Raw genomic sequence first — 72089 nt, 5'->3', positions numbered from 1 at the left:
TATTTCATCACATTAGGAACATCATGAAGAATTAATTGGGTGATGAGATAAATATTTCATGAATATACGGAATTGTATAAAAATCATATCATCACATTAAGAATATCAAAAAGAATTTTGGTGATGAGATGCATAAATAGTGAACATAAATTTTGAATATCAAGAGACATATTATGATTCTTTTTTAATAACTCAAATAGCGAAAAGAAAGAATCATAATAGACAATCTTGATTTATAAAATAAATTTTCAAGTTATAATTTTCAGAAATCAAGATAAAAATCGTGGTTACATGAAACTCATTCAAATCATCAAAATCATCAAAATCACTTTTAAGATGATCAAATAGATTCATTAAAGTCAATAAGATAGAGAAAAAGAATTTTTAAGAAAAATACTTTTCTCTTTTTAGTTGTTTAAATTTATGTGATTGATTTTATATTAGCATACTTAAATATTTGTTCTTATGTTAAAACCATGCATCAACGTTTAGGATCAAAAAATAAATTTCGTCATGAAAACCATCAAGATCAATAAACCACAAAAAATCATCATGTATAACTTTAAAATCTCATGCATAAAATCGTCAAATCATGGTATCAAAATTTTAATATTTTTATTACAACTTTATGCATCATTAAGTATACAATCGTCAAGCATGACACTTACACTATTTCATATAAGCATGCCTATTTCATTTATGTCAAATCAAAATATGCATCATTTTTTAAACCAAAAAAGTCACTTTTATTATCATGAAAATGGATAATCCATAAATCACAAAAATCATTATGCATTATTTCGAGAGAAAACTCATTAAGCATGATATTAAACTTCTTAATATTTTCATTAAGACATCAAGCATTGTTTCAATCAAAATTAGAAATCATCAAGATACACATTTTTTCTTCTTAAGAAAACATACATATGATCATTAGATTTAAATCTAACATTTTATTCCATTAACATAAGATATATAATTTTCATTATTATTTTTAAAATTACGATCATGATCATATTTTTGTATTTTTAATTTTTAAACATGTAATTTTTAAGAAAAATAATTATTCTAAAAAAATGCATCATGAAAAACATCAAGTAATTTCAAAATAAATTAAGGGGGTTTCAATTACCTCATCATTGAAAGTGATTAAGGCGTAGTTTGCCACCTCACCTTTTTTTATTTTCTCCTCGTCTTCGGAGGAGCTCGATTCATCCCAATTTTTGTTCTTCTTCTTGTGTTCAAAGCAAGTAGTTCCGTTCTTTTTACTTTTTAATTTTTGTTTCATTTGTAGTTTAAGTTTACCATCACTTGAGCTTATGCTCGAGTGGTCTTCAAATGTTCTATGTCCCAAATCCTTCCTGTTCTTTGGAAGGTTGTTCTCGAGTACCCTTTTTACCACATTATTCATTTCGTAGGTCATTAGGGACCCAATAAGTTCTCTGAGAAAAAATGTTTTAAGGTCCTTGGCCTCTTAAATGGCCGTAACTTTTGGCTCCCAGCTCTTTGGAAGGGATCTTAAAATTTTAGTTACTAGTTCAAAGTTAGAAAAATCTTTACTGAGAGCTTTGAGTCCATTAATGACATCTGTGAAACGGGTGTACATGTCTCCTATGGACTCACATGGTTTCATCCAGAAAAGTTCATAAGAATGCACAAGAATGTTGATTTTGGACTCTTTCACTCAGCTAGTGTCTTCATGAGTAACCTCAAGAGTTCTCCAAATATCAAAAGTCGAATCACAAATTGAAACGCAATTAAATTCATTTTTGTCAAGTGCACAAAACAAGGCATTCATAGCCTTTGCGTTTAAAGCAAAAACCTTCTTCTCCAATTCATCCCATTCACTCATCGGAAGAGAAGATTTTTGAAATCCATTTTCGACAATATTCCAAAGCTCAAAATCTATGGAAATAAGAAAGATCCTCATACGAGTCTTCTAATACGTGTAACTCGGCCCATTAAACATAGGCGGACGTGTAATAGAGTGACCCACTTGCATGCTAGAGTAAGTCATCTCTCTTGAGTATTAAACCAAATATGAGAGTGAGCTTTGCTCTGATACTAATTGTCAGGATCGGAGCAGCATTAAGAGGGGGGGTGAATTAATGCAGCAGATTAAAACTCGTAAGTTTGAAATCGATTTCGTAAATGTGTAGAGATTTCAATTCGACGAGGGATGACTTAGCTAAAATGGCTCGAGTAAAGGTAGTCAAAAGTAGGGAGATAAAAACCAAACGATTTGTAGCTAAGTAGAGAAATGGTTCAGAAAATTAAATACTCACACATTCAAGGAACACCACAATGTATAGTGGTTCGGTCAAATGACCTACATCCACTTTTGAAGCCTTCTTCGATGAGGCTTCCAAATTCCACTAGCAAATCACTTTGTAGGAGAAGAACCAGATACCCCTCTTACAATCTTCTTACAAGTGGTTCACACTCTTATAGATTTTTCCAAAGAGAAAGAGGGAAGTGAACACTTAAGCTATTGAAAACAAAACTTTGCTAGACTTTTTCGCACTTTCTAACTTCACAAAAAGGTGTAATCTCTACTGAGAATTGAGGGATATTTATAGGCCCCAAGAGGATTCAAATTTAGGCTACAAATTTGAATTGCTTTTGGGTTTTCCGGTGCTAGCGGTGCCACCGCTTGTCAGTGGCGGTGCCACCGCCTATCAGTATCTGACACTAACAGTATACTGGCGGTGCCACCACCGGTCCTCTCGGGTTCTGGGTGGTGCCACCACCCAGTCCAGCAATGTATTAGCGATGCCACTACCAAATCTCTCGGGTTTTGGGCGGTGCCACCGCCCAATCCAGCAGTGTACTGGCGATGCCACCGTCGAATCTCTCGGGTTCTGGGCGGTGCCATCGCCTGGACTATTCCAGCTTACTGGTTGGGCTCCAAACTTGGCCCAAACCAGTCCAAACTCGAGCCCAATTGGACTCTAACTGGGTTATAGGATTAACCGTTAATCCTAACCCAAATTATATGCAAACTATGAAATTAAGACATAGCCCTAAGCAATTTTTTTAACCGAAAACTTTGAGTTTCCTTCCGGCGAGCTTTCCGGCGAACTTCCGACGGACTTCTGATACACCCTCGGATTTCTTCCGACGGACTCTCAATAGGCTCCCGGTCTTGTGGCGAGTTCAATGAGTCTTTGGCAAGTATCCAAACCTTCTTAGTGATCTCTACGAACCTCCGACGATCTTTTCGGTGGACTTCCGAAAACTTCGGCAAGTCCCCGATTCTTTCTCAGTTGGTTCCGGCAGCACTTCCAACGATTCTTCGGATTTTCGGCGGACTCTCGAACACCCATTGAACTTGACTCTAGTAAACTTGCTTTATGTCTTCATGCTATCATAGTTAATCTTGCACATGTAAAACACACTTCGATCTAGACAATTAATCCTAAGAATCTAATCAAGTTGTCCAGTATGTCATTGATCCCTCGACGCTTCGTCTGATTCTTCGACGCATCGTCCTCTCCTACGGCCTATTGCCCAATCGACTAATTGACTCCGCAACTCCGATATCCTTGGCACAATGTCCGCTCTTCTTGGCCCGATGCCCAAATCCACGGCTCGAAGCCTTCTGTCAATACGTCGACCGATCCACCAACCCGATGTCCAATCTTCTGACATGTTCCTCTAGCCCAACATGATTTTTCTGCTTTAATTGTCTCACCCTGATCGAAGCATCCTACGTCACTTAAAATGTAGATTAAAACATAAACACATATTGATTGGTTTCATCATCAAAATCTGAGATTCAACACTCCTCCCCTTCTCCTTCCTCCACTGTAGTTCCTCCCTATCCTCCTCCCCTTCCAGCCCTTCTTTCCCTTCGACAGTCACCTTCACCACTACCTCCAACTATGGCGTCTGTTTCTCTCACAAGAAAAGCAAGAACTGAAGCTTCCGCGGCCAGTAGCAACCGACGCCAACCTTTCTGCCTTGACGCAACTCCGCGGCCGCTTCCTAGCCAACAGCAACTGCTGGCGCACAACCCAAACTGTTGTGAGATTCCTTGCCATTAGGAAGATATCCTTCCGCCCAAGTATACTGGGAAGAACATCTTTAGAAGGACTCCCTACGGATAGAAGATCGGTAATTCCTCTCCCGTCGCCTCCTCCTCTTTCCTGTTCGGTTGGAAAGGGCAGCGTCACTGCTTACCTCTCCTCCGGTGCCTGTGGGCTTCTTCTCCCGCCTCTTCGACTCCGTCACCCCCTGCCTCTTGGAGCACCGTAGTTGATCCGAACATCACCAAAGGTAATCTTGATCTTATGGGTCCCATGCAACACCCCCCTTATCCTCCTAATCATAACTTCTCGTAAAGTAGCAACTCAAATACTCATCCGCCTTGGCGTCCTGCCCCTTCAAGCCAACAACAATGGGTCGTATGCTAGCTGTGTGATAAAATCAAACACTCCGCTAAAGTTTGTCGGTCTCGACCCCGCCTTCCTGCTCCATCACACTAGCCTCAGGCAAATCTCCTCACTACTCTGACGACTAGCTAGCCCAACTGGATTATGGACTCTGATGCCTCCCATCATATTAACTCTGATCTTCAGAATTTGTTTCTCCATAATCTCTATGGTGGTGATGAAGATATCATCATCGGTGATGGTAAAGGCCTTCCTATAACTCATACTGGTTCCACAACGCTTACTTCTGATACTACCATATTTACACTCGATGATGTTTTATATGCCCCTAATATTAAACGCAATCTCATCTTTTTTTCTTAATTTTACAAAAATAATAATACTTCAATTGAATTCTTTCCTAATTCCTTTCTTGTTAAGGACTTGAGCATGGGGGCATCCTTGGTCCAGGGCCCGAATAGAGGCAACATTTACAAATGGCCATCAACTCCATAAATAAACCAGCCCATTATTCATTCTTCCGTTACGGCTCCAGTTGATGTGTGGCATCATCGTCTTGGTCATCCCTCGTCCCTTATTCAGTAGAAATTACTTTCTCATTTGTCTCTTCCTATTTTTAAATCGTATAGTTTTATAACGCATTATGATACATGTCTTAGTAATAAAAGTTATCGACAGCCCTTTGGCACGTCTTCCATTTCCTCCTCTAAACTATTTAAAATTATTTATACAGATGTTTGGGGTCCTGTCCTAATCCTGTCTTTTGATAAATTCAAATTTTAGATAAATTCATATTTTATGTCATATTTATAGATCACTTCACTAAGTACACATGGTTATATCCTCTTCACTATAAATCTTATGTTTCGACCATCTTTCCCACTTTTCGAAAGTTGGTCGAAAACCACTTTTAGTCTACCATTAAAACGGTTTACTCTGATGGTGGTGATGAATATCAAGCCCTGGCGTTCTATCTTTCAGCTTGTGGTATCCAACACCTCAAGTCTCCCCTGCATACTCCTCAACTCGTTGGCTCCATCGAACGCAAACATCGACATATAGTAGAAACTAGGCTCACACTTCTCCATCAGGCCTCCATACCTTTAAACTTTTGGACAGTAGTCTTTCAAACTGTCATCTACCTTAGTAATAGAATGCCTATGCCAATCCTACAATACCAGTCCCCTTTTGACACACTATTTCACAAACCCCTAAACCTTCATAAACTCAGAGTATTTGGTTGTCTTTGTTATCCATGGTTGCGTCCCTATGCCTCTCATATGTTAACATCATGATCTAATCCTTATGTTTTTATAAGTTACTCTCTTGAACATAATGCTTTCCGCTGGTATAATCTCCACATTCATAAAATCTTTATATCATATCACGTTATTTTTGTTGAGTCTGTCTTTCCTTTTCAGAACCATACCTCTCCTACCAGGCCGACCACCTTATTAACCATTCCTCACTGGAGTATACCTCCGATCCAACTAGACAAGCCTCCTATGACATCGTCCAGTTCCTCCTCTCGTGATCCACACTATTCCACTCCTCCGGTTCAACAATTGCCCATTCCCTCCCTTCCTACTCCACTTTTTTCTTCTCCGACTATTGGGGTAATTAGTTTAGGATCACAACCGTTATCTTTACCTCTTACTCGGCCAAGTGACCCTGATGTACCTCCACTTGACCCAACCTGTGTCAATGACTCTCAACCGCTTCTTTCAACAATACAACCTCACGGTCCCGTAGTCTCCAACCATCCTATGACCACATGCTCTAAGAGTGGTATTTTCAAACCACGTCAGGTCCTTGATCTACATGCTATCATGGATTCCTCATCTACCATCGTTGAACCCACCACCTTTACTCAAGCCCAAAAATCTCCGCATTGGTGTAGCGCCATGTGTGAGGAATATAATGCCCTCCTCCATAACTCAACATGGGATCTAGTACCCTTTCTTCATACATAAAACATCATCGGGTGTAAGTAGATTTTTCGAGTTAAGCGGAACCCTGATAGCTCTGTTGCCCGATATAAAGCATGCCTCGTCGCCAAAGGGTTTCATCAAAGACCTAGAGTTGATTTCACTAAGACATTTAGTCATATTGTTAAGCCCACTACAATCATACTTATCCTAAGTCTGGCCACCACTAAGGGCTAGAATTACGACAACTGAATGTTAATAATACCTTTTTACAACGGACTCTAACTAAATATGTTTTTATGTAACAACCTCCTAGTTTCACTCATCCTCAGTATCCAAGGTATGTCTACAAACTTTGAAAAGCTATTTATGGAATCCGTCAGGCTCCAAGAGCTTGGTACACTGAACTTGGCTCTTTTCTAACTTCAGTTGACTTTCTCAACTCCAAATCTGATTCCTCATTATTTTTACAACAGCATCATAGTGACACAATATATATTTTAGTATATGTGGATGACATCATTATCATACGCAATAACCCCATAAAAATCCAAGCGTTCATCAAACAGTTGGTAGCTCGATTCTCTCAAAGATCTAGGATCCCTGAACTACTTTCTGGGTATAGAGGCTACATTCACATCTTCTAGACTCTTTCTGTCACAATGAAAGTATATTCAAGATTTATTATCTAAAACAAACATGTAGGACGCAAATGTGGTTACAACTCTTCTATTTGCTAGTGGCTCTCTCAAATTATCTGATGAGAGTCCTGCTACGGAACCCACTCAATGTCGACAAGTCGTTAGTTCCCTACAGTACTTAGCTCTCACCCGTCCCGTCATCTCATTTGCAGTCAACAAATTATCATAGTTTATGCAAAGGCCGTCTACTATGCATTGGTCTATGGTTAAACAAATTCTGTGATATCTTAAGGGTACCCTCAATCATGGTCTCTTTCTTCGTAAACACTTTCCACTTCAGCTTCATGCCTTTAGCGATGCTGATTGGGCAAACAACTTTGATGATAGAACGTCCACATCAGGGTATATTGTCTTCTTTGACGCTAATCCAATAAGTTGGAGCTCTAAGAAGTAAAAGACAGTTGCACGGTCAATAGCTGAAGCTGAATATCGTGCCATCGCCATTGCCACTGTAGAACTCAATTGGGTCACAAATTTGCTCAAGAAACTCAACATCAACTCTACTCCAACAATATATTGTGATAATGTCTAAGCTACCTATCTGTGCGCTAATCCGATATTTCACTCCTGCATGAAACATATTGTTATCGACTTCCACTTTGTGCGAGATCAAGTTGTCCGCCATCAGCTGCGAGATTCTCATGTCCACTCGGCTGATCAGTTAGCCGACTCACTCACAAAGCCTCTCGATCGTCAACTTTTTGCATTACATCGATCCAAGATTAGTGTCCTTGACAGGAGCACCATCTTGCGGGGGCATGATAGCAAATAAGATTTTCCTAACTATATGAGGAAATCTCTCTACTCTATTGAAAGAAATCCTCTAATCTGTTGAGGAAAATCCTCCCTCCTAACTTGTATAAATAGGAGAGGGACTTGTTAATGCAAACAAGCTTCTTTTGTAATTTATGTCTTTATCCTTCTTCTAACACCCATGTCATCAAAATCATTCTCAACCAAATCTCATACATCAAGTGAAACAATACAGTTTCCATCTTCACAAACCAAAAATCATAGTTCTCATCATTGAAAATCAGAACACTTACATATATGTTGAGATTTGAGTTGCTACCACTTGCCATGATTGATCATCTCAAAATCTTCCTCTTTTTAGTAATTTGAGTCTTCAAGAATGATAAAAAGAGGGCTTTGACTCTGATAGCAGTTGATGAAAAATATGACATTTATATGACTAATATATTAGATTTGATTTCAAATAGGAAAAGAGGAAGAAGGTGTTTTTTTCCGTTCAATCTTCTCACACAATCTTAATTATTTCCTTAAACTACCCCTAACATTTCATAATATTTAAAGACCCACATGCAACATATTAATATAACAAATTAAGAGCAAAAGTAAAATTTTATTCATTTTTCATATTCAGGATTCTCTGAATAAAATTTTAATGACTTATTGAATGGTTGAAGCTCCAAATCATTGTGACCACATTGTCAATAGGACATATATAAATATTTATATTTATATTTATATATAAAGAATAAATGGTGGTAAAGATAAGATTTGATCCAAAGACCTTTGTATCAACAATTAGATAGATAGCATCTTAAAAAATTTGTAAGATTTCAAGCTCAACCTATTTTCAAAAATTGGTCAGATATGTCATCTTCTTTTCTTATTTTGTTGTGTTGGTTCACTCTTTTATCAATATTCTTCAGTATATTTATCACTAATAGCATCCGAAGTTATGTAGGAAATATTTGACTTAAGTTCCAGAGAAACCTATTCTCCTTTCTTCCATGTGGAGAAAAAAGATTCTTGTTTGCAAGAATCTCTGGGTAAAAATTTCTAAAGGAAAAGACTATAATTTTTATCCAGCTTCACAACTGGTGGATGGCATTCATACAGTGACAGGTGCTCCTTGCACCATGTACTTTCACATTAGGGTTTCCAAAGACCAAAAGGCATACAGAGAAACTGGACTGTGAATGAACAATGCACCCACTCGGAAAGGATCTACTGGAGACCATAAAGAAGATTGAGGTGACCATTACCTGGTGAATTCTCTCATAATTCACTGCATTTGATGATAACAGCAATAATGCCATGGTTCTTCTTGCTTTCTGAATGTGGGAGCAAAAAGCAAATGCCCACTATCATTAACATACTATGATTAAAGCGAACGCTGGCTGTAAAGGAACGTCGGCATGGTTTGAGGAGAAGAAAGCATGTTTCTTATCTGAATGGTATATAATTATTGGCTTTATATATCCAAAAGCTGGAATACTTCTTTGCCCATTTGATACTTTCACGTGGGAATACACAACTTATGGAAGTGATGAGGAAGTGGTTTATTTAAATTTGCAATGAGAAGCCCATGAATGGCTTGGAAGCAGCTGGCAGATTGCCAAGTCTCCTCCGTGGCTCTAAGCTGGAAACTTAACAGTACAAGGACATACTACATGATCCATAATTGCAGCCTTTCTCTTACTCGGTTACAGCTAAATTATGCAAACAAGTCTTGTTTGAAATACTACTACTACTAGTAGTAGAACTATGATGTTCAACATGTTAGAGAAACTAACAGTTCAGTGCTTCTTCTTGTCAATGCCCTGAGAGTTCTTTTTCTTCTTGTCATTTGTTAAACCAGTGTAATGCAACGGATGTACTTAAATCACAAGAACTCTGAGAGTTTGGTTAATGATGAGGTTCATCATTAATAATGATCACTTGTATCAGGCAGCAGGTTGATCTCACTACTGTGACCATGGAACAAGGCAAAACTGCGATATATTCTTCGGTATTTATCGTTTATAAATGCTACGACAAGCTTAGATTCAGGCAGAATACCCACAAAAAAGTTTGACAAGGTTTGTGGTTCCATCGAAAATGAACCAAGACAGTAAAAGAACAGGGTGAGATCGAGTTGAAGACCGAAGAATCTTGTTTCATAAGCAACTTGATAACAGAGTCATACAGATAAATAGCAGCTGCTGGATAACAGAGATTACTACTTAATGAGATCCACATGTCAGTATAAGCTTCTAGACTATTAGGAAAGATGAGATCTAGAAAGATAAGATTAAAAAGAAAGAAAAATCTTGAAAATATTATTTTGATTCTCTCGATCACAAAGAATTATGTTAATATGTCATCATGATTTTTAATTATAGAAATATGATAATATATTATCATAATTCTCTCAGTCATGATAATCATACTAATAATCTTATCATGATATTCTCAATTATGCAATGATTAACATATATTTTTTATTTATTATTGATTACAAAATTATATAATATATTCTATTTTGTAATCTTTAGTTGTGCATATCTTTATGCACATTATTAATAAAAAAATATTCTTTCATTGTATCATAGTCATATACTTAAACAGTCTTTTCATTCTTCTAAGCTGCCTTAGATCCTTTCTTTTTTCTCCTCCACATTCCGATACGATCGGTGATATTTGCTCAACTACGTTCTCGCGATGTTATTTCTAACTCTTTTCATCCTATAAATAATATTATCACCATGAATGTTGCAATCTAAACTCCTCACTATCTATTTATACCTTTTTTGACATACTCAATTTTATTATATCTTAATAAATTATGGAGTTATGTATATGACACTAACAATTACTCACGACAAACCATCAAGGAAAATAATCTTAAAGGTTGCCAATGCTAAACACACTTTTTAGATCCATCATAATCATCTTCTTAAGTGTGTCATTATTACCTCTATTTTTGCTTTAAATAGAACTAGGACTACTAAATTATTATCTGACGTCAAGTATTATTAACCATCTAATATTCCATAAGCGGATCAATTAGTGAACTCATTCTCCAATGAGCACCTGTACTGTACCTCTAGTGTCCCCACACGAACGTCTATGAGATCAATTGTCTCAATCATATGAATAAGTATACAGCACATCGGTTTATCCGGCTATCTCGATGTCCTTCTCGAGCAACCTATGACCGAAATGATTTAGGATCTATGTTTCAAGGCGAATCAACCTTATTATCGTAATCTCATTATGATCTAATTCTCATTGCATAGATCTAAGGATATCACAATGTATATCTAGATAATATATGATAAAATACTAGTAAAAATAAGCAAAGATATTATCATAGTGTGTCACAAGTGTCATCACTCATGTGATTGGTTTGTATGATACCTATAACTAACAAATGAGACCATTGCATCGATATCCATGTCGCTACCATATCTTTAGACTAAGCATGTTGTTGAATGCAATTGAGAATATATCTTCTCACTCAACTAAATTCTTTCTAACTAGACAACTGATGCTACTACCTTCTCTATTGTCTTTATCTTTGCATGTTGTGCAGATGACTATGACGAATGAAAGGATTTAAAAATCCTTTCCTCTGGCTCAAATGATCAAATAGATCATTTGAAATAGGGCAATCTAAGACCTTGATCGGTAATGATCAAAATCCGATTATTACCGATTGATTCAAACCCCGTATCACCTAATACAAGGTCATGTAATAAGTATGACCTAGTATATGATAGTTTATGTATCGGTCTCCTATTGGACCGATATGTAGACAAACCTTGGTATCAAGGCCTGCCCTCAACGATCATAAACGTAATATGATCAAATGCAAGATTGACTAATATATATGTAGGATTAAGCAGCACGAAGAGTAATCAAGTCAAGGTCACTTGATCAAGTCATAGCTGTGTTGGTCGATTGACTTTTTCTGCAATACAGTCACAAGTGACTCCTCACTGCTTGTTTTGAACGCAAGATAAGGACTGATATATTATGTTTGCATTAGCCAAAAGATTTCTCATGACAATCTCTAGCCTCCGTTGAGTGGAAAATAATAGTCTCACTTACACGTAAGAGAGAATTTCTGATGAAAAACATGAGACTTCGTAGGATCTTATGATCATAAATTTTAATCGCTTTTATTAAAGGATTGGGTCATTACCTCGAGACAATAAGAAACAACTTCACCGTGGAGACACGTGATGGCATCTATAAGATTAAGTCAGACATATCGAATATAGGAACACATATCGATAACATGATTAGTGAAGAACTAAAACAATTTGTTTATAAGATATTAATTAGATAGGGAAGAAGAAATTCTAAGGAGATTAATAGTACTAGAAATAAAATTTTGTAAACTAGTTAATATAATTTATGTACTAGAATATATATATATATATATATATATATATATATGTATGTATATACGATGTTTTGTTTATTATGAATCATTAGAATGTTGTTTTTCACATCCTACATGCAAAAGTTAAGACTAAGTTTGTGGCTACTCCTTGATACAATTTATGTCCATACCAATTGAAACCAAAGTGTGAGTACACGTTTACAGTGTTTTTGAATACATTTATAATGTTTTTTATAACTCAATAGAAACACTGTAACAATGTTTAAAAAACAAAAAACTATAACTGTGTTTTACCACCTGAAATCCCCTCTATCTATGGATACGATATATGATATTATATATATATATATATATGTATATATATATATATATATATATATGTATATGTATATATATATATATATGTATATGTATATATATATATATATGTATATATATATATATGTATATATATATATATATATATATGTATATATATATGTATATGTATATATATATGTATATATATATATATGTATATATATATATATATGTATGTATATATATATATATATATATATGTATGTATATATATATATATATATATGTATATATATATATATGTATATATATATACATATGTATATATATATATATATGTATATATATATATGTATGTATATATATATGTATATATATATATATATATGTATATATATATATATATGTATATATATGTATATCTATGTATATATATATGTATATATATATACATAGATATACATATATATATATATATATATGTTTGATTATTTTATTGTTTAAGTTACCATATGTGTGATATTTTATTTATTATTGATAATTATGGCTAAATCTAAGTTTGTGCACACTCCTCATTACAATTTATATTTATATCAATTTGAAATTCAAAGTTTCTTATGCAATGGAAAATTTCAAAACAAATGTGTTGATACCCGTTAACAATGTTTTTTAGTATAGTATTTTTTAATATAGTTACAATGTCTTTGTTGTAACTAAACAAAAAATATTATAAACAGTATGTATAACAAAGCGTCTTAAGTTATTTTGGGATACTGCATTGAAAATTTGAGAAATGAGCTAATGTTTTTTTCCTCGGATGTCATTATTCAATAACGACAATAAAAAGTATCGGAAAGCATAAATTCCTCGCCTAAGGTTGTTTATCGCTTATCGATTTGTTTTTCAATAAAATATGGCCAGAATGAAACGCATCAAATAATTCTATATTAATTCTAGATTTAAAAGAGTGTTGACAAATTATATTGAGGACAAAATCAATAAGGCAAAGGAAAATTATTTTGTATTTAGTTAGAAAATTATCTTGAAATATAAATATAAATATTATTTTTTTAAAAAAGGGGATAATCTTAAACATAAGAGATTTACTAAAGTAAAGAGAATAACGAGACAACGACAGGAGGGGACTATTGGTATCAGAGCCCGGTATTTCTCATTTCGGATTTACATCCGAGAGAAATGGCTCTTCATGGCTTTCAAGAGGGCTTATTGGTTGTTCTCCACCGTTGTTTAACGGATTGGACTACACTTATTAGAAAACTCGAACGAAAGTTTTCTTGATTTCTATGAATTTAGATTTATTGTTGAAAACGGTTTTCAATTTCCCTCTAAACCGATGAACGAATGGTTAGATTTGGAGAAGAAGTATTTTTCTTTAAACACAAAGGCTATGAATGTCTTATTTTGCGCTTTGGACAAAAATGAGTTCAATCGGATTTCTACGTGCGAAACGGCTTTTGATATCTGGCGAAAACTTGAAATCACGCATGAGGGAACTAGTAGAGTCAAATACTCGAAAGTGAATATTTTATTGCATGATTTTGAGCTTTTTCGAATGCAACCAAACGAGACTATAGGCGACATGTACACCTGTTTCACGGATGTCGGCAATAATCTAAGAGTTCTTGGTAAATATTTTTCGAATTTTGATCTCGTAAGCAAGATCTTAAGATCCCTTCCAAAAAGGTGGAATCCTAAAATAACCGCAATACAAGAGATAAAAAATTTAAATGATTTTTCATTAGAAGAATTAATCTGGTCATTAATAACCTATGAAATGACACTTTTGGAATATTTTGAACTCGATGAGCACTTGAACCACCTTCCAAAGAATAGGAAGGATTTGGAACTCCGGACAAATGAATACCACTTGAGCGATGACTCAAGTGATGAGGACAATGATGAACTTGAACTTCGAACACTAAATCTTAATAAGTTTATTAAATAAAAATCTAAAATAAACAATGAACTTGAACGGAGGAAGAGACCAAAGAAGAGGAAGGCAACCAAGGATGAATCAAGAACTTTCAAAGGTGAAACGGTGAATTGGACTTTGACGGGCAAGGTAAGTAACTCAACTCTCCTGAATTATTTTGAAATTACTTGAAGTTTTTCATGAGTGCTTAATTTAGATAGTAGGAATAGGAAATAAAAAATTATTTTTTAAAAAATTATATCATATTTTAGCATCATTGAAAAATTAAAAATTTGATCATGAAAAGTATATTGCTAAGGTTTCATGCATGTTATTTTTGAAATGTTGAATGATGTATGTAACATTAGGGATGATAATTATATGATATGTGATAATGCTTAGGATTAATCCATGCATGTATATCTTGATGATTTTATGTCATGCATAAGTTTTTGAAATGTTGATTTGAAACTCTCATTTTAGAGTAACATGTTTTTGGTCTAATCTTTTTATGACGAATTAAGATGACATTCTCATGACATATTAAGATGACATAGTGCATGTACATCTATGTATGAATTTCTTGATAGTCTTTTGATGATAGATGTGATATCATGATGTGTTTGGTCTTGACGGCTTCATGATGAAACTTATGTTTCGATTTTAAATGATGATATATGTTTTCACAAAAGACTTGAATACCCTCACATGAAATCAATTGTATGAAATGGAAATGAATTTTATATCCTATTGAGATTAATGAATCTATTTTACCAATCTTGTGAATCTCATGAAAATAAACATGATGAATATTTTGAAAATAAATGAGTGTATCATGCATTTGGTCTTAATAATTTCTCTTGAACATACTTTTTGAAATCATACTTGATGATGAATATCAAGATATTAAAAGGATGATATCATGGAATCATGCTTGATGATTTGTTTTTTACCTTTCCGTCTTAAACGTTGATACTTGTTTTATTAAAGGTAAAGGCATGCTTATAAGAAGTAAATCATATGAATAGAAATTTATAAAAACGAAATGTGATCTTCTATCTTATCGTCTTTTCAATAAATCTATACTTGTCATGTATGAATTTATTGAATGTGACTTTAAGGATGATTTTAATTTTCACAAATGCTTGATTCATACTTATGACATGAGACACATTTTAAATATGAATCATGTTCAATGCTTCAATCATGTTACATCTCCCTTAATTCATTTTGTTCTCCTAGATTTATTTACCAAAGAGGAAAATCTTCTGAATGAATGAAATGATACAAATAAATCACAAATAATATCTTTTGGTATTCATGAATTGATACTCACAATATGAAAGTATTGGTATTCATGACTTGAATTTGATTGAAACATTGCATGCTTAAATTAATCATTCTCCTATGTTTCAAAAATTCTTTAAATGCCTTATATGATGATTAAAATTAATTTGCTTTTTGATGTGTATCATGAATGCTTTAAATGATGAATGTTTGGTATCATGATCAACATGTTAATAAATACTTAAAAATTTTAATATTTGAGTATCATATATGATATGCCCATTAATGATGATTGATTTATTTTTTGGTATCGTGCATGAAAAATAAGGTTTTTGAAATTATGTATGTTTTAATTTGAATATATAATGATGCACAAATAAGATTGATACTTACCTTTGTCATAATCTGAAAATTGATATAAGGGTCTTCCCTTCTTTTCGATAATGATAAAGGGGGAGTTAGTTTACTAGCCTGCATATTTCAAAGGAAGGAAAATTTGCTAGCTGGATCATTTCATTGAAAGAACTTGCTATCATGAACACTACCAATGAATTGCAAATCTTGCAATCTAAAGAGAAGCAAAGAATTGCTATCTCGAAAGAAGCAAAAAATGCAAAACTTAGAAAACTTACAATATAATTGCTCTTGCCATGCTTTGTATCAAAAATAGGTTGATATCCTTAAAAGCATCGTATTAAATTTTTTAGTATATCACAATTTATCACATGTATCACAAATTGAAATTTTTTAGACTATTATCATATCATGTTTAATAATTGATGTCTTTTATGATTTCTTTGCATTGTTATCTTGTATGTATCATGTGATGATTGAAATATTGATTGATGCAAATTCATAGTTTATATAAAAGTCTAAATCATTGGTTCCTCTCATTCTTTTCGACAAAAACAAAGGGGAGAAAACTTTTGCTAGTTAGAACATACAAAGAAAAGTAAAGTGCAATCTTGCACAAGAAGCAAGTGTTGAATTGCCATGATTGAACTTAAGAATCTTGCTATGCTATTATGCTTATATGTTGTGATGAAAATCTGGCTTCATGTTACAAAAACTTGCATATCTTTTAAAATAGCTAGAGCTACTTCTCCTTTTGTTGATGACAAAGGGGGAGAAATATATGAATTGATACTATGAGTGTCATATTTGAATGAGAAATATATGAATTGATACTATGAGTGCCATATTTGAATGAGAAATATATGAATTGATGCTATAAGTGTTATATTTGAATTTGAATTATGTTAAGATATTAAAAGAAACTTGTATCGAAATATATGGTAAATTGATGATCGAAATGCTATGATTGCCATATGCCATGTTTGCATCATGTTAAGATATCAAGAACTTACATCGTAATTTTACTTGCTGATATCTTGCCATATGATGAAATGCTATGATTTGTTGCTAAAATGATACATGCAATACTTATGCTTTTTATTATGATGTATGTAATGTATTGCATATGATGTGAATCATGATTAAAATTACCTTAATTTGAATTCAAGATTTATCTCAATTATGAAATTTTGAAATAAGAATAATTACTCACCTTTGTCATGATTTAGAAATTGACATAAAGGGTCTTTCCTTCTTTAGAAATGGTCTTCCCTTCTTTTTGACAATGACAAAGGGGGAGATAGCTAGCTTGTACAATATAAGAAGAAAGCAAAAATTGCACTTCTCAAAAAAGAAATTGCTATCTTGAACATCACCGAGAATTGCTAGCTTGAAATCTCAAGAAAATGCAAAAATGTGCTATCGTGCCTATCTCAAGAAAAGCAAATATGCCAACTTACATATCTTTGAATTTGCTAACTTGTATATGCTAAAACTTGCACATCTTTAATTGCTAGGTTGCATGATGATAAAATTTGATACTATGTTTATCATGCAATGATTTGAACTTTTTATCTCTAAACACGTAAGAGTGGGAACTTCTCCTTTTTGTTGATGACAAAGGGGGAGAAGTATGATGTAATGCATAAGTTTATGATGACGTGTTGCAAGTATTCATGATGAATATTGCAATGACTTGAATTCAGTTTGAATTCAAGGTTCTATCAATATGGCATATTGATAGGGAGAGTTTGTTTAAACTCCGGGAGTTAAGTTTAACTCTGTCATCAAGTGGTTGTCATCATCAAAAAGGGGGAGATTGTTGAATCTCGTATTTTGATGATGAAACCACTTGATATGTGTTTCTGTTTTAATCTGTGTTTTGAGTAACGCAGGATGCTTCAATCAGGATGAGACAATTAAAGCAGGAAAAATCATGTTGGGCCAAAGGAACATGTCAGAAGATTGGACATCGAGCTAGTGGATCGGTCGACGTATCGACAGAAGGCTTCGGGCCGTGGACTCGGGCATCGGGCCAAAAAGAGTGGGTATTGTGCCAAGGATATCGGAGTTGCAGAGTCAACTGGCCGATTGGGCAATAGGCCTTAGGAGAGGACGATGCGCCGAAGAATCGGATGAAGCGTCGAGGGACCAATGACATGCCGGACAACTTGGTTAATTACTTAAGATTAATTGTCTCGATCGAAGTTTTGTTTTACATGTGCAGGATTAACTACGATGGAAGTAAGACATGTAGCAGGAGTTGCACCAAAGTCAAGACTATGATCACATTGGGGGTTCGAGAGTTCGACAAAAGTCCGGACGGTCGTCGGAGGTTCTGTGGGAACAAATCCGAGAAGTCCAGGAGCTTGCCAAAGAAGCTCATCGGAACTCACCAAGTGGATCGTCGCAAGTCCAGGAGTTTGCCGGAAGTCCGCCGGAGCATCGCCGAAGGTTCGTCGGATGTTCGTCGGAAGTTCGTCGGAAGAAGCGATCGACGCACCGGAGCAAGTTGCAGTAAATGTCTTAAGAAATATCGTAGTTAGCATGTAGATTAAGTTAGGAATGAGAGGTGATCCCATTAACTTAATCTGGGGGCAATTGGGCCCTTGATAGACCCAAATTTGGCCAAATGGATCAACCCATTCGGACCAGAATTCCTGCCAGGCGGTGGCACCGCCCAGGAGATGGTCTCCCAGGAAAGTTGGGCAGTGCAACCGCCCCAGTCAGGCGGTGGCACCGCCTGGGCTCAGTCTCCGAGCGAGACTTGGCGGTGCAACCGCCTTAGTCATGCAGTGGCACCGCCTGGGTTCAGTCTCCGAGCGAGACTAGGCAGTGCAACCGCCCTTGTCAGGCGGTGGCACCGCCCAAAGGCTTAGTCTTTGAGCTGCCAGGCGATTGTATTGCCCCAGTCAGGAAGTAGTACCGCCAGGACCCCGAAAATCCGGGAGGTGACATTTTTTAGCTCCAAATTCAAACCAGTTTGGGGCCTATATATACCCCACCCTTTCCTGCATGAAAGGGCACCGAAAGCTTGATCTTACTCTGTGATTTTTAGAACTCAAAAGTGTTGTAAAGGCTAGAAGTTCTCCTCCCTCTTTTCTTCCAAGTTTTGATCTTTCAAGAGAGGAGAGAAATTTCTATAAGGGTTGTCTCCTAAGCCCATCAAAAGGAGTGAAACTGTAAAAGGGTAGTTGGCCTTCGCCTATTGAAGGAAAGCCTCTAGTGGACGTCGGTGACCTCGTTAGTGGAAGAAGCCAAAAGTGGATGTAGGTCAAGATTGACCGAACCACTCTAAATCTCGGTTTGCATTTATTTTGAGCATCTTATCTTTACTGCAAACCTCCTTAGTAGCTTACTGCCTTTTGCTCATTTACGAACGTGTTTCATAGTTAAGTATTTTATGAATCGACGTTAAGACAGAAATCAGTTTTTATCGTACGAACATCATATTTCAGTTTGCGCTTACATTCTGATTTCCATCATAACTGCAAACTACTTTTATATCTTTGCTTTAACTGCATCTCGCTTGATCACAAGTGATTTATGAATCGACTTTCATACCGAAATTGTTTTTATCGTACGAACGTCGTATTCCAGTTTGCTATTACATTCTGTTGTTTATCTTAACTGCAAACTGCCTCTGTATATTTGCTTTAACTGCATCTCGCTTGATCACACGTTAGAATTTAACGTCTATCCTTTTATTTACATTATATGATATGATATGATGTAGCAAACCTTGATCAAACCTCCATGGATATAGCAAACCTTGATCAAAAGCAGAGGGAACATCCTTTTGCTTGGACCAATATAAAATGTAATATTGATGGATATACAAATCCATCTCGATCTGGTCTATCGTAGAAGAGAAATAGCAAACCTTAATTCTCATTTCTCTCACGAGCATCATGGCTCACGAGAATTGCCTCCCTCCAATGGTACGATCGATGCTCACACAGGCGGCTATTGAACCGAGCTAGGATCGCATTCTCATCGCTTCTTCTTCTTTCATCTTTCTTTCTCCTTCCCTTTTTCTTCTTTCTTTTTTTTTTCTCTCTGAAATATTCATCTTTCTTTCTCCTTCCCTTTCTCTTCTTTCTTTTTTTTTTTTTCTCTCTGAAATATTAGTACTTACCTGTGCATCAATAAATCTTTGAGTTGGGTTTGACACTTTGTTTGACAAACCCTACGAAATAGTATTTCCTTCATCCCAATATTTTTATTTTTTAAATTGACCTAATATTCATGATAATAAATAATAAAAAAGATATATAAGTAATTTTGAGCATACTACAGGACTTGACCTGAGTAAGTGATTTAAAACCATCTAGGCTAGCTGGTGCATCCCCTTTTTCAATCAAAACCAATCTAATAAGTATACCAACCAATGATAGTGCTGTTCTTAATTTTTTCTGGTCCAACAATCCAATAACTACGGATCAAAGATGTAAATGGTAATGTGGAAGCTCAAGACACTATATAAATTCTGTTTGCTGAATTTTTTTGTCCCTTCAAAAATAAATTCATTTATTCTCTTTCAAAAAAACAAAAAAAAGCCATACAGAATAGAATCAGAGGTCACTCGGAATTCATCAACCCATTGATTAGTGCTGTGATGTTCACTCCAGCAAAAGTAGCATGAACATAGACCGCCTGGTCATTTACCCACTTAACCAACCATCTCAATGCAATCATTTAAAATACTTGCCAAGGAAAAAGATGAGATGTTAAGTAAACTGATAGATTCTGAAATTTTAGAATTAACTCAGATATTGTGCAGTGGAAAAGTGGCGGCATGCATGAACTGCCATGAACAATTCCGCGAAATGCAAGAAAACATCAAATGGACTAAAGTGTACCTTTAAAATTGTTGCTTTCGCCATTTCGTTTCCAGCATCATTGAGATAGAAGCTTGAACAGCAACTCAGTCCTGCAACATGATCCAAAAGAAATTAATGAAAGACTTGGGAAGTAGGCATATTTGGTCAAAGCAACAGCAACAGCAACAGCAACATCTGTGGTTTTAAGAGGTCAGCGACAATCTTTTTCTTCGCCGAAAGAAAAAATCATAATCCAATCCAATGAGATAATTAATAGACTTGGATCACTAATGTAAAATACTTAAACTTACATTGATAATAATAAATCCATCTATCTTATAGGGTAATTTATTTATAACATGAGATTAAACTGAGATATCACAAGACCCAAAAAAAAAAAAAACTTGGACATATCATAAAATAATGATGACCAGCTATAACTGCCAAGGGGATTTTGCAAAAGAATACTCCAATGGGCAGTCATGTACACCAAATGCCACTTTATAAGAGTAATTATAGGCATCCAGTATATAAACAAGAAGCCATTTCTATTTATGGAGAAAAAACACAACAGATATCTAATCGGAGAAGCACAATCTGAAGAATGCCCATACACAAATTTATTCAGCTTGTCTTGCCATATATTCCTTTTGATTTTGACCAAGTCTCACAAATGCTTCTGAGCTACATGGTTAGCTCGACATCAGGATACTTTCATCAAAATCATAACTTCATTAGTTGCTATGCAACTGAGCTGCTTTACTAGTCAGCGGAACATAGCGTACTGATGTCTCGCTTCGAATGCTCACTGAGCCATCCATCTTCTTGTCGATCACCTGCAAATCCTGGAAAACCGTTCCTACTGGGATCACCAGTCGGCCACCTGGCTTCAACTGGTCAATCAGTGGCTGAGGAATCTCAGGTGCAGCAGCACCAACATGAATGGCATCATAGGGTGCCAGATCTGGCCATCCCTCTCTTCCATCTGCAGTCAGCAGATACACCAGTCAAATGCTTTTTTTTCACCTTCAAAAAAAGTGACAATCTAATTGTTAATAGTTATCAGTGGCATTACACAACCCCATCATTTGATGTAGTCTGATCTTCATAAATTATTTTGCCAACACAAGACATGATGCTAATACCTGATGTATGAAAAGCTTCTATTATAATCGAGGAAACAACCACCTCATTCAAGATAATTCACTCATAATTTTTAACACATCAAACCTACAAGAAACCTCTGTTGATGAGATTGAACTTATCATGCAACAATCTAGAAGACCACAATAATCCAACTAATCACTCGTCCAGGCGCAAGTATATTTGTGAAGCTCTCTTTCCTGTCATCTACATCAACAAACATATTCTGACTTATCTGTATTGTTTTTCACCCTTCTTTACCATTTTTAAGTTGCTATTTATCAAGGAACCCCTTGTTTACAAAGAACCATTAGTGAAGTACCAACTCTCCATATAAAATTTTGTAATTCCTATTCTTGCTTACATGTAACTATTTTCAGTGTAACATTCTTGGATAGCATTAGTTAGTTATATAGTATAAAATGATGAAGAAAAGCTAACCAGCTATTTTATTTTTGACAAGAATTGGCCAGTGAAAAAAATGAAAAATAAACAAGCAATAGAATCATCCTTTAAGATGTGGATATAAAAAGAACATTCCTGTTTGAAGAAAGTGCTAATGTACCAGGAGGATAGAGGATACGAATTGCTAATGTAAAAAAATAATCTTTCTTGCATTCACTTCTGTAGGAAGTTACAATTAATAATAGTTATGTTTGAATCACAGTTAAAGGTCACCGACAACTGAATATACAGATGAACATAAGGTGTCATGCATAGATTTCATGAAGAAATGGATAAACACAGAAATAGAGAAAGATGCAAACCGCAAAATCATGTGCTAGAGTTTTCATAAAATATATATTTAGTACAATTTAAAAGATAGGTACTCTCATAACAAAATTTGTTCAGTTTTTGCCATAAGAAAGGCTATGTTCAGCATACCAGCAATATGCATAGACAGTGAGCCTTCTTTCAGAAATGATGATGCTGCGCTATTCTTAATGTTGTTGATTGAGAAATCAACTAGCTCAGCAATGTGTTCAACCCCTAGAGCACGACCTTCTGGTCCAAGCATCATTGCAAAGCATGCTGTTAAGTAGCCAGTCCCTACAGAAAGGATAGATGGCATAATTTTTTCACCTCATAACATTTGTTAAATAGGTACTTTTTCAAGCAAAGATGTCAACTTCCATGCTAAAACCTTATATTTCCTGTTCATAGATCCATAGAATTTAAGCATCATGAAACTATGATAAAAAAACATAAGCATAATAAACATAGATGCATCTTGCAAATTATTCTCATGGTGCAAGAGTCCTTAGTCTGATGCATATTAGAAAATAATTATTTGGTGCTATGTTATCTTTTGCCATACAAGAAGCTAATACAACCTGTTGAAGTGTGAGAAGATGTAGACTAGATGATGTAGTTCAAGACCACAATCCTATTCAGCTCTTAAAGGTCTCAAGTAATTTGCATAACAATGAAAATTTCAAGTTAATTCAATCCAGTTCAGATCTTGTCCCTATCAAAAGTTTTGCATATTTCTCAGAAACTTATCTCAAGAGAATGATGATTTGGGACAGAGCAAGTAACAATGATCGCAAATGGAAAAGAATGATAAAACAGCAAGGGCAAGGGCAATTGCATCCTTTGCCATGTCTAATATGCTGTTCTTCTCTTCACAAGCTCAATTAACAATTCTAAGTCTGCAGCCAGATGCTGCCCTGTTTGTATTAGCTTGGTCAGACCCCTTTTTACATCATCCTATAGGAAATACAAGAAGCCAAATCATACAAGAACAAGTAATCCTACACAACCCATTAAAATCAGTGAAAAACGAAACAGAAAAAGCAACTCCTGATTAACACCAAGCACTCTTCAGCTCTATTCAAATAAATCACAAAGTGACTTAATTCAGGAGATGAAAAGTTCTCATGCTTATGCGTCAACTAGTCTCCTATGGTCATCCCTATGACATAATTGTAATTTTCAAGGAAAAAATGAAATATAGTCAGAGGCCCAGAAAGAGGAGAAAAGCATATCTTTGTCCAACTTGAAATGGCCTGCCAATAATCTAATAAGTGCAGCCACTTTTTTCTTATAGATCACGTTCATCTGAATATAAGCAGATGACCAGTCGCTCTCTCCCTACTGCAAATTGTGGTCCCTGATCATGCACTTCATTTTTTACTTATCTCCCATGACATGGGACGATAAAGACAAAGACATCCTTTAAAACATTAAGAACAACTATTACGTTTTTATTTTTTAATATGAGCAATGATTATGCACCTAAGCAAGCTACAAAAATGAAAAGAGCTTTCCTTGATCATATTTTTTGCTCATAATATGATTCAAATTTATCGACCCAATCAGGATTGCAACATGCCAACATCAATTGATAAACCCGATATAGAAATAAACTATTCAGTCTGCAGTTGTTTCAGACAGATATGATCGATCAGCATCCAATATTCTAAGCTTCTTCCTCAAAATCACCTTACTACGGACATTATTGAAAACTGCTTAAACCATATTCTTACAAGTGTTTGCCAGTACATGTCCTCTAGGAAGTAACAAGTATAACTCAATTCACAATGCTTCATTTAATTCAAGGTGTGGTGAAGGTTAGATATAACAAATATTGTTCCTACTAGGGAATTCACCGGGCACTTGAGCACTCGCCTAGGTGCTCGAGCAAGATGAGGCGAGGCCTGAGCACCTTGATGGTAGGCTGGGCAGGTGTCTGCAATTGGGCATTACCGGATACTGATTTGATCGAATCAGATGAGTGATGCTGGTTCGATCGAGCCAGATGACCCATCGCATAAACCACCATCCACCCTACGCACGAGATTGACCATGACCACCTCTTTGAAAAACCTTGTGCTAGTGGCAAAGAACAGCTTCCTCCTCCCACGACATGGTGAACCTTCCTCCTGCTGCAAAGGTGCTACTCCAGTGATCAACGAGCAACTTCCTCTCACACAATGACCCTCTAGCAACTTCTTCTCACAGTAACTCTCTCTTCTTCCCAACTTGCTCTCTCTCTCTCTCCTCACCCTTCTCCATCGCATCGAACATCGTCAAGCCTCCCCAACGACTCCCCTCCCTCAGCTAAGCCTCCCTGAACCCAATCAATCCCCATCTCTCTCCTCGTCCTCCTCCTACCTTATTCCTCCACCTCCCTCTTCTCCTTCTCTCTACTTGTCACCCTCTTCTTCCCTCTCACTTTCCCCTCCCTCTTTCTCCTCTATCATCACCCTCTCCCCCTCCTCCTCTTGCCTTGACTCCTCAATACTTCTTCCCCCTCTCCTTCCCTCTCACCATCCCCTCCCTAATGTAAAACAAAGTAGGGAAGTAGAGAAAAAGAGAGGGGAAGAGAAAGAAAGAGAAGTGTGAGATAAGAGAGGAGAGTAAGAGACTAGAGAAGATGCAATTCTTTTCATTCAAACCTGAAAATACTTGATCCATTGACAAGCTCCACTATTTATAGGGGCTTATGAGCCTTAGTATACTTAATGAAGACAATGATCCTGAAGAGTAATCTCCTAAGGAATTAGTATGATTTTTAGAAAATCAAAATGTGACTTCTAGGATATCTTAATAGTAAATGAGTGTACTTAATACAAAAGGAATCCCTAGAAAGATCAAAAGTTTTTTTCTTTTAATTTTTAACACAACTCTTAGAATTTCTAGACCAACTAATTGATGACTTTTTGTTGACTTATTTGCCTAGAATAAACTTTTGTAAAATCCTTTGGAAAGCCAAATGGTTCTCCATCATTCACCCTTGATGGAAAAGAACTCGACTCAGAGAGTGATATGGAAGGTATTGGTCTAATACGTCTAGTGCAAAGTCACAAAGTTCCTCCAAAGTAATCCAAGTGGCATCGGAAGTTGGACGATCATGCCACTTAACAAGAAAGTGTTGAGTAATACTAATAGCAAGCGTGACAAGGCGATCACCAAGAATGGTCTCTAGGTCATCCTTGTGTTGTGAGAAATCAGTGCTTTGGGAGGATTGTCACCTATAGGAACACCGATAGACAGAAGAGGAGTGCAAGGTCAATGACATGTTGGATTTCCTATAAAAGTGGCAGCTCACTAGGTAATTTCCAGGGTATAACATCAAAATATTAATCTAATAAGGACTTGACCTCAGGAGTTAAGTCAAGAGTAGTGCAAGTTCTAGGAATTTCTCTAGCAATGATAGCTACACAAAATTTGCTGTCTAGGCTCTCTATTACAAAAGACTTAGGATCCTATTAAGTGGAGTCCCTTGGTGGTTGGGGCTTATGGAGGAGACTTGAAAATTCTTGATTTGTCCTTTTCTAACAATTTTGCTAGTCACAGGATGATGCTTTTGCCTTGTATGGAAAGATATAGGTGTTTTCTCTTCTGTGATTGGTAGCATCAAGGTCATACTACCAAGATCGACCTAAAAGAATGTGCGCAATGTCCATTATTAGGACGTCATAAAAAATCTCATTTTCGTAATCACTCATTTTGATTGGTACTAAACATCTCTCGATCACGGGTAGAGTGGTTTTGTCAGCCTAAGCTACTTTGAATGGAGTTAGATGTGACTCTATCTTAAGGTTTAGTCTCTTGATAGCAGATTTTGAGACTACCTTCATAGTGGTACCCCTATCAATAACTAATTTGCAAGTTCTTTCCCTGCTTCGAATAAAAGTATGGAAGATACTTGTCCTCTTCCATTCATTAGAATCACTAGAAGTAGAAAGAATAATGCAGACAACATTAACATGAGCATCTTCAATTTTTAGTTCATTTTCATTACCTGAGTAGGCTTTGGGATCAACTACTTGGTCTACTTCCTCAATTGAATCTTCTGGTTCTTGTTTTAAGATAAGGGTAAATGGAGGACAATGAGAGATAATGTAACCTCTATCATGTCAATAATGATACTGGATTGAAGACGAACTAATTTGAAAATCAGTAAGTGAATGAGTTGGACGATTCATAGCAGTGATTTAAAAAACGCTAGGCGCCAAGGTCAAAAAACGCCCGAGGCACTAAGCGCTCGCCCGAGCGAAGCGAGGCGTTAAAATATAAAAATATATAATATAATTAATAAATATAATTATTTAAATAAAACATATGCTATTAAATTAAGAAAATCGAGTACAAAATCATAATAAATAAATAAATCATAATAGTATTTTTAATTTTTTTAAATAAAAAATATACTATTAAATAAATAAAAATTAATAGTATTAAAATCAAAATAATATATTATTAATCTAATAAATAAAAATACTATTATTAGTATACAGTTAGCAGTATACTGTTACTATACTGTTAACAGTATAGTGAGAAGATTGAGGCTGCTGAGGCAACAACAACGGTAACAGGCGACAACCGCAGTTGCAGCGGGAGCGACGAGCAACGGCGACAGCGGGAGAGGCGAGCGACAGCGGGAGTGGGAGCGGGAGCTGCGAGCAGTAGCGGCAACGGCAAGCGACAACGGGAGCGGCAACAACAGCGGCGAGCGACGACAGCAGCAACGAGCAACGATTATGGCAGTGGCAAGTAGCGACAATAGCGGAGATCAGCGACAATGGCAGCGGCAGCAAAGAGCAGCGACAGCGGAGAAGAAATCTCGATGGCAAAATCGCAAGTGTTAGGGTTGGGGAAGTTGGGAAAATCGCGAGAGGGAGCCTGATATTGGTGATTTAGTTGGTTCGATTGAACTAACTAAAGCACCGGAGACCAACCAAACCTAAAAATCTGGTTCGGTCGCCTGGTTTAACCCAGGCGCTCACTCGAAGCGCCCGGCGCCTGGGCTCAGGCGAGCGCCCAGGCGGCGCCTCTTTGAAGCGAGGCACCTGGATATAAAGCGAGGCGCTCAGGCCTCGCCTTGCCTCGCCCGAGGGCCTAGGCGAGCGCCCGAGCGCCTATTGAAATCACTGATTCATAGTTAGGCCAGGATTATTACTAGTAGTAGGGATTTTTGACTTGACAGAGCTACTACTTGGGGTAGATTGGATAATAGTTCTATTGTCGAGAGACTAAGAAGATGCTCGACAAATTGAATAAAGTTTAATGTACTACTAAATCTCAAGGGCTTATTGGGAAGCTTTCTCCATGGTGTCAGGGAAACTAAGGGAGACTTCTTGTTAAATATTAAACCTCAACCTATTAATAAATCTTCAGACATTGATAATTTGGTCCTCTTCTATTTCACACCTACGTACAAGTTCCTCAAATTGGACCAAATATTCTACCACACTAGAATTCAATTGTTTATGGTTTTTATTAGTTGTTCAATCAATTGGCTTCGAAAGTATATTGATAAATATTGTTCTTTAATTTTTTATTTAATGACTTCCCATCAAGTGATGGGGGGCTCTCGACGGTGTTCGATACTACGTTGGACATGTTGCCAATATTTCCTAGCAGATCCTATCAATTTTATTTTTGCAAATCGTACACATTCAATATCAATCATTCCATACCACTCAAAGTAATCTTCCATGCTATCTAACCTGTCAACAAACACATTTAGGTCAAATCTACTGTCAAAGTTCGACACATCCACTTTGACTCTTCTAGCCATTTCCCCCAGATTGTCAACAATCGAACTTATTCGCCCATTACTCAGGTTTATGGATTTATAGTACGGTTTACGAATTCATCATCACAGTTAAAGGCTTAGTCATCAGGAATTGTTGGAGCATGATTATGAACAAGTGCCCTATAGGTGGACCTAGGATTTGTTCAAACTGAGGCTTAGGAAATAGGTAAAATTCCTTAATTTAAAGACAGATTGTGATGAATAAACATGTTGCCTAACTAACTTATCAACCTCCTCATTCATGAGTTGTTTTTCAAGATGTTGGAGAGCTGTTAAGACTTTGGTCATTTGGTCATATAATCAGTTCAACATTTTGTCATGATCTGCTAGTTTGGTCTTAATGGTTTCTACCTCACTCTGTTGGTTTGAATCCGGATTGGATTAATTTTCACCTTGCCAAGTCATAATTCTAATGCTATCAACAAATTACCTTTTGGTAATAAGATTGTTAATTGTTGCAATACATAAGATAAAAATGCAATGTTTTAAATGGTTCTCACTTTTTGTTTTGTTTTTTTTTTTTTTTTTTTGAGACAACTTTCATGGGTTCAAATTTTAGTAGGTTATAGTTATAGCTAAAGGGGAGAGAGAGGGTGATACATATAAAAAACAAAGAAAACAAGGGGAGAAGTGATAAAAACCACGTCTAATGAAATATACAATTTTTCTTTCCGACAAAAAATTATATTATTAAAATTTTAAAAAATTTACCCAGCACTAAGAACTATGTGGTTCACCAATTCCATAGGGCTAGTCACCCCAATGTCCAACTCCACATGTAAGGGGTTGACGTTGGAGGTGTAAGGATCATTGAGTATTAATCAAAGTTTTTGCTGCTAGTTGAAACCCAATGGGGTAACAGGATAGGTTTCTTGACGGGCTCTAATACCAAACTGATATAGAATAAAGCAAGGAAGTAGAGAAAAAGAGAGAGGAAGAGAAAGGAAGAGAAAGAAAGAGAAGTGTGAGATAAGAAAAGAGAGTAAAAGACTAGAGAAGATGCAATTCTTTTCATTCAAATCTGAAAATGCTCGATCTATTGATAAGCTCCATTATTTATAAGGGTTTAGGAACCTTGATACAACTAATGAAAATGATTCCCAAGAGTAATCTCCTAAGGAATTAATATGCTTTTTAGAAATCCAAAATGTGACTTCTAGGATACCTAAATAGTAAATGAGTGCACTTAATACCAAAGGAGTCCTTAGAAAGACGAAAAGATTTTTTTTTTTTCAATAGAACTCTTAGAATTTGTATGCCAACTAATTGATGACTTTTTTATGATTTCTTAGCCTTGAATAAACTTATCTGAAATCCTTTATAAAGCTAGATAGTTCTCTGTCACTCCATCTTTGTCCTCCTCTACCATCACCCCGTCCCCCTCCCTCCTCCCAGATGGCTCCCTTCCCAATCGATAGTCGTGAGCCTTCCCAGACCCCCAACAGCTCCCCCGTCCTTGCTCCTATCCAATTCCTCCTCCTTACTCTTTTTCTTTATTATATTTTTAAAATTTTAATATTTACGAGCTTCTCGTTTCACTTGGGCGAGCACTTAGCACCATGGGGATTTTGCCACCTTAGTGCCTTTTAGGATTTAATTCCTTCGACTAGTTCAGAGGATAAAAATGACCTCCCAACGTAGACACATGGACACCTCAATGACCATGTCATCAGCCACCTCGACGAAAATTATGCTCAACAATCGAACTACCACCCCAAAGGGTGTTAGGCTATATCATCAAACACTTTAACGATAGTTATGCCAGCTTAACAGTCAAACTACCACCCTAGAGGTGCTTAGGTCATGTCATCAACCACCTTGGTGGTCGTTATAAGACCTAAGCGATCGAACTACCACCCAAAATTGGTTAGGCCATGTCATCACCACTTTGACAACAATTATGCTACCTCAGCGATCGAAAGTGTCACCTTAGAGGCAATTAGGCCACATTATCAAGCCCCCTCAATGGCTATTCCAACTGTCCTAACTACGAATGGATAGAGATCTCAAACTATTAATTAGTATTTCTCTGTTATTATTTCTCTCTCTTCAACACCTCCTAAGCCCACTACACTTCGAACACCTCACTGACTTGAGTATCCAATGGATCGAGTCGGGAATCCCAAACATCAATCTTCTATAGATGTTCATTTGACATCTCGAGAGTGGCGATCATGCATCAACTACTCAAATCCACATCAGTTAACCATCCCCGATCGCTTTTCGAGATATCAAGTTCTACTACCATCTCGAGTCCCCAACTAAGTCAGGTACTTTGAAGATAACAATTCCTACTAAGTATTTGAGTTTATAATGTTTGGATGCAATGCCCAAAACATTTGGTTTTGTTTGAAGCTTGGGCTTATAAAAGAACAATCTTGGAATAACCAAACTAGTATCTAAAAGGAGTGAATCATCAATTAAATGGCGATATTGGATACAAAATTGAGGGATTTCTTCTAGAGTTCAATATTTCACCCGGATTGTGAGCAACTCCCCTCCTTATCACTGACAATGTCACCTCAAAATGCCATGTTACTACTTCCCAGTACTAAATAGGTCAAAGGAAATAATTAACACTTAAAAGCAAGTAAACTACAAGGTATATTTCATTTTAAACAACTTGGATCGATCATCATTGGTTTCTTTTCTGTATTTAATTACCAATGGCAGAGTCCTGAAAAAATGATTTCTTCAACCATGTCGATGACATGAATCATGCCACCGCCACGAAGAAGTCTCTTATTTCTTTTATTACACATGTATGCTATTTACAAGACTCAAGACCTTTACACTAAGTACAACCTTATCATGGATCATGGTGCCAAGGTAGAACCTTTATTTTAAGACTCCAAACAATTATAGTTGGATATTATTGTTTTCAAATTTTACAAAATTATGAAAAACCAGACAGTCCACTTTCAACTGTATTCAGAAAACTAAAAACATTATGCACCACACTATAACCATCTTCTATAAATAATATACTAAGGTTAAACCTAAACCTACATCCATGTCAACAAGTCATGATATCCCAACTATTAGTGATGGCCTACATAGAAATCTTCCCTCTATTGAGCTATGTAAAAAGCAAAAACTCTAGTTAAATCAAGAGCATTCATACCTATATCCATGTCAAATACTCAATATGAATTAGGCTTTATAGTTCTGTGCACAACAACCTGGGAAGCATGGACACTTCAAATATGTGCTATGTCCTTGTAAAATCACTGTGGTTCATTAAAATTGTTGGGTATAATACCTTATGTCAAATACTGGCAACAATTATGTCACTGGGACATTTAATTTAACATTTGATATATCCATTTCACATATCTTTGTGAATGTTTGCTACTGATATAAGTGTTATGATTCTCATACAGATATCATATATGATGATCATAGATTCTCTAAATTGTATAGAGTATAAAATTATCATAATATATTGAAAATGTATATGCATAAATTGCCATGTCAATTTGTGTCATATCCTACTTTATAAAATCGACTGTGCAAGTGTACGACTATCATGTCATGTCTATGTACATGACATTCCAATTCTTTCTAGATAAAATTTAATAGAAAATAAAAAACCTGCAATTTGGACCCTTTAACCAAAAGATCAAGAAACACAGGATACTGACAACTCCAACAGAACTACTAGCATAATTGTTCTAAGTCTCGAAGAACCTCGTGGTAGCTGCAATTCTAACAAAATAATCTCCATTAACGCATCAACAATGTAGAACATGACTACATGAATGTTGCATAAACAAAACCTATGTTAATTAAATAAAGTTTCAATAATTTCAAGAGCCAAGAACACAAAAAACAATAATAACTTAATCATCGAAAGAGTCAAAACTTAGACCGGAAGAAATAAAGACTGCTCTGAATGAAAGATCCTCTGGATTCAAAGATTGGCAATGCTTTTGCTAATTTTAAGGACTTGCTATGCAATGTCAGCAAAAATATTATAAAGATAATTGTTTAAGCTATAGATGCCACATATATCCACATCCAGTTTTTTTTTTTTCTTTTTTGCATCCCTGTTAGAGCATAATGAGTGAGGGAAAAAATAAAAAATATATACAAAATAAGGGTGACAAAGCAGAACAAACAGATATATAAATGGACCTGAACCAACATCCAAAGCTCTCATTCCTGGCTGCAGATGCTCCCTCAGTAGCTCTAGACAAGCTGCATGCATATGAGGTGCAGAAATAGTTGCATTATAACCTATCAGAATAGGGGTATCAACATAAGGTGCGCTGCCAGGAGGTACAAATAACCCCCTGTCAATTGCCTCCATTACTTCTGCCACTTTCTTTGACTTGATTATTCCATACAGCTGCAAACGTTCTACAAGTTCTTTGTTTCTACCAAGTGATCCACTAGTCCAAAGCCTCTGTAATGGTAATAGCATCAATGCAGCTCATCATCAAATACTTACATGCTTAGAAAAACATGTATGTCGATATTAATCCTTGAATTAAGATCTCATGATGTAGGAAATTATTAGATGCTTATAAAACACAACTTCTGGAAGAATAATTGTTGAATACCAAGAATTAACCAAACTAAGTCTACTTAATCTTCTCCTAGAAAGGCCTTTAACACCAGTGCTACATGGATAGAGACGTGAGATTTGATACACACATGTAGGCAAATGCCTAATCTAGCAAGGAAAACAAAATTCAATAAAATACTTATTTGTGATCACATCAGAACATGAAATATCAGAAATTCACAGTATTGAAATAGTAGAAGTTCGCAATATCATAAAGTATCATATTCAGATTGTTTAACTGTCTGATATTGAAATAATTGTTAAAGATTCTGACATATGTCCAATTGCAAACACAGACATGCATCCCACATGGCTTATAGGTATGGTACTTATCAGTGGACCTTCTAAGTTATGAGACATATATGAAGTTTAAACCAACAACTTGATTTGACATCTTAGAACAAGTCAATGTTTCTGAAGAAACAAAAGGCACAACCACATATTTCATTGCAAAGTTGAAGGTAGTCTATGACAACATCTGAAGACAATGCATCAAGTTTAATGTAAAATACCCTATCACGGAAAGCAACACACTTCATTTAAAGAAGGAAGCAAGATACACTCGTACTAGAGGATCATACATAATGAGAGAATTTACAAATAAGGAATTGGTGAAATATGGTGTCATATGTTTTGTCCCTTTATCTCTATTCTTACAAAGTGCGGATATATATATATATATATATATATATATATATATATATATATATATGGAATGAGGAAAAGTGTAATGACATCTTTGCAATCATACATAAAAGATGAGACAGTCAACTTCGTCATCCGCTACATGGAACAAGACACTATTTAAACCTAATTTTTTTGGTCATAACTCCTCCATTGAGTTTGATATAATAGTTGTCTTTGGGTTATATCAATGCATTGCAAGATTGGTTCCTAATCTTAAAACTCAAGATAAGATCACAAATGAATTGTCTTTATGTAAGAATGCTATTGGTCTTCTTTGAAATTCTTATAGTAATTTGGTCGAGGAATACTAAGTATCCAGGTATTCGTAAATTCATATAATTAAACATATATCCATTTTTAAAGTATATTATTGCTAACGGTTTATAATTTGCAGCTAAGTGGTGGATTTTATTTGAAAATTCCACACTGAACTTGCAAGTTGCAACAATTAGCTATCAAGATTCTAAATTTGACTTGTAGTGATGTGGGTTATGAATGCAATTAGAGTATTTGTGTTTTGATAATGTTAGTATAAGAATCAAGAACAATCTAGTTTCAACCAATATTGATAGAATTAATTGCATCTTTAATTCGTATGGCATGATAGATACATACAAAGAAAAGAAATTAATGGCTAGATCTTGTCGATAAAAAATATAATCAAAGGTTCCAGGCTCATTATAATTCGTGAGAGACCATTGGTCTTATTTTGTTAGATGATATTGATGTTTCAAACGAATGGCTGGTGGGAGTTTAATTCGTTTAACAAGACAGATTCATACAAAGAAAAAATTCTGTTAAAGCATCAATGACTACACCATCTTCTCTACATAAGATATAATCAAAGACTCAAGGCTCATTATAATTTGCAAGATAGCATTGATCCCATTACGTTAGGTGATATTGATGTTTCGAACATATGGTTAATGGGAGAAATTACTAGCTTGTAAAATAATAAAGACAATCTTGTCTTTGATGATGACAGTTTGATATAAGGAGATGTAGCTAGAGTTTCAAATGTTTGAGAAATGAGAGCATATATAAGACAACTCACATGAATACAAATGCCTCAAGAGTTCATTGCCTGTAATTGTCGAATCGAAGAGAAGGAATCTTATTCTGATAAAGATGAACAAAAATATATGAATTAGCTAGAAAGGAGGATGGTGAAAAGATTTACGATGTTGAGGATGATTAAGTGGATTCTAACGATCGTTGATGTTAATTTTCACCATTCTCACCATCCTCCTTTGTGAGAGGTCAATCCATTTGGAAGATTATTATTCCAAACGATTGATAAGCAATAATGATAGTAAATCATTAGGATTATCAATGAATGTATCAGACATAATAAAAAATAGTAAATAAACAAATAAGGAACGGAAACGGTGAATAGAAAAAAAAAAAATTGGGGTTTCAGTTTTTGAAATAACAACCATAACAAACGGGAGGATTCAAGTCTGGCATATTCTGGAGAAGGGATTCTGAGTACGATCTTATCTGCTTTTTGTTACTATTCTCAAATTATAGGTTTTTTTTGTTTTAGATGAACCAAAAACTATATAAAACACCACAGATTAATCATCGCCCGTATTCTCTAGCAAGAATCCATCTTTTTTTTCTTGAGAATTCAATTCTCGGTTTGTCTCTTAAACCATCACACCATGAAATACAAAAGAAGATCAAAAAAGGCGCTGTATACTTAACACGAAAATGAAGATGAGCAAAGGAAAGAACGAAATTAATAAAAAGGGGACCTCCATTCGTCCGAGGAAGTGATGGGTTTGGGGCCAGCGACCAACGAAGAGAGAAGAAGAGGAGGAGGGAAGGCGACTGGAGACGGCAGAGAGGGAAGCAACAGCGGCGACGAGGAGGCGCTGAGGAGAGGAAGAGCGGGAGGAAAGGTTCGCCGTCAACACCGACACCGAGACGGCAAAGAAGAAGCGGCGGCGGAGACCATACGCAAGCCGAAGCATCCGTCTTTATTAGTAGTGTCTCTGTTTCAATTTGTTTCCTTATTTAATATTTAAATATTTATTTTTAATCTTCTTGTTAGCTTTCCAGTTTTGGCTCATTATATTTGTTTTTTTATTTTATAATATAATCAATTATCTTTCGCCGCCCACTACTACCCGCATGGTCCCCGCCATGGCTTCCAATCACAAAAAGATCAGTTCCTCCGCCGACATGGCCGTCGCGAACTCGTAAGACTCACGAACGAACATAATTCGTCACCTCAAGTGAGCCCCACTTAATTCTTCCACTCGTAAGCACGTCGAACGTACGTGCGAATCCGTTGGGTGGCGCAAATCGGCAGGATGTGTGGATTTATTTTTATTTTATTTTATTTTATTTTTTTTAATTTTAATGATGAGATTATAAATGAGAAATGAAAAGTCGGCAAAGGGAGGACTTGACTTGCTAATTGAGGCAAATATGATGGACTTGTTGGCTTCATAAATATATTTGTTAGACATGACTCTGCTGGGGAATATACCATTGGTTTGTTAGCATATCCAAACTCACATAACACAATGACATTAAAAAAAAGCATCTACCTTTTAGAAATTGTATGGCTTCGCCCCCTTTTCGATCACAATCCGAAAAATGAATCCCTCCCTTATCCAAAAGATTCTCAAGTTATTAGCTTTATTTTCTGGTGCTGTCGTCTGTCTTTGTCGTAGAAAAAGAAATTTCAAGAGAATTTTTACCAAGTTGTAGACTTGTTTCTTTTAACAAAAATATGTGCTGTTTTAGACGAACGAGAGAGAAAGAAAGGATAGTGTAGAATTCCTGTCCCCTCTCCCTCAAATATTCACTGTTCTAAGACTAGGGTTTTGATAGGACACATTGTGCTATCGCCGACGACGATGCAGACATGAAATTTCAAATCCGATGTAGCGTGTAGCACACACATGATGAGCAACCGCTCGTCGCCCTCTCCGTACGAACGTCATCATCATGATACAATCATCCCGGAAAGCTCGGGGCAACATCACACGATACTGATCCGTGCAAGTCGATCGACGCTCGCACAAAAGCTTAAACCTGTCGACCGAGAAGCCGATCGTAGTTAATTAACCCTGTACGACCAACTCATCATCACATGTATAAAAGCTAACCCTCCTTGATTAGGAAGAGAGGACACTCAACTCTCCTTAACTCCACAACACTGACTTAAACTTCGAAGGGGTCGAGTCGGAAAACCCCCCTCCCGACCTCTATCTTTGTGCAAGAATTGACAACGAAACAATAGCAACTCGCCGAGAGAGAACCATGCTTGGGAGATGGCACTTGGACCTAACCCGATCCGACGTCAACATAACCCGAGCATCCGCATGGACAACCTTGTGCATCCAGGATTGGATCGAGCTGTGCTGACACCTCGGCCATTGCATAAAAGTTCACCAACAGGTTTAAAGATAAATTGGTTCCCTCCCTCCAGAGCCTTAGTATCCTTTTCTTTGCCTGTCTTTTTTTTTCATTTAATAGATAGTAGCTCTTTTGATTTTCCAACGATTTTGCCACCTCGCCGGTTCTCATCTTCATGCTCTAAAATTACAAATACGCCTCCTATGTTGTAAAGAGAGCCCAACCATTTCACCGGTGGAAAATTGATCATGCATGTCTCAGTTCAAGCCCAATGAGTACATTTGTACGTAGAACTCAACGTCCCTATATACTTGCAAGTCACCCATGTTCTATATTGGGACAGGGTTGAGTTTGTTTTGGTCCAATTCATGGACGAAACACAGAAAAACTCTCACGGTTTCATTATCCCAGAAAGTTGACTAAAAAGCTTTCTGCTGCACCTGCATTACCAAATATATACCATAAGACGAGAGATGCAATGCAACATTTATCATAGCAGTGGTTCATGATGAGAATCTGACAATATTTAGTTTCTATTTGCCAAATCCCACCAAGAGTTTCGGAAACTTCAAATAGTTTGATCGCCTAAAACCAAATTTCTATCTAGTTGAATCACCCTGAAGAGTTTGTCTACTTCCTCTCCATCTTAGTTGTCTTACATTTATATTTACTGAACTGTCTAACAGAAGCATACCATTGCAATCTATTTCACCCTCCTCTTAAGGCTATTTACATACAAACATTGGAGATCTACCACAAACTCAACTGAGAGTAACCTTACTTTGCCATCACTAGTTGAACAATATGGGATGCTAATCGTTGTTATAACATCTATAGTCATCACAAATTGCAAGACACTTTTAAGAAATATAATAAAGTATGCACGAGTAATTTCACCTTGCCTAGTTTTTCACTTGCAACAACTTCTCATCACCTCAGCCTCTTTATCTCCAGAAGCCTGATATCCTTTTGCAACACATTTTGTTCCTCATCAATTAATTCAAAAGATCTATATTGATCACTAACAGCATATTTAGTGCAGCCAATCCGATACATAAAGCTTATAAATATGATTTCGCACTAAACAATCTTTTCTGGCAGATTAACCAGAAATAAACATAAATGAAAAAAATATAAGCAAGGAATGGGACAAAAGCTAATTAAAAATTTTATTCTAACATCTATAAAGCTAGATTAATCACTTTTGTTCAATTTGGAGATATCTACTGCATGTCACATCCAGATGAGCTTTTGGATGTTGGATCGGGTAATAGAAATGTAATCTATCAAACGAGTCTCATTGCATCAAATCCGACTTTTGAACCACAAGAAGGCAAAGAAAAGTCAGAACATACACGAGGGATGTGATGCCCTTGTGATAATTGAAACTATACATGGTAGAAAATTGATGTGGTTCTTAACAAGGTTTGCCATGTTATACCGACCAAGCACATAGGTCCTACCTACTAAAGAAACATATGGCAGTGGGGTAGGACAGAAGAAACATGTGGCAGTGGAGGAAGAGGACCGGGGAGGAGGAAGAGGAAAGAAGACGAGGATGCAGTGGTGGAAAAGGAAGGAGGAAAAGAAAGGAGAAGGAAGAAAGAGGAAGAGGAAAGAAAAGAATGTAGTGGAGGAACAGGGAGGAGGAGGGAGGAGGAAAAGAAAAGAGGAGGAAGAGAAAGGAAGAGTAGGAGGCAGTGAAGAAAGAGGAGGAAGGAAGAGGAAGAGCAACAAAAAAGAGGAAGTCGTGGATAAAGAGCAGGAAAGTACCTGAAATGAAAGATGACAACGAGCAGCAACAATGACAAGCAGGTTGAGTTGAGGAAGAGGTAGACCTCTTAAATTGTTTTTTCTTTTTTTATTAGTCTATCCGGACCCCCCAAAATGGAGGCAGTCTACATACCAGCCAATATACTGTCCATTTCATACCAATCTGGTCTGAGTAAATGGTGTTTCTTGGTTCTTATGCATCCATTGGATATCTACCAAAAAGACCAAGGTCACCAAGAGTTGTGACAAAACTAAAAGATGACATATAAGATACTAATAATAAATCAATAAGCTATAGATAGAAGCATGAACAAGTAGAATAACTAAAATATAAAGGACATTAGAATAACACAATTCCTTGCATATGCAAAGAAAGTACCAAATCAAAGAAAGTGAATGTGATGATATGTCAAACACAAGCTGAAGATATTGCCATAAACTCAACTTGTAGTAGAGTTCTTAATGTTGCTAAACCATGATGACGTAAAATAAACTATCAGTAGTGAATAATACTCCAAAAATATTTGTACTGATCTCGGAGCTCCACGAAACAAAAAAGTGAGACTATTCATTACCAATCATACAAAGACCAAATAATGTGTATCACTGTTCCTTTCCTAATTAGTCCTTGTCAGAAATCTATCCAACACAGATTATCTTGAAAATCAAAACCAAAAAGGTGCTACTTTCTAACCTGATATAGATGCCACATCCATGAAAATTCACCAGAGACCAAAAGAGGCTCATTCTTACCAGATTACCAGAAGAAATAACAGCATGACAGTTGGAGGAAACTAAAGAAATTTCTGATGAGAACTGAGAGCCTGCCCAACTGCCTGCAGTGTCTGGGACTTGATTAGCTGTTTAAAAGGACAACAGTAGCCAACCATGTTTCTTGGCGTGCTCTACAAATGTTTGGAACTTCTCCTCTGCATTGGGTATATCAAGGGCCAAATCATCAAGACCATCTCTAACTCTAGAGAATCCTTTCGTCATTTGATTGATCGTGATCAACCCTTCACCAAAACATTCATGTAGAAAGTCCAGGAGGCTATCACTCTTTTCCATAGCCATAATCAAGGTTTTTTTCACTACCTCATGATTGAAGAAAGGCATACCCAAGTCACGAATACACTGGCATGCTTCCCTGACATCACCTCCACTCTCGTACTCCTCCAGAAGCTTTACTATCTTGTCTTTCGCATCTTCCACTGCCCAACCGGTGCCACCACCCCAGCACCTCAGTAGCCTCTCACCAGCATGGCGGGCAGAAATAAGAGACCGAGCCATATGCACAGTTTCACTTCCACTGCAATTGGGAGTGAGCTTGTTGCTGATCTCCTCCAAATTTAGGGGTGCTAGTACGTCATCAATCACAGCTCTAGAAAGAAAAAGAGCTAGCTCATTTGAGGCATCCAAAATATCCAACGCAGTATCCTCAGCAGATTCCAAAAGCATTATGAATCCATTAACAATATCATCTCTTGAGAATATTTCCGTACTTAGTGTGGATAGCAGAACAGATGCCATCTCCCTTTCCCGGTTTTTCCTTTCCATGGAAAGTGTGATCAGTTTTTTGATAAAAACAGGATTGTACTCTGGAACAGCAAGGTCCTGAAGGCTTCGAATGAGCTCAGTTATGTCATCTGAGAGAAAATATTCATGTATTATAGTAACAGCTTCTTCCTTGTACCGCCTTAACTTCTCAGAACTTTCATTATTGCCATCCTCAACTGCACCTTCAGACTTGAGAAAGGAAGGGTCTAACCATCCCTCAGAAATTGCTTTAGGAACTAGTATCTGGAACAAGGATTTAGCAGTTGGAATATCAAGAGAAAGATCGTCAAGACTCTCGGCAACCCTAGAAAAGCCTTTGATCATTTGACTAGAACTGATCAGGCATTCTTCTGCTGCTTCTTTCAAAAGCTTTAAAATTGCATGCTCTGATGTTTGGATCTCCATCGCCAGAACCAGAGCCCGCTTCACAACCTCATGATGAAAGAAAGAGACCCCCAGCTCCCTTATGCACCTGCATGCCTCCGCTGTCTCTCCACTCTCTATATATTCCCTTAACAAATCTGTGATCTTCTTCTTAATCTCTTCGACTGTAATGTGCACAGTACCACCCCATCGTTGTTCAACTAACTCAGCATGGTGTGGAGCAGACAGATAGCTCTTTTCAGCAATTTGTATAACCTGAAATCCTTTAGAGGATTCAGAAAGAGTTCTCTTTGCTCTAGTAAGGAAGGCAGGAGGTAAGATATCATCAACAACTGCACGGGCAATAAACAAAGCTAGGACATCAACTGCATCAGGTATGTCAACCGCCAAATCATCAACAGATTCAAGTAGCATTACAAATCCATGGCTAATCTGAGCTGGACTTGTTACATCAGCATAAAGAGAAGAAAGTAAAACTGACGCCATCTCTTTTTCTTTGTCATGTCGGTCCATTGCCATAGAAATGAGTTTTTTGACAAAGAAGTGATGGTACTCATCAGAACCAAGGTCTCCAAGATCAGTAGCAGCCAATTGTACGTCACCTGTGCTAAAATACTCCTCAACGATTGTCACCACAGACTTCTTGTAATCATCTACAGGGTCTGAAACAGTGGTACCTACCAGCTCATATGGTTCCTAATATTTACAACAAAGAATAATTAGAAAATGAAAGCGGCCTGAACTGCATTTGCTGTATCCTCTACTAGAACACAGAAATATGCACATCAACAAAATTCATGTGTGTGAGAGAAAGAGACCGAGACTCGTACCTCTCCACTATCATAATTTGGGTCATTTCGGTCAAGACATGAAGCTGCTTCAGTGTCAAGGAGCTTACCCCATGTGCCTTTACCACCAGCACCATCTAGAGGCAAATTCAGATGACAAAAAGTGTGAAAAAATATGACACAAAATGTGCTCAGCAGAATAGGATAAGTATAATAGAATTTATCAGAATAAACTGTCACAGATTGTAAAGTTGCACTAGTGATATCATCAAAAAAGCTCAATGACCAAGCAAGTAGAAAAAAATAGAAAAAACAGAAAGATTTATTGATCTCTTAAACTTCTAACAAATCTGATATGCAAAGTTTAATAAATCCAAAACCATTTTCTTTAGCACAAGTGATTTCCATTAACTGAAAAGTCAGGATTATGCGATGTACATTCATAATCCTAGACTTCAGCAAACATAGACTACCCTATTACTCTACAGCCCAGAAATATGGAGTTCTGATTATGATAAAAAAATGTTAAAATTTAAAAGGCTAGAGTCTCCACATTGTCAGAATTTCAAATATTATTTTCAAACTCATATTTATCAGAACTTTTGCCAGAGCTGGATGATACTTAAGCATTAAACAGATGTGACATTTAAATAATTGGACTAAACTATGATAATTTGATCTACAAATCTCCTTACACATGCATAAGCATTAATAAGCACAAAGTGCATAGTTTTTATTTGACTCATAGCTGCTCCAAGCAAGTGGAAAAGGACTCTTTCCAAACTAACAGGTTTATGAGTATTGAAATTTTACTAATACCACTCCTCCAACTTAGATTACTCCTTTTTATTAAACAACACTTTGCAAATTATAAATGCTGTAGCCTTAAAGCCTTCTCTACTCCCTGTTTGAGTAGAGAACATCCACCATTCTGCTTCGACAAGTATAATCTCAAAATGTAAAGAATCTAATGCCAAATTGAAATTAATTTTTCAGTAATCTAGATTATGAAGTTTCTGTGAAAAGTTGAAAAACTAATGGGTCAGTATCTTGTGAGATACCTGATGGTTACAAAGATCACATCTTGAGAAAAAAGGAAAAGTGGGAATAAGTGCTACATGACAAATATGGTGTGAATGATAAACCTTATCAGTGAAGTGATGACAAAACATAAATTTTATTTATGCCTAATACATGGATTGATGAGTTCATTTGCATCAACTGATTGATTTACTAAAGAACCCGACATAGCACACAGGGTAAAATCTCTCGATTGTATTAAAGAAGACAGGATCGATTTCCACCATTAGAGACCTACCATTTAAGAAAAATATTATGACTGCATATTTGCTGTTTTAAATGCTTGAAATTAAAATTAAGATAGTATTCAGTTGGGGAATAATATCTTGTATAATTTCTCCTAAGAAAGCATTAAATCAGATGAAGCATCAGCTGGTCCCTTTTGAAAATCAATTTTACTGATTGCCTATAACGTGTCCTGGCAGTGTCAGAAGAGGCCCCTGGTGATCCATTTATCAGTGTACAAATTATAGGTTGAGCTATAATATGCTGCTTTAATGAAAGCTTGTTTCCTCAGGGAAGGTAACCTTTTCATTCTCTGCTCCCTCCCTCTCATACATTTTCCTTGATACTCCTTTTTTTCCTGCTTCTCTTGCTAATCGCCTCATTTTTTCTGTTTTCTCAAGGCATAATTCTATGTGATCAAAAACAAATAAAAGGACTGCAATTACTCTTTACCCTCCCTTCTTTACCTCTGCATATTCTATTTATTATTGCTATTGTAATTATGCTGGCAAAACAATTGGTCTAGATTCAGATCAGAATACTAATATACCAACCACATTGATAAGTTGTATTCATACAACAAGCAACCAAAGTGGAACAAGTTTTAAACATCAAGGCCATTGTTAATGTCCTGGCGATAATCCATGACATCATAAGATATATATGCCACTATCAGTGTTACTATCACTTCAGTTCCTTAAAGAAACAAATGAAAATAAAGCAAGAAAACAACAAAAACAACCAAGTATCAAAAACAAGTTTTAATGTTTCACCGACAAGCCATAAAAACATAAGGGCATGTTTTAAGAAAAATAAACACAGTGCTATATAGGAGACACATCCTGACAGCAAAACCTTTTAAACAAGTTTGCTCCCTCACAAGTTAAGAGAGGATCGTTATATAGTAAAATGGAACTTCTTTGGCCAAAAAATGAGTTATAGTCGTAGAACGTTTTAAGGAAACCAACACTTCATGAGAGTTGAAGTTAATCAGACCAAATAACTCTTGAAAGTATATAATAAAGACAACAATAATAAAATGTTTTAAACTTTTGAGTCAAAAGTGAATATTTAAAATCATATATACACTTTTTGTTAGATAATTTAAATTGTGCTAACATAACAAATATCTTATTTTTACAATGAATAGTTCCATGGGTCTAAGAAGTGATTATCAAAAAAAGAATAGACAGATATGTACTAAACCCTTTGCAACGAATGCTTGTGTAGACATAATAAGCACTCTAAAGAAACACCAAATGTGTAAGTAAAGACCAAAAAGTAATTAAAGAGTATTACTAAGCTTCTAAATGCCACTAGTCAAGATTTCTTGAAGATTCAAATCAAAAGAAGAAAAAAGGAACGCTACATTGGAGAATAATTATAAATTGACAAAAAGAGAATAGAGAAGATCCATGGTGTGAAGATGTTTCCAATGTTATCAAGGAAAGCTGAATGAGCATGTCAACTGTGGCTTAAATTTTGAACCCAAGCTTAATTGAGTCATACTGCAGTCCGTACAATGCACCTAAAAGAAGCACATAGTGATGATGCATATATTTTAAGACCTTACCAGTTACCACTCACCATAGATCTAGGTGACTGGACTTTATAAATATATTCATTTATGGCAAAGCCCAATATTTGAATATTTGTGTCCTTTGGGAAGGTTTTCTATGCTGAGAAAGGAAAAGTGTAAAGACATTAGTTTAAACACTAAAAATATTCTTATGCTTTTTCTTTTTTCCGCTGCTTTTTCTTCCTTCATTCCTTTGTACCTACTACCACCCCTTCCTCTATTGCCATTCCAATTTTCAATTTGTCTTATGCCTGCATTTCTTTTTTTTTTTTCTTTTGCATTCTCTACTTCCTCTTCTTCTTCATACTCTACCACACTTAGATTCAATTGTTCACATTACTTTCTTGCTCCGCTGACCTGCTTCATTCTCTATGTGCTCTTCCTCAACTTTTGCCAAGTTATTAATGTTCCCCAACAATCATCGAGAATGATAGAAACCTTCTAAATTCATTCAAAAGAAAACTATCATGGTCAATCCTGAAAATATGATCCATGAAATCAAAAAGGAAAAGAAAAGTCAATCATGGTTCAAGCAAAGAGGAATGCATGGTTTGTTTCAATTTGTTGTCTTGAAAATAACAGATTACATCACAATATATATGGTCGCTTTCCACTGGTGTAATCATAAATATCTTAAGGATGAGATTCCATAAAACGTAAGCAAAATCAATGTAGAGATAGATGCATTTATTGTCTTTTATTATGGCCGAACTATGTTTTAATTTGAGATCTAAGAGAGCACGGACTGATGTATGCAATTTTGGCAATTGAAGCTAATAAAGAACAGTGCCAATTATTTAAAAGGCAACAACTATTTCACAATGTGGATCTAACTAAAAAGATCAATTAAAAGGAGAAAAAAATAGAAATGCATGGAGGATAAACAAAAAGAGGTGGAATTGGCTATATTTATAGAAAGTTTATAACATAATAGAATGCTTAGAAATAAGCAGCATATTTCAGAAGATATACTGTCAAATAGTCTACAGATTAGTTCATGGACCAAAACATCCAATCAGGAATTGTACATGAGTAGACAAAGTTCTGTATACATTTAATAATGTATCATGAGGGTAAGCAAGAAAGAACAATGAAAATTCAGATAGATACCTGGTAACAACATCTGGATTTTCAAGATTGCTCACGTTCCCTTGAAGAATAATTATACAATTCACTAAAAGATGAAATCAAAAAGAATTGCAGTCATGCCTCATCAACACTTGGGTGTTGTACCAAAGACATCAACAGAGGGTTTAGAGCATAGAGATAGAGAAGAAAAGAGAGAAAGACATACAGTCACCCAAGGGTGCTACACGATTTAGATAAAACCAATTAAGCCTGTAACATATGGTAACAGCATAAGCACACTTGCAAACACTATGTGTGCATTGTGGGAACCTAGTTAAGCTGTATGGAAGGTAGTCTACACATACGATCTTATATGGTAACAGGATAAGCACACTTGCAAACACTATGTGTGCTTTGTGGGAACCTAGTTAAGTGGTATGGAAGGTAGTCTGCACATACGATCTTTTAGGGGAAATAAGCATAGAGTAGGGAATATAGTTGCTCAGTAAAGCGTGCATCCGAAATTGGCATTTAGAGGCACAACTAAACCTTGGCACAAGAGACACTACGAGGACAAGTAAGCTATGAAGAATGCATAGTACACAAAGGTTAGGATAACTGAATTCCAACTATGACCGACAATTGCAATGGTCAATGCAACATCATCTCAGTGCTATTCGATCGAAGCAACTTAGGTGGGACTCGGTGAAGTACTTGAAACCCACGAAGGGACTCGACTTAGAAGGCAGAATATGCAACAGAAACACCAACTTTATAGAACTTTCATTGGATGGAGATCAAAGACATGAAAGCTTGTCAAGGCAAGGCAGTATCATGTCATTCCTTAGTTTCCTCATTTAATGGGGTAGACTCATCTCGTATGGTACCAAAGTCGAAGGGGGCACATGCATGTTATCTTAGTAAGGAAATAGATGGTAGGACTAAGGCTAGAGATCGACTCAACTTACAGCGATGAAGGTGGAGTAGAAAGGCCTTAGCATGAGGCAAGGAGCCACGAAGGCTAGCGCTCTTAAAGAATATGCGAAAGTGTTGTCATTTGAGTTGTTAAAAGGGAAGCGATGGGCAACATAGATTGTGTTGGAGGCATAGGCCCAAGATCCAAACACTAACACACTTTAGTGGACTCCAAGAGCTATTGGGCAATGGACTAGCTTAGAGTTGAACTTCCGTCAATGACCAAATGCTATGGGGACTAATCAAGTGGACAAAATTCAATTGCCAAAGAAAGCGATTATAATTGAAAGGTGACGAAGGCCTTGCAATGTGTTGGTAGAGGATACACAAGGAAAGATCGCCAATCTGAATTTTCAACACCAAGATCATAGGGCAATGGAGATATCGCTAGGAGGCGATGTGGTGCAGTAGGTTGTTTGTGGAATAGTTCGAGGTAATACAACACACAAGCAAGTCCCATGAAGGCATGGTTGAAGCTATTGAGAGCTCTGGTTTCGTTGGGCAACACGATGGTAACAAGGCCTAAGGATTCAATGAGTGAATTCCAAGGTAACATAGAGGTAGGTCTTCCGTGCATCAGTGATTTAAAAAGCGTTAGGCGCCAAAAGGCGCTAAGGTCCAAAAATGCCCGAGGCGCTAGGCGCTCGCCCGAGCGAAACGAGGCACTAAAATATAAAAATATATAATATAATTAATAAATAAAAATATGTTATTAAATTAAGAAAATCTAAGATACAAAATCATAATGTCAGATTAACAAAAAGTTTCAAAATTCAAAACAATAAAATTTTACATCAAAGTCATTCTTCATAATTAATATTATTGAAAATTAATAGTATACTGTTGAAACCTAACAGTATACTGTTGTATACTGTTATATTAACAATATTAACAGTATTGAAAATTAATAATTTCAAATAAACTTAACAATATTAACAGTATACAGTATACTGTTAACAGTATACTGAAGAAGAAGAAGGAAGAGTGTAAGGGGGTACTGACTGAGAAAAGAGGAAGCGACAGCGGGAGCGGCAACGGGAGTGTAAGGAGGCAACGGTAGTGGGAGTGTAAGGAGGCAGCGGCAGCGGGAGCGGGAATGTAAGGAGGCAGCGGTAGCGGGAGCGGGAATGTAAGGAGGCAGCGGTAGCGGGAGCGGGAGCGACGACAGCAGCAGCAGTAGCGGGAGCGGCAAGCAACGGGAGCGGCAAGCGGTGACAGCGGCAACGGTTGCGAGTAGCGACAGCGTCGAGCATCGAGAACTGGAGCGGCAGCGGCAGCGGCAACGAGCAGGGTTAGGGTTGAGCAGCGACAGTTGATATCGGTTTTAGTTGGTTCGATTGAACCAACTAACCACCAGAGACCGAACCAGACCTAAAATCCTGGTTCGGTCGCCTGGTTTAACCTAGGCACTCGCTCGTGTTGAATCTCGGATTTTGATGATGAAATCAATTGATGGGTTAATTGATCTAATCCAAATTATTGAAGTTAAGTGTGCAGGATTAACTACGATAGCTTGAAAACATAAAGCAATGATACCGGAGTCAAGTTCGATGGACGTTTGAGAGTCCGAAGATTCGTCGGAGATGTTGCCGGAACCAACCAAGAAGAAATCGGAGACTTGTCAGAACTTTCGGAAGTCCGCCGAAGAGATCGTCAGAGGTTCGCGGAGATCACCGAGAAGGCTTGGCTACTCGTCGAATTCGTCACAAGATCGGGAGCCTGTTGGGAGTCCGCCAAAAGAAATCCGAGGGCGTATCGGAAGTCCGCCTGAAGATCGTCGGAAAGCTCGCCGGAATAAGACTCGACATTTGCCGGTTAAAAACTTGCTTAGGATTATGTTTTTAGTTACGTAGTATGTAATTAGGGTTAGGATTAAGGGATAATCATATATCCTGGTTAAGGGCCGATTGGGCCCGACATCGGACTAGTTTGGGCCAAGTTTGGAGCCCAACCAGTGAGCTAGAACAGTCCAGGCGGTGGCACCGCCCAGAACTCGAGGATCGGGCGGTGGTACCGCCGGACTGGGCGGTGGCACCGCCCAGCACTCGAGAGGTCCGGCGGTGGCACCGCCAGTACACTGTCTGTGTCAGACACAGACAGGCGGTGGCACCGCCAACCTCGAAAACCCAAGAGAATTCAAAATTTGGAGCCCAAATTTGAATCCTCTTGGGGCCTATAAATACCCCTCAATTCTCAGCTGAGCTTACAACCTTTGAGAAGCAAGAGATTGAGATAAAAGTCTTAACAAAGCCTTTAGCAAGTTTTTGTTTTCAATAGCTTGAGTGTTCACCTCCCTCTTTCTCTTTGAAAATTTGTAAGAGTGTGAACCACTTGTAAAAGGTTGTAAGAGGGGTATTTGTCCTTCCCCTTCAAAGTGATTTGCTAGTGGAAGTTGGGAGCCTCTTCGAAGAAGGCTTCGCAAGTGGATGTAGGTCATTTTGACCGAACCACTTTAAATTGGTGTGTTCCTTGAATGTGTGAGTTCTTACTTTCCTGAAATTGTTATTTACACTACTGCTAGTTTTCGATTTTCATCTACTCAAGTTACTATCGAAACGAAATCTCCTCGTATTTACGAATTCGGTTTCAAACTTACAAGTTTTAATCCGTTGCACTAATTCACCCCCCGCTCCGATCCTAACAATTGGTATCGGAGTCCAGTATTTCTCATTTCGTATTTACACCCGAGAGAAATGGCTCTTCATGGCTTTCAAGAGGGCTTTTCGGTTGTTCGTCCACCTTTGTTTAACGGATTGGACTACACTTATTGGAAAACTCGAATGAGAGTTTTCTTGATTTCTATGAATTTGGATTTATGGAATATTGTTGAAAACGGTTTTCAACTTCCCTTTAAACCGATGAACGAATGGTTAAATTTGGAGAAGAAGTATTTTTCTTTAAACGCAAAGGCTATGAATGCCTTATTTTGCGCTTTGGACAAAAATGAGTTCAATCGGATTTCTACGTGCAAAACGGCTTTTGATATTTGGCGAACACTTAAAATCACGCACGAGGGAACTAGTAGAGTCAAAAACTCGAAAGTTAACATTTTATTGCATGATTTTGAGCTTTTTCGAATGCAACCAAGCGAGACTATAGGCGACATGTACACCCGTTTCACGGATGTCGTCAATAATCTAAGAGTTCTTGGTAAATCTTTTTCGAATTTTGATCTCGTAAGCAAGATCTTAAGATCCCTTCCAAAAAGATGGGATCCTAAAATAACCGCAATACAAGAGATAAAAAATTTAAATGATTTTCCATTAGAAGACTTAATCGGGTCATTAATGACTTATGAAATGACACTTTTATAACATTTTGAACCCGATGAGCACTTAAACCACCTTCCAAAGAATAGGAAGGATTTGGAACTCCGGACAAATGAATACCACTTGAGCGATGACTCAAGTGATGAGGACAATGATGAACTTGAACTTCGAACACTAAATCTTAATAAGTTCATTAAACAAAAATCTAAAATAAACAATGAACTTGAACGTAGGAAGAGGCCAAAGAAGAGGAAGGCAACCAAGGATGAATCAAGAACTTCCAAAGGTGAAACGGCGAATTAGGCTTTGATGGGCTTCGACTACAAGGTAAGTAACTTAACTCTCTTGAATTATTTTGAAATTACTTGAAGTTTTTCATGAGTGCTTAATTTAGATAGTAAGAATAGGAAATAAAAAAAAATTATTTTTCAAAAATTATATCATGTTTTTCTTTTTAGCATCATTGAAAAATTAAAAAATTTCAACATGAATTTCATGATATAAATGTGACGCATGATTTCATATGATCAACCAATCTGAGAACTTACGATATACTCAAAGATTTTGCAAGGCATATAAGACATTTGTATTACACAAGCTTTTGCAATTCATATAAGTCATGCTATCGATGCACATAAGACATTTTCATTAAGTCATGCTATCGAAATGGTACAAGTCATCACTTCTCCCCCTTTGTCATCAACAAAAAGGAGATGAGACTCGAAGCACACAACTGTGATCATAAAATCATTAGAAAAAGAATTCAGCATTAAGATTAATCATACAAAATTCATTCAAAATTAATCTCGCTAAAAATATTTATCCAGAATTCATCTAAAAAATTCAGCATTCATCCAGAACAAATCAACATTTATCCAAAATTTTAAAATACAACTCAAAAGAAGGTTCAGTTTTCGTTCAAAAGAAGATGACAAACTTCTAACTTGACATTAAGAGAAATCAGAACAGAATAAGAAGGTACATCGATTAATCCTTAGGAGGTAATCCATAGTGCTGATACATGACATTTATTTTTTGATTCATTTGTCGTAGTTCCTTCAAAATTTCAATTTGCTGGATTTGAATTTGTTCTTGCTGCGATTTGAGTTGGTCTTGCTGTGATTTGATCTGATACAATTCTGCCATAATGAGTTCTTCAAAGGATGAAACAGAAGCTGAAGGTGCTGCGCCAAAGGGAACTAAGCATGTTAAATTGTCCCTGAAAATAAGCTTCTTTGAATGCATTTTCCGAAAAATGTCTCATCCTTTTTCCGTTCTTTTATAGATTTGATTTCATCCTTCTCTTTCGATTCCAAATGACATATTAAAGTACAACCCAATATCTTAACCTATCTTGAGTCAAACACCTCTGAAAAACAAAAGGGGGGAAGAAAGATTTTTTTTTTTTTCTTCTCTTCCGCAGCATGCCAGCGGTGGCACCGCTCGTTTTGGCGGTGGCACCGCCCGAGAGCCCCTTTATAAGCCGAAGGGTTAGGGCCGACGGTGACACCGCCCCCAACCCGTGAGAAACTGGCTCAAGCTCTCCCACAACCTCTCTAAACTCTCATTACAACCTTTAGAAGCCTTGGAGAGGAATTCTTGTTGGTCCAAGCTCTCCATCTTCCAAGAAATTCTCCATAAGGTAAAATTCTCCAAGCTCTCCATCTTCCCTCTCTTCTCATTAGTTTACCTACTCTTTACAGTTTCATCTATCATCTTGTCTAGATAATGACTCCTAAGAGATCAAAAAGGGAAAAGGGTTGAAGGAGATTCATATGACCAAGATCTTTTTAGATCCAAAGAAGTAGCTCTTAGGTTTCCAAATTTCGAAACAAGATATATCCATAAGGGTAAACACGTTGATCTCAATGAACTAGGAAACCTAGAACCCATTAGGTGGTTTGCACATCTAGATGCCCTACCTCTCCTACAAATAAATGAACCAATTTATCCTAGGTTAGTTAGGCTATTTTATGCAAACTTATGTGTGGATAACGATAGCCTAAGTACTTACCTACTATGAACACAAATTAGAATTTTTGATAGTACTATTTGTGAACTAATTGGAATCATTGAAAAAAATAGGGGCTGTTATTTTAAAGGTAAATGGGATGTTAATATAATCGGAGCAACTTACTCCGAAGCCGTCGAAACTATTTTTGCAAATCCGGACCTCGGCATAATACCCAAGAGTTGCGAGCACTTACTACCCTTTAACTCTAAAATTCTTCATCATATCATAACAAGCATACTATTCCCTAAGCAATTTCATCTTGATGAAATGAGTCAAATAGAGATAAGCACCATGTATTGGATTATAACCGGTCAGCATAACTGTTTTGGATACTCAATCCGGCAACACATGCAGGATATTATAGCTAGAGACACTATGTTGCCATATGGGGGGTTAATTACTCGACTTCTACTTGCCCATGACATTTGTATCCCACCCGATGAAGAAACAATTCATCATCAATAGAAATCTATTGAAAAGACATAGGTGCACATTTAGCAATGGTATATGGGTTAGGCAACCTAGAAGGACTGATCCAATTCTCCCACTAGTAGAACACCCCGAAACACCAATTCTTAGGGGAAATGAATCTCCTCCTCCTAGTCCCTTTGGCGCAGCACCTTCAGCTCCTGTTTCATCCTCTGAAGAACTCATTATGGTAAAATTGTATCAGATCAAATCACAGCAAGACCAACTCAAATCGCAGCAAGAACAAATTCACATCCACCAAATTGAAATTTGAAGGAACTACGACAAATGAATCAAAAAATAAATGTCATGTATCAGCACTATGGATTACCTCCTAAGGATTAATCGATGTACCTTCTTATTCTGTTCTGATTTCTCTTAATGTCAAGTTAGAAGTTTGTCATCTTCTTTTTAACGAAAACTGAACCTTCTTTTGAGATGTATTTTAAAATTCTGGATAAATGCTGATTTGTTCTGGATGAATGCTAAATTTTTTAGATGAATTCTGGATAAATATTTTTAGCGAGATTAATTTTGAATGAATTTTGTATGATTAATCTTAATGCTGAATTCTTTTTCTAATGATTTTATGATCACAGTTGTGTGCTTCGAGTCTCATCTTTTTATTGATGACAAAGGGGGAGAAGTGATGACTTGTACCATTTCGATAGCATGACTTAATGAAAATGTCTTATGCACATCGATAGCATGACTTATATGAATTGCAAAAACTTGTGTAATACAAATGTCTTATATGCCTTGCAAAATCTTTGAGTATATCGTAAGTTCTCAGATTGGTTGATCATATGAAATCATGCCTCACATTTATATTATGAAATTCATGTTGAAAATTTTTATCTATCATCGTAGTGAAAATTCTCTTATCATTCGACTTGAAAATGATTTTCATAGCTGGAAAATATGAGAAATACAAAATTTCGTATTTGCTCATGCTTAATGAGAATAACGATAAGTTCAACGATTAGAACTTATCGGTTTATGCTTGAATTCAAAGGGATGGAATTCAAGTATTTTTATCTTCTCAAAATATGGCATATAGATAGGGGTAGTTATGTTTAACTCCGTCATCAATTGATTGTCATCATAAAAAAGGGGGAGATTGTTTAATCTCGAATTTTGATGATGAAATCAATTGATGGGTTAATTGATCTAATCCATATTATTGAAGTTAAGTGTGCAGGATTAACTACGATAGCCTGAAAATATAAAGCAAGGATACCGGAGTCAAGTTCAATGGACGTTTGAGAGTCCGAAGATTCGTCGGAAATGCTGCCGGAACCAACCAAGAAGAAATCGGAGACTTGTCGGAACTTTCGGAAGTCCGCCGAAGAGATCGTCAAAGGTTCGCGGAGATCACCGAGTAGGCTCGGCTACTCGTCGAATTCGTCACAAGATCGGGAGCCTGCTGGGAGTCCACCGGAAGAAATCCGAGGGCATATCGGAAGTCCACCTGAAGATCGCCGGAAAGCTCGCCGGAACAAGACTCGACATTTGCCGGTTAAAAACTTGCTTAGAATTATGTTTTTAGTTACGTAGTATGTAATTAGAGTTAGGATTAAGGGATAATCCTATATCCTGGTTAAGGGCCAATTGGGCCCGACATCGGACTGGTTTAGGCCAAGTTTGGAGCCCAACCAGTGAGTTGGAACAGTCCAGGCGGTGGCACCGCCAGACTGGGCGGTGGCACTGCCCAGAACCCGAGGATCGGGCAGTGGTACCGCCGGACTGGGCGGTGGCACCGCCCAACACTTGAGAGGTCCGACGGTGGCACCGCCAGTACACTGTCTGTGTCAGACACAGACAGGCGGTGGCACCGCCAACCTCGGAAACCCAAGAGAATTCAAAATTTGGAGCCCAAATTTGAATCCTTTTGGGGCCTATAAATACCCCTCAATTCTCAACTGAGCTTACAACCTTTGAGAAGCAAAAGATTGAGATAAAAGTCTTAGCAAAGCCTTTAGCAAGTTTTTGTTTTCAATAGCTTGAGTGTTCACCTCCCTCTTTCTCTTTGAAAATTTGTAAGAGTGTGAACCACTTGTAAAAGGTTGTAAGAGGGGTATTTGTCCTTCCCCTTCAAAGTGATTTGCTAGTGGAAGTTGGGAGCCTCTTCGAAGAAGGCTTCGCAAGTGGATGTAGGTCATTTTGACCGAACCACTTTAAATTGGTGTATTCCTTGAATGTGTGAGTTCTTACTTTCCTGAAATTGTTATTTACACTACTGCTAGTTTTCGGTTTCATCTACTCAAGTTACTATCGAAACAAAATCTCCTCGTATTTACGAATTCGGTTTCAAACTTACAAGTTTTAATCCGCTGCACTAATTCACCCCCCCCTCTTAGTGCCGCTCCGATCCTAACAGCTCGAAGCGCCCAGCACCTAGGCTCGGGCGAGCGCCCAAGCGACGCCTCTTTGAAGGGCGCCGCCTGGAAGTTTAGCGAGGCGCTCGGGCCTCGCCTCGCCCGAGCGCCTAGGCGAGCGCCCGAGCGCCCTTTTAAATCACTGTCGTGCATGCACCAAATTTGCATCAGATGAAAGCTTGGAAATCTACGATGGAGGCACAATACCACAAGGATGGATCTTTTGAGTGCAACCACTAAGTTCTATAAGGGACTTAATCATGCTAAGGTACGATAGTATATACTCAATAGTGGGCTTCTCCAAAGCTTATATTGCAAGCCTAACAAGTCAATAAACAAGACCAAGTAAGCAAATATTGTTACCAAGGACACAAAGAGAAAAAAATCGACACGAGCATTGCAACATGATGGCAAAAGCCATATGTAGGAGTTGCAATCGACTTTCCATCAACTAAGGGAGAACTACTTGGATAGCACAAAGGTGTTGAAGTGGTCAAAACGAGTAAAGTTGCGACAATGAGTCCAAAGAAACTTAACTAGTCAAAATCAAATATGGTCAAAATGAAGATAGACTTGGAGGGAGTGTCACAATGTCTAAATATTTTGAATTGCAAAGAGAAGAGAAGGGACACAATTTTGAGATGAAGGATAGTAGGATCGTGTGTAGGAGCACACATCACTGTATCGTGAAGACGGGATTTCCATGGAGCCCCTGATTCCTCACTCTTATGGGGGGATAGCATAATGGTTGTGGAAAGGGGCAGGGAAAGTGGAGAATGTAGTGCTTGCTCCTAGTAACAAGACAAGATAAAGAGGCAATAACCAGGGAACTTTATGAGACCTTTGTCGAAAGACTTCTCATCAATAGCCAAAAATGAGGGGTCTTTGAGTCGATGTAGTAGTGATCGACCAAGGAACGGAGTAGGCAACATGCGGTGTGGTACCTATTCTACTCATGAGAGTAGGTGACAAAAATGATAAAGAAGTTCGTACAATCCTATAGAGATGACCAAATCTATCAAAGATTTGCTCTAATCGAGGCAAAATTTTACTCCTAGCAATACTTCTTGTATTCTGGAATTTTAATGGCAACGAAAAGGTGAAGTTCACTAGCTAACTTAGCACAAATACAACATTTTGAGTGTTTTAGAAGTGTGAGCAAAAAAACAAGCAAAGGCTAATAACCAGCTTAATGCATAAAACACAACCATAAGCGAAGTTAAGTAACCTTCTCAAGTTTTGAAAGAATAGGTGGGACCAAGTACACTAGTCCTATTAGTTATCGAACAAAGGAGCTCGACACGTTTTTAAATAACCTTCGAAGAGTACTTAGAATAGGACAAGTCAACAAATCCACACCAATTGTGATATGTTCTACCAAAGGTAGCTTGTCTGCTTCATTTCCTAATGTAGTGATAATCAAAAGGTGGAGGTGATGTAGGGACCTACTTGGATGTGATGGCTAAGAAAAAGTGGAATCATTGGACAAATTTGACGGAGAATAAGGCCTCAAAATTTCAAATTCTGTACGGCCATGCTAGTTAACCTTCAAACAAGACATTCAAGGGATTACACGTAATAGGGAAGGCCATTTTCCTTCATCAAGGGGATCTGAGGGACCAACAAAGATTAGCACAACTCGACAGACCTTTTTCCTTCATCAAGGGGGTTAGAGAGACCAACGAAGATTAGCATATATATATATATATATACACATATATGTATATATATACACATATATATGTGTATATATATACACATATATATGTGTATATATATACACATATATATATATATATGTGTATATATATACACATATATATATATATATGTGTGTATATATATATATATGTGTGTATATATATACACATATATATGTGTATATATATACACATATATATATATATACACATATATATATATATATACACACACACACACACACACATATATATATATATATATGTGTATATATATATATATATATTAAGGGGGTTTAAGATCTTACTCACTAAATTATATATATATATATATATATATATATATATGATATAAAAATATTTAAATATCCTTTAATTTCTTACTATTAGAGAAGGGATTTTAAAAGGCATTGATGTTTAATTAGAGTGCCAACTAGCAAACAAATGATAGACCACTCAGAGGAATATATGCAAAACTTAAATCTAGAGAGGCAAATGTAAAATTCATAACATTTGCAGGGCACATATATATATATATATATATATATATATATATATATATATATATATATATATATATATATATATATACACACACACAATTTAGTCATATCTATGTATATACATATTATCAAAATGGAGCTCAATGACATCTTAAATGAACCTGGGCCCTTGACTTCAATTACTACGAATCTTCTCAACTTTGGTACTTGAAAGAAGCATAAAATGCATAGGATGATGAACCCATATCTGTCTGAGGCACCAACAGATAATGCCATAGACAATGCACAGGTCATCATATCATGTGCAGTGACCTATCAGTTTTCACTTTGGATGCAACTTCAGACACCATAACTTAGTAGAGAATACCTTTGAAACTGTTGTCTTTTATATGTAATTTTAGACATCATAATTTAATAAACGAAAACTTTTGACTTTACATCTTATTCTGTCCAGATAAATGTGAAACAAAATCAAAGTAATGTTGCAAAGGATTCTGTTAATCATCTAAGTATGAATTACTGAAAACGAAAAGAAACACGCGATTGCGGCAAAATGGTTGTTCAGTAAGGCAATCATCAGCATTGCGCAAACTCACCCTTCTTCACTCGCACTGGCTTCCCCGAATGCGAGCGCCGGACATGCCTCACGCCGCCTCCAACCGCGGTAGACTTCCCGCCACACCCGACCTTGCTCTTAAGTTCCGGAAGCAGCAAGGAAGTCCGGGACTTCGGCGACGAGGACAGTACCTCCGCGTTCTGCACCGCTATCCTCAGCACCTCCCTCTGTTCGTCCGTCAAGAACCCCTCCTTCGGCGATGCCATCTTCCCCGACAGCCCCGGCCGATCTGGAACAACGAACAAACCACAAATGTAGCTCAAATGAGAACCCGAGTCAGTCAATCAAGAAGGAATCCGCGCCTCCCGCAAAGTCTACCGTCGGAGGAGGAGGGAATCGAAGATTCCAAGAAGAAACGGAAGAGAGAGATTTCGAGAAAGAGGGGTATTCGCAGTGGTGTTGGTCGAAACGGGCGCAGCGAGTGAGAGCGAGCGTGAGGAGATGAGGCTTTTCAGGGAGGCGCTTCCGGATTGTGATTACACGTCAGGGCAAGGAGAGGGCAGCGGCCGACTCACACGTGGCGCACTCGGTTTTGCGGCGCCGCGAAATGTTAGGGTTTTGCTGCCCCAAGTATAGAATTGAGGATGTCGGGTTTTCGAATATACCAAATCACTTATTTTCGACGAATTCAGAAATATATATATATATTTTTTTTTTTTTTAAATCAAATTTGGCATCAAATTATCGCATAAATCCCAACTATCAACTATGATTAGGGATTCCACATTCTTCTATCTCCTCTCGATATTTGATATATTTTGTCTCGTGGATTTTATTTAAATTTCATCTTTGTTGGTAGGAGGAAGCATGGAAGTTTGATTTAATCGAGTCCCTTTGTCTTCAACCATCTTTTGTCAAAGTTCATGTCGGTGAGTGCTTTTCCAAGTATGCTAAGATTCAAATTAGGGATCAGAATGAGCTGTCTTCAAAATTCATATTAGCAATCTACTTCCAGACTAACGATTGTTGTGGATTCATATTAAATTTGTAAAAGTTATGTAACAAAGACGTCCTTATAATCAAGCACGAAAGTTTCTTTTTCGAATACGAATAGTTTTAAATTGATATTTGAATAAATTTAGATAGAAATGTAGGTATGAAATGATTTGTTAATGAATTCTGATAGAAATGTAGATATACAAGCAAGTTCAAATTTCAATAAAGGTCAAGTAAATTCATAGGTATCGTACTATGTCGTTCCTTCCAAAATACTCAAAAGATAATAATACGAAATGATATTTTTCTATTCTGTTATTTTACAAGAGTTAATAATCATAACGATTTAGCCTAATTGTGCAAAAATATGATTGGTTTCAAACTTGAAAACAAGTGCATGAATAATAATATTTAGGAGGGGGAGTATTTAGTTATTAGTACTAACATTCGTGGAATCTTTCGATCAATAATTATTTTTATATAAAAAATATTAAAAAATTTGAGATAACATCATATGTATATGTATAGCGGAATAATAGAAATAAAAATTTTATATTTTCACATAAAAATAGTCTCTTGTCATCGTGCGAAGATTAGTGTGTAAAAACCCACGAAACCGAAAAACTATGCGTATAAAAAAATTATGTTACGTAAGGAGATTGTATATCCCTGAATTCATATAGATCTATAGGAGACGATAAAGAAGATCAACTGTCCTCCTCTTTAATAGTGATCCACATGGAAGGAGCTGCAAAGACGATCCTCAAATCGCTGCTCAAATTCTTTACTATACACCACGCAGTCAAGAAGGAGTCAACCCTTCTTCGTGCTATCTATATGCCCCAAACAGGGGCTATTGGATGAGGAAGAGAGAGAGAGAGAGAGGAGAATAGGATGTGGTAGCCAAAAAGAGTTTAACATATGGTCCTTTGATTCCCTGTCAACTTAACCCTAGGGAGATCGTATATCCCTGAATTCATGTAGATATGTATGATACGATAAAGAAGGTCAACTGTCCTCCTCTTTAGTGGTGATCCACATGATAGGAGCTGCAAAAACGATCCTCAAATCGCTGCTCAAATTCCTCACTATGCATTACGTAGTCAAGAAGGAGTCAGCCCTTCTAGCTATCCATATACCCCAAACAGGGGTTGCTGGTTGAGGAGGAGAGAGGGAAAGGAGAATAGAAGGTGTCAGCTAAAAGGGGTCAAGCCTATGGCCCTTTGGTTCCCTCCTATTTATAAAGGTCCCTTTGTCAACTTAACCCTAATGGATCCTACCCTATTGCGTATTGGATCTATATCCAACTACCCAAGTCTTTTAGATTAGTGGATCTTTATCCAATAATCTCTCATTGGCTTTTATTGGATCTCATCCGTAGGATCCAATAATTCAAGGGTTTATTGGATATCCAATAAGATAGGGGCTCCAACGGATATCTCATATACGAACATCTACTTGTCGCAACACCTACCATATGTGTGTGACTCTCTAGGCCCAATATCGAGTTGGTCGTGAGTTATACCTGTCAAAACTCCTTATGGCTCAATGAATTATTATCTCTATAATAATTCACTCGACTCATCTACTACGGATGTACAATACCACTATGCCACAATCTCCAGATAATACAAAGGAATCCAATTCATTGGACCTATATGTCCTTAATTACTATGTTCTATAGTCCCTCACCCATTTAATATCCCAAAGATTATATTTCGGGCATGGTATTGTCAGGCCCATACAGTTTTTATTCGAGTCTCGCTCTAATCAGATACTCCCGATGAATTCTTTCTCTCTCAATCTGAATGACCATAGCTATGAATTTGCTTGAGTAATAACACATGAGATATTTCTCTTATGACACCAAGAGAAAATAATTCTCTATTGATACTTAATAGCAATCATAAGTTTGGTTGTCACTCCCGATGACAGGTTATGCTAGATCTAAAACTTCCAGACCTATAAGTCTGGTATCAAAAAGTGGAGTACTCATATAAAACATCCTTGGTGTCTCAAGTCTAAGGATCAGATATACTACTATGATGACGAAATCACTATCTGACAATGAGATATTATCAACCATCTAGCATTCCGTGAGCGGATCAATTAGTGAACTCATTCTCTAATGAGCACCTGCACTACATCTCTAGTGTCCCTACATGAGCAACTATGAGACCAATTACTTCCATCATATGGACGAGTGTACAATACACCAATCTATCTAGTTATCTTTATTGGGAAATCTAAGGACGACATCACATATGTTGCAGAAGAATAGAAAATAAAAATCCTAAATTTTCATAAAAAGGTTTCATCGCCATGCGAAGATCAGTGCAAAAACCCATAAAATTAAAAATCATATATAAGATAGTTATGTTACATAGGAAGATCGTATATCCCTAAATTCCTATAGATCTATGGGAGAGGAATAAGGAGGTCAACTATCCTCCTCTATAATGGTGATCCACACGGTAGGGGCTACGACGATGCTCAATAAATCGCTACCTAAATCTTCACACCTATTGGATAAGGAGGAGAAGGGGAGAAGAGAATAAGAGATGTCAGTCAAAAAGGCCTTGCCTATGGCTCTTTAGTTCCATCATATTTATAGAGGCCCCCTATCAACTTAACCCTAATGGATCCTACCTTATTTGGTACTAGATCTCCATCCAACTACCCAAGCCTCTTAGATTAGTGAAACTCTATCTAATAATCTCTCATTAGCTCTTATTAGATCATATCCATAGGATCCAATAATTCAATAGCTTATTGGATATCCAATAAGATAGGAGCTCCAATGGATATTATTGAATCTTATATTTTGATGATGAAACAAATTGATAAGTATTTATGATTTAATCTATGTTTTGAGTGATGCATGATGCTTCGATCAAGGAGAGATAATTAAAGCAAAAAAAATCATGTTGGGCCGGAGGAAAACATATCAGAAGATTGTACGTCGGGCCAAAAGATCGATCGACATATCGATAGAAAGCTTCGAGCCATGGATTCCAGCATCGGGCCAAGAAGAGTGGATATTACGCCAAGGATATCGGAGTTGCGGAGTCAACTGGTCGATTGGGCAATAGGCCGCAAGAGAGGACGATGTGCCAAAGAATCGGACGAAGCGTCGATAGACCAATGACATGCTGGACAACCTGATTCAAGCTTAGTAATAATTGTCTAGATCGAAGTATGTTTTTACATATGCAGGATTAACTATGATAGCAAGGCATAAAGTAAAATGAAGTCCCGGAGTCAAGAACGTGATTTCGTTGGGAGTTCGGGAGTTCGTCGGAAGTCCGGACGTTCGTCGGAAGTTCTGCAGGAACCAATCGAGAAGTCTCAGAGCTTGCTAGAGAAGCTCATCGGAACTCGCCAAGAAGATTGTCGTGAAGTCCAAGAGCTTGTCGGGAGTCCGTTGGAACATTATCGAGAGATCATCGGAAGTTCGTCGGAAGTTCGTCAGAAGAAACTAGACTTACGAACTTGTTTAGCTTAGGAAATGTTTTAGAATTTATGGTTAGCACATAATTGGGATTATATTTAGGCCAACCCAATTAAGGGCCAGTTGGGTATTGAATCTCATATTTTAATGATGAAGTCAATTGTAATTTGTTTAGATATAAATCGTGCATGTGTGGTATGCATTTATGTGTTGACATGAATTCACTCCCCTTATGTTACATTTTGATATGAATGTGAATGAGTAAATTTTGTAAGCATTGCTCACTACGGTGGCACCACCCCAACTGGTGGTAGCACCGCCCAGTTGGAACCTGTTGTAGGTGGTAGCACCGCCCAGCTTGTCACGAACGGTCGTCGCGCACCCGCAACAACTCCGTTCAACGAACCGTTCGTCTCTCACACCTGCATGTACAGCTGCTTGACAGTAGGTTTTCTCTTGGTTTTGGGTCATTTTGCTTGTAAATATGTAAGTTCGAACAAGCTGCAGCGTTGCAAAGCGACCGCTCACCGAACCGAGCAAAACAGCCCCAAAACAGCTCCGTTTTCGCGTGCCGTGGGAGGTGAGCGGAGAACTGCCTCCGCTCACCAAAATGTCAGCCATCTCAGACCCCAAGAACCCCCCGGGTGGCACAGGGCTGGATGGGGCTTCGGTTATATATCGGGCGTTGAGATATCTTTCGCAAGTTCGCACGTGACCTTTACGGGAACTTGTCTTTGCGCTCGGGACCAGGTGAGCGGCTGTTTGTGGGCTTGCAGCTATTCGTTCATCCTTGAAAGCCTTGTTTTTCCCCCTCTCCCTCTTTTCTCTTGTGCATACAGGGTGTTCGTCGAATTGCTTGTAAAGCTTCCCTTTTCACGAGACTTCAGGACTTGTCCGTTGCTTGTTCTTTCGAACTAACTTCTTTCTCTTTTACAGGTCCTTCAGGACCTGCGAGAGGTTATAAAGTGGGCTGATCCTTGCGGAGCAAGATCGCAAGGGCGAAGCACGACTTAGGCAACGCAAGCTAAGTTCGCGTCTTTGCCACAAGGGTGACCCGCGACTTAGGCGACGCAAGCTAAGTTCGCGTCTTTGGCCGCAAGGGTGCCTCACGCCTTAGGCAATTCCAGCTAAGGTCGTGACATTGTGGTATCAGAGCGGGCAAGCTCTTTGATCGAACAGCGAACGAACTTCGCAACTTCGCCATGGCAAAGCATCGTGGCGAATCAAGCAAGACGGGGCAAGCCGGACCCTTGCCCCAAGCAGCCGCAGGTGGGCTGCATGTGCACACTCGCTCTCAAGCTGTTGGAGCCACTCACGAGGAGCGCGGCAGTGAACAAGATGAGCAAGAAGTTGGCTACTCTCCGCGAGCGGAAGCGCAATCTGGTGCGCTAACTGGGAAAAAGAGTCATAAGGAGAGACTCACAACGGCGGAAACCCGCCTGGATGTTCTGGAAGCGAGCATGGAGGAACTCTACCATGGCCAACAAAGACTTGTTGGGGTAGAGAGCTCGCAAGAGGAAGCAGAGTCCAGGATCGACAAGGTCGAGGCCCTAGTTGACCGACTGTCTGATGACACCAAAGACTCCGTGCAACACTTGCAGGATGTTGTGGCAGAACTCACTGCAAAGGTGGCCATGCTCACAAGAACACTAAATGCGGGAGGAGGCAACACCCACGCTGCACCGCCACAAAATTTGAGGGCACCTGAGCCTCATTGATATGGAGGGGCCAGAGATGCCAAGGAGCTCGAGAACTTTCTGTTCGACATGGAGCAATACTTCCGAGCTACGAGGCCCGATTCTGAAGATACCAAAGTTTCTATAGCAACAATGTATCTGAACGGAGATGTGAAACTTTGGTGGCGAACTCATTGGGAGGAGATCCAACAAGGTCGGTGTCGAGTCGACACATGGGAGGACTTGAAGCGGGAGTTGAGAACTCAGTTCCTACCGGAGAACACAGAGTTCGTCGCAAGAAGGAAGTTGAGACAACTCCGCTAAAGTACCACCATCCGAGACTATGTGAAGCAGTTTTCTACATTAATGCTGGACATACAAGACATGTCCGAGAAGGACAAGTTGTTCAGCTTCCTCGATGGTTTGAAACCATGGGCTCAACAAGAGCTAAATCGAAGGAATGTTACCGATGTGGTCGGGGCAATTGCTGTTGCAGAAAGGCTCACCGACTTTGTTTCCTCTGAAGACCCAGCAAGAAGGAAACAATCTTCAGGAAATCGCCCTCCAAAACATTCTCGAGGGAAGGAGCTTGGGGGTGAACAAAAGAAAAAGAGCTCCCACAAAGGGCCGAACCAAAAAGGCAAGGCTTCAAAACCTGGAGGATGCTTCTTGTGCGGAGGACCGCACATGGTAAGGGAGTGCCCATAGAAACAGGCACTCAATGCTTTGACAGCTTCCATCCACCCTCCTCGATCGGACAAGGGCAAAGCTGTTGCTCTTAGTTCGAGCAGTTCAGAATCCAGCAGCGACGACGAGGAGTCGCAAGGACCCCGAATGGGAGCAATGCGTTTGTTGAACGCTATGCGGGGTCAAGTGGGGGAGAACATGAAGACGAAGGCACAAAAAGCAGGAAGTAGCGAGCTGATGTATGTGGACATCAAGCTAAATGGCCAAACGACCCGTGCAATGGTGGATACGGGTGCTACCCACAACTTCATAGCCGATCGCGAAGCACAACGACTTGGGTTGACCTTGGAGAAGAGCCCAAGTCGAATGAAGGCGGTGAACTCGGAGGCCATGCGAATCTCCGGGTTGGCGAAGGGTGTTCCTATCAAAATCGGGACTTGGAGCGGAAACACTAACATGATGGCCGTGCCACTGGATGACTTCCAAGTGATCCTTGGAATGGAGTTTATGCACGCAGCAAAGTTAGTGCCGATGCCGTTCTTGAACTCCCTATATATGATGGGAGGCGATGACCCCTGCATGGTTCCCGTCTCTCAGAGAGGAACTAAGGAGCCCCAACACATTTCGGCATTACAATTGAAGAAAGGGGTGTGAAAAGGCGAATTGACATTCGTGGCTGCTATGAAGCTAGAGCCACTCAACGAGGAGGCCATTCAAGAACCTGCTGTGGTGGCGAACGTCCTAAAAGAGTTCAAAGACGTTATGCCACCCGAGTTGCTGAAGACTCTCCCTCCACGCAGAGGCGTGGATCACAGTATCGAGCTGGAGCCAGGAGTGAAGCCTCCAGCAAGACCACCCTACCGCATGCCTCCACTAGAGTTGGCCGAACTCAGGAAGCAGTTAGGTGAACTGCTAAGCGGTGGTCTCATCCGCAGCTCTAAAGCACCTTTCGGAGCTCCAGTTCTCTTCCAGAAGAAATAAGATGGGAGCCTCCGATTATGCATCGACTATCGAGCCCTCAACAAAGTGACAGTGAAGAACAAGTATCCCATCCCACTCATTGCGGACTTGTTCGATCAATTGGGCAAGGCAAAGTATTTCTCAAAACTCGACCTTCGGTCGGGGTATTGGCAGGTGCGCATTGCTGAAGGCGACGAAGCAAAGACTACCTGTGTGACTAGGTATGGAGCGTTTGAGTTCTTGGTGATGCCTTTCGGCTTAACCAACGCTCTGGCCACATTCTGTACTCTCATGAACCAGCTATTCAAGGAGTATTTGGATAAGTTCGTGGTCGTCTATTTGGACGATATCGTCGTCTATAGCCAAACGCTCGAGGAGCACGTCAAGCACCTGCGGACGATTTTCAAGGTTCTCAGGGAGAACACTTTGTTCGTAAAAAGGGAGAAATGCTACTTTGCTCAAACTTAGATTCTATTCTTGGGGCATCGAATCGGTGATGGCTCCATCCGGATGGATAAGTCGAAGGTGCAAGCAGTTGCAGAATGGTGAACTCCAAAGAAGGTGCCAGAGTTGAGATCCTTCCTTGGTTTCGTCAACTACTATCGACGCTTCATTACGGGATATTCGAAGCGGGCAACTCCACTGACAGAGTTGCTGAAGAAGGAGCAGCCTTGGAAGTGGTCTGACAAATGTGAGATAACATTCCAAGATCTGAAGGCTGCTGTTCTAGAAGAACCAGTGCTCAGATTGCCAAACTATGGATAGGCCTTTGAAGTCCATACAGATGCTTCGGACTTCGCTATTGGGGGAGTACTCATGTAGGAAGGTCATCTGGTGGCCTACGAGAGCCGCAAACTCAACGAGACCGAGAGGCGGTATCCAGTGCATGAGAAGGAGATGACAACAGTGATCCACTGTCTACGAGTTTGGCGACACTACCTCCTCGGGTCACGATTTGTGCTGAGGATAGACAACATCGCCCTGAGCTATTTCCAAACTCAGAAGAAGCTCTCCCCAAAGCAGGCACGGTGGCAGGACTTCCTAGCTGAATTTGATATGGCAATGGAGTACAAGCCTAGGAAGGCGAATGTCGTGGCCGATGCGCTGAGTCGGAAGGTGGAATGCGTGAATGCTACACAACTGGAGGGCAGAGGCCAAGCAAGTCAGTTGCACTCCAACTTCCTTTCCCGAATCAAGGATGGACTGTATAGTGATCCCCAAGCAGTTATCCTGATGCAGCTCATCAAAGAAGGCAAGGCACGACGATTTTGGGTCCAGGAGGGACTTGTTTACACAAAAGGAAATAGAGTCTATGTTCCCTGAGTGGACAATTTAAGGCATGAACTCTTAAAAGAGTGTCACGATTCCCTTTGGGCTGGACACCCAGGCATTCACAGAACGTTGGCTCTCGTGGAGAGGGCCTTCTGCTGGCCGAAGATGGGGATTGATGTGGAGGAATATGTTCGAACATACCTTACTTGCCAATAAGACAAGGTGGAGCAGCGGAAGCCGGTGGGACTTTTCGAGCCGTTGCCCGTACCAGAAAGGCCGTGGGAGAGCATTTCCTTAGACTTCATATCAAGCTTGTCACCTGTAGGGGGACTTGGATCGATACTCGTGGTGGTCGATCGGTTTTCAAAGTATGCAACTTTCATTACTGCTCCCCTACACTATTCAGCTGAGGAGGAGGCCAGACTGATGATGAAGGATGTAGTGAAGTATTGGGGAGTCCCACACAATATCATTAGTAATCGAGACGCTCGATTCCTGGGACGTTTCTGGACCGAGCTATTCAAATTGTTGGGGTCAAAGTTATACTTCTCTACAAGCCTCCACCCCCAGACGGATGGCCAGACTGAAAGAATAAATTCGCTCTTGGAGCAATATCTTCGGCACTACGTGAGTGCCAATCAACGAGATTGGGTGAAGCTGTTGGACATTGCCCAATTCTCCTACAACTTGCAGCGGAGCTCTGCATCCAACAAGAGCCCCTTCGAGATTATCACAGGACAACAACCGTCGACTCCGCACACCATGGCAATTGGGTATACTGGGAGTAGTCCATCAGCCTATCATTTCGTAAAGGAGTGGCATCGAAATGCCGATATTGCGCGGGCTTACTTGGAGAAGGCGGCAAAAAGGATGAAGAAGTGGGCAGACTTGGGAAGGCGACCGCAAGAGTTCAAAGTTGGCGATTTGGTGTTGGTAAAGCTCCAACCAGCATCACTCCAATTCTTTAGGAACAGAGTCCACAAAGGATTGGTGCGCAAGTATGAAGGACCCTTCCCAATTATCAGCAGGGTAGGCAACATCTCTTACAAGTTGCAGTTGCCGGCGTGGTTCAAAATTCACAACGTTCTTCACGCCAGCAACCTAAAAGCCTACCACTCGGATCCGCAAGATGTTTTCCGAAGTGTTCCAACTCGGCTACCTCCCAACACAGCCTCCTACGAGAAGCGAGTGGAAACCATTCTGGAGGATCGCAAGATAAAGCTACCCAACGGAGCTGAGCAAACAGAGTATTTGGTGAAGTGGCGAAAGCTTCCCCGAACTGAAGCCAGTTGGGAGCCTGAAGATGCCCTGCGACATGAAGAAGAAGTCATCAACAACTACCAACAAGCGTCGATGAGGGCGTCGATAGTTTAAGTGGGGGAGAATGTCACGAACGGTCATCGCGCACCCGCAACAACTCCGTTCAATGAACCGTTCGTCGCTCACACCTGCATGTACAGCTGCTTGACAGCAGGTTTTCTCTTGGTTTTGGGTCATTTTGCTTGTAAATATGTAAGTTCGAACAAGCTGCAGCGTTGCAAAGCGACCGCTCACCGAACCGAGCAAAACAACCCAAAAACAGCCCAAAACAGCTCCGTTTTCGCGTGCCGCGGGAGGTGAGCGGAGAACTGCCTCCGCTTACCAAAATGTCAGCAATCTCAGACCCCAGGAACCCCCCGGGTGGCACAGGGCTGGATGGGGCTTCGGTTATATACCGGGCATTGAGATCTCTTTCGCAAGTTCGCACGTGACCTTTACGGGAACTTGTCTTTGCGCCCGAGACCAGGTGAGCGGCTGTTTGTGGGCTTGCAGCTGTTCGTTCATCCTTGAAAGCCTTGTTTTTCCCCCTCTCCTTCTTTTCTCTTGTGCACATAGGGTGTTCGTCGAATTGCTTGTAAAGCTTCCCTTTTCGCGAGACTTCGGGACTTGTCCGTTGCTCGTTCTTTCGAACTAACTTCTTTCTCTTTTACAAGTCCTTCGGGACCTGCGAGAGATTACAAAGTGGGCTAATCCTTGCGGAGCAAGATCGCAAGGGCGAAGCGTGACTTAAGCAACACAAGATAAGTTCGCGTCTTTGTCACAAGGGTGACCCACGACTTAGGCGACGCAAGCTAAGTTCGCGTCTTTGGCCGCAAGGGTGCCTCACGCCTTAGGCAATTCCAACTAAGGTCATGACAAGCTGGCGGTAGCACCGCCCAGCCAGCGGTGCCACCGCCCGCAACCTACCCCTTTATAAATCCAAGCTAGGGCCGGTAGTAGAACCGACCCCAACTCATTCTCCACTCCCCTAAACAGCTCTAAACCCCATTTGAACACCATTCTCTCCCTCTAGCTGCCAAAAAAAAAAAAAATCCCTATTTCCTACTAGATCAAAGATCAATCTCCTATATCCTCTTGAAGATCACAACTAAGGTATTCTCTAAATGGCATTGATTTCTCTTTTGTATTATCTACTCTTGCTCATTATCTATCTTCATAATAGTAGTCTTTATGAGTTCTAGAAGATCCTCTCGGGACAAAGGGAAGAGGAGATTAGAAGAAAATTATGACTCTCTATTTTTCGATTCTAATCAACATGTCCTAAAATTTTTATCCATAGAATTTAGACATGTTCATAAGGGAAAATATATTGATTTAGACAAATTAAGTGATTTGGAACCTATTCAATGGTTTGCAAATCTAAACATTCTCCCAATTCTTCAAATAAGTGAACCTATCTACCCTAGACTTGTTAGGCTATTTTACAATAATTTACATGCAGACGAAGAAGAAAGGGTATCTACCTATTTATTAGGACATTGTATATCTATTATGGATAGATCAATTTGTGACATCATAGGAATTCCAGTAAAAGAAAGAGGGTGTTATTTTAGAGGACAATGGGATGATGAAACAGTTGGGACTACTTACGTTGATACCTTAGGAACAATTTTTGGCAATCCTAACTTAATGACACTTCCAAAAAGCTATGAATATTTACTACCTTTAAGCACCAAAATACTTAATCACATCCTAATAAGTATCATTCTCCCAAAGCAATATCATCATGATGAAACAAGCTAAATGAAACTAAGTACCATGTATTGGATTATGAAGGGACATAACAATTGTTTTGATTACCTAATCCAACAAAACATGATTGAAATATCAAAAAAGGACATGATGCTTCCATATGGTGGCTTAATCACAAGACTACTCCATGCCTATAATATAGTCATTCCACCCGACGAAAAAGTTATAAAACTAGACAGATTTAGCATAATAAATAAAAATCTACTTCGACGGATGAGATGTACATTCAGAAATGGTATATGGACTAAAATGCCTAGAAGGATTGATCTCCTCCAACCTGAACCAGAACCCGAAATACCAATATTTAGGGGTAATCAATTTCCTCTAACTGGTCCCTTTGGGGAATTACCTCTAGTAAAGCAAGCACCTCCCTTATCTATTTACGACATAGGGACTTGGATGGATCATTTTGAACAACGACAAGATCGACTTGAATAATGTCAAGATCAAATCTTAACTGAGTTGCAGCACATTCATCAACAGTTTAATACTTTTTTTAGACACTTTAACTTTCCACCACTTGAATAAGCTGTGTATGTATTTGGAGAGAAGTGGACACAATTCCTCTTTGTTATGTTGTAATCCTATATTGTTTACCTTAATGTTGTAAACTTAAAATGCTACTTACTTTAATGATTGTAATGCTGTGCTTTGATGCCTAAAATGCTACTTACTTTGATAGTAAATTATGCGCTAGCTACCTTGATGGTTAAATTCTGAGCTTACTTTAATGAATATATCACTCTAAGAATTAGATATATCTTTTGAATAGATAAATTTCTTGATACATTTAACACTTACTTTCTTTGATACATTTAACATAAATTACTTGTTGGTATTTATGATTTGATGTATTATTTAATGATCATTTGCGGAGTTAGGAATGTTAATTGTCCGAATGCAAGAGTTGTTATATTTCTTTTTCAGAATATCTTTATGAATAGAGATTTCATGAGTTTATGTCATATCAAGTTTATTCCATATCCTTGCTCGATTACTTAATGATTTTTTATACATGGAATCAATTGACAAATGCATCTCACATGGATTTCACTCTTATGATTTTTTAATGAGAAATGGATTTGATGTGATCATTCATGGAATTTCTTTTATCCTTCATATAATGATTCTTTCACATGAATTCTTTCTTAATGAAGGAAGAATTTTTATGATTCTTTTTTATGAGATGAACACTTGCAAGAATGATGATTTGGTTTCACATAAATATCTTGATCCTCGTGAAAATTGAAGCATGATTTAATGAAACTCTTTTATCGTTTTTAACTTCATTCAAAGTTGGTTCTCAATGGATTTTCCTCCTTACTCTCCTTCATGCAAAGTTTTAATGAAAAATAAAAAAGGGAGAAGTTGATGGAAGCTATCTTTTTAATAATTATAACTTTTAATGTTGAGAACTTTTGAATAATATCACGTCATGAATACTTGAAATATGATTGGTATGAATTTTTTTTTTAATTTGAAATATGACATGAATTTTTACCACACTTACATTGTAGAATTTTTCTCCTTTTTGTTGATGACAAAGGGGGAGAAATAATACCAAAATCTGGTAAATTGATGACAAATGTATGCAATATATTTCATCATATATACTTGAAATGTTTGCTGGATAAATTTCCTTCATTATGATAAGATATCTAGAGATTAACTTGTAATTTTATAATTGATATCTTATCATAGAATGATGAATTGCTATGTTTATCATCCTTCATATTTGAAATATCAAAACTTAAAAATGGATGTTATGCCTAGACATCATTTTGAGAATGTTAGATCATGATAGGAATCATGATGTGTGTATTGATAAGTTTAAATGAACTTAACTTATCAAATTATTTCATGATTTTTAAAGGCCTTGAATTCAAAAGTATCTTTTCTCAAGTATAGCATATAGATAGAGGGAGTTAAGGTTAACTCCGTCATCAATTGATTGGTATTATCAAAAAGGGGGAGATTGTTGAATCTCATATTTTGATGATGAAGTCAATTATAATTTATTTGATCTAATCTATATGTTGAGAAAACTGTGCAGGATTAACTACGATAGCAGTAAGACATAAAGCAGGTGTTGTGCTGGAGTCAAGATCAAGATCACGTTAGGAGTTCGAGAGTTCATCGGAAGTCCGAACATTCGTTGGAAGTTCTATTGAAACCAACCGAGAAGTCCAGGAGCTTGCCAAAGAAGCTCATCGGAACTTGCCAAGAAGATCGTCGTAAAGTCCAGGAGCTTGCCGAGAGTCCGTTGGAGCATTGCCGAGAGTTCGTCGGATGTTTGCCGGAAGTACGCCGGAAGCTCACCGGAAGAGCAATTGATGCATCAGAACATGAAGTGCAGTAATCATATCTTAACTATCATACTTAGAGTGTAAATTAAGTTAGGATTGGGAGGTAATCCCACTAACTTAATTTGGGGCTAACTAGGCCAAATTCAAGGCCCTACCAGGACCTTGAATTCCTG

General features: G+C 38.0%; 2 protein-coding genes across 2 annotated transcripts; both read right to left on the bottom strand.

Annotated features, from left to right (window-relative positions):
• Window positions 1–21345: 21345 nt before the first annotated feature.
• Window positions 21346–35798, bottom strand: LOC135629558 (protein-L-isoaspartate O-methyltransferase-like). The gene is made up of 4 exons (XM_065137092.1): window positions 35565–35798; window positions 32688–32958; window positions 22889–23053; window positions 21346–21845 (listed from the first exon to the last, which is right to left on the bottom strand). Exons 1-4 carry the CDS (start codon window positions 35781–35783, stop codon window positions 21595–21597), a joined length of 906 nt encoding a protein of 301 aa, XP_064993164.1. The 5' UTR covers window positions 35784–35798; the 3' UTR covers window positions 21346–21594.
• A 3702-nt stretch (window positions 35799–39500) lies between these two features.
• LOC135629557 (MA3 DOMAIN-CONTAINING TRANSLATION REGULATORY FACTOR 1-like) lies at window positions 39501–58125 on the bottom strand. The gene is made up of 3 exons (XM_065137091.1): window positions 57537–58125; window positions 41724–41818; window positions 39501–41589 (listed from the first exon to the last, which is right to left on the bottom strand). Exons 1-3 carry the CDS (start codon window positions 57760–57762, stop codon window positions 39817–39819), a joined length of 2094 nt encoding a protein of 697 aa, XP_064993163.1. The 5' UTR covers window positions 57763–58125; the 3' UTR covers window positions 39501–39816.
• Between the last annotated feature and the right edge of the window lie 13964 nt (window positions 58126–72089).

Source organism: Musa acuminata, chromosome BXJ3-1 (assembly GCF_036884655.1).
Source record: "Musa acuminata AAA Group cultivar baxijiao chromosome BXJ3-1, Cavendish_Baxijiao_AAA, whole genome shotgun sequence".
Classification (NCBI taxonomy): domain Eukaryota; kingdom Viridiplantae; phylum Streptophyta; class Magnoliopsida; order Zingiberales; family Musaceae; genus Musa; species Musa acuminata.
The sequence above is the reverse complement of the archived record's forward strand: the minus strand, read 5'-3'. Positions and strand labels throughout refer to the sequence as shown.

What these genes read in the sequence shown, in the direction of transcription:
- LOC135629558 (XM_065137092.1), bottom strand. Translation starts at nt 35,783, where the DNA reads ATGCTTCGGCTTGCGTATGGTCTCCGCCGCCGCTTCTTCTTTGCCGTC. An exon ending in AGCTTTGGATGTTGGTTCAG is followed by an intron (nt 23,054 to 32,687) that starts GTCCATTTATAT and finishes TCCTTTCTGTAG; the next exon opens with GGACTGGCTACTTAACAGCA. An exon ending in ACTGTCTATGCATATTGCTG is followed by an intron (nt 21,846 to 22,888) that starts GTATGCTGAACA and finishes TGCTGACTGCAG; the next exon opens with ATGGAAGAGAGGGATGGCCA.
- LOC135629557 (XM_065137091.1), bottom strand. Translation starts at nt 57,762, where the DNA reads ATGGCATCGCCGAAGGAGGGGTTCTTGACGGACGAACAGAGGGAGGTG. An exon ending in GCCAGTGCGAGTGAAGAAGG is followed by an intron (nt 41,819 to 57,536) that starts GTGAGTTTGCGC and finishes ATTTGCCTCTAG; the next exon opens with ATGGTGCTGGTGGTAAAGGC. An exon ending in CAAATTATGATAGTGGAGAG is followed by an intron (nt 41,590 to 41,723) that starts GTACGAGTCTCG and finishes TGTAAATATTAG; the next exon opens with GAACCATATGAGCTGGTAGG.